Below are 72,089 nucleotides of genomic sequence, written 5' to 3' on the forward strand. Positions count from 1 at the left end.
TATATTTTGTAATGAAGAATTCTCCATTTTTGAAAAGTAAAAATTAATGCTAATTAATTAAAATGGAGATACCAATTAATAAACAGGATTTGTGAAAACTTATGGTCAACAAAGAAAGACACTGACTTTGGCACATTTACACAATTATTTTTTTTTTACCAACTGAATCATTCTTCAGCTATTTCAGATGCTCACTCACCATTGTTTGCTTTTTTGTTTTTTATAGAAAATTTAGACATAGTTTAGGTAAATTAGCAGCCTCACAATTTTTTGTTTCGTTTTGTTTTGACCAGGTAAAGTATTCTTTTCATGCATAACTCCAAAACTCAAGAGTTAGTCCTCTGTATTTTGTTGAAAAATACGGCTTAGGTAACATATACAATTATTTTTGTCTTTCAGAGTAAAAAGATCTTTGTTCAGCAGTTATAAAAACAGACACACACACACAGTTTTTCTTTCTCTCTCTCTCTCTCATAACTTGAAAAGTGAGCTTTTGTCAGCCCCATCTGCCATCTGCCCATATAAGAATCAGTAATTTGATAGGCTGTGTCATATAGACCGACCATCTGCAATCCCGGTAACAGTATTTAAGCTCTGAGACTCCAATTTGAAAATCTGTTGAAATATGAGTCATCCACTACTTCATGTTTTCGACTATTTTAAAACTAAATAAAAGGAAACCCTTGGTTATATTGGGAGAAATTTCCTTTTCAAACAGAGTATGATCCAAGTAATCCCTTTTGAAGATTATATCCAGTTGCATATTAGACACTGTACATTTCTGGGAAAATGTAACATTAGTTGGAGATACCAATTAATAAACAGGATTTGTGCAAACTTATCGTCAACAAAAAAAGACACTGACTTTGGCACATTTACACAATTAATATCTTTGGATATAATATTAAATAACTTTAGTTCTTTAGAGCTATCATAAATTAACATAGCCACTTTCGATAAATTTAATCACCTGAACTGAAATAAAAGTGCCTATGCAGCATATTAAATGGAGCATTTATAATGTTATCACTTGCATAAGCAGAATGTGCTAGGGAAAAAAATGAGAAGATAATTTCATGAAGAGTTCCATGGCAAAGTCATTTCTACAAATTATAGGAAGAACTACTAGTTTTCTCTCATAAATAGTTAAAATAGTTCACTGATTTACATTGTAAAAGACACACAGAAAGGCTATCCATTAAATACTTAATTATACAGTATATTTTTACAAAGGTACCTTTTTATGTCTAGTAACCAATTCAGTAGTATAAAAATGCTTCTGTTCCTCAATCTTATAAAACTTTATATTTAAGAATGGGTTTGATTTCACTGTTCTCCATTAAAAAAAAAAACAGCTTCCAATAATCCAAATACATTCCTTATATTACTAGGCATTACAGAAACACTGAGGCAACTGACTCCAATAATCCTGTTTTCTAACGCCAGGCACCAATACATTCAGCAGATAATCCAAAATGGAGCAAACAAACACCTGCTGTTCGGGATCAGTGATCACTAACCCTGGAGCCCTTCCTGGCAATTCTCTTCCACTCTGGATCTTACCTTCTTACTTCTCTATTCCCCCATCCCTTAGCCAACTTTTCTGACCACTGCAACTTGTTTCCTCAAATCTTTCACATTTTCTGGCTCTTTTCTCTCAGCTACACTTCCTACAGGACGCTCTAGACCTTCTTGCCCAATTGTCACGTAATATCTCAGGATGATAATTTGTGTCTTGTCTCTTCCACAAGATTCAAAGTTCTTCAAGGGTATACATCATATTGTATGCCTCACTATAATCTCATGGAACCATACAAAGTATTTTAATAATTTCTCAGTAAATTTATGTTAAGTCCATCCTAGGGTCATCCAATTTCAGCATCAATTTCACTGGACTAGAAATCAGAAATAGAAAATTTTAATTTGCAGGGCTCTCTGGTTTTTTTTTTTGAATTTGCTGCCTGAAAAACTGTGTGTGGGAAAAAACTGAGTAGCAATATCTGCCATGTTTGTGGGAGGCAGGAATAAAAACACATATGCCACTCTTTGCTCCCCAAGACTGTATGATCTTGGCATGGATTAAATACAAAAAGTCATAGTTTCTCATCTAATTGTTCTCAAAGGATTTTGCAGAAGTTCTTTGCATGGACTTTTATAGGATAATATGTGTCCCTGGTTATGCTGTTTCTACTGAAATTAATATTTACTTCAAATAAGTATTTATTTATTTATTTCCTTTAGACCAGTGGCTAGACTCTGCTTAAGAGTCTGGGAACTGGGCTGGGAATAGCCCAAAATGAATGCTTGTTCCAGGGGTGCAGGTCTTTAGACCTGCATAATATTACTCTTTATAATTACGTACCCCCACTCCTACTCTAATAATAGGTCATGTGAAAGGAGATTCAGCCTCCACAAGGGACTGACTCTCCATTGTTTCAGATTTTTAGTTAACAACCATAACCATAATATCCTGATCCAGAAAACTGATTATTTGCTTCAAGTTTTTAAAATCATATTTAATAGCAATTGTTGAAATTTTTATAAATTCTCAAAAATAGAGGTCAAGGCAAGTAGACTAACCTATATAAGTCCTAAATGTAAAATAAATGGTAGTTCTTTCCAGAACTTCCTAATTCCACAGTCACTAAAGGATACTGAGTATAACTGAACATGTGGCTTAGGCTCTCATCTCTCCATCTCACATCCTCTAACTGCACTGACTGGGCCAATCTTGATAAAAGATCCTTTTTAGTGTGTCCTTATCACAAAACACCATATACCGCACTGAACAACTACGAAGTCAGCCAAGTAACCATTTGCCTTTCATCACTGTCTTAAATCTTAGATTTAGATTTTAGAAGACCAAACAGTATTCCACTTGTAATTATAAAAGTATTAGGTAACCAGTTCCATTACCTAAGAAAGTCTAAGTTAACGTGACAGTTGCTACCTGTGCCAAATGACCCACAGGTGTTTTAATTCACTCAATTTACTTTCAGGATCTCTCAATTATTATTTCTCAAGAATTGCTGGGAACGATGTTTTTACTAAATCTACAGCACGCTTAATATATGGGGGTAATTTCCCTCCTACATAGAGAATTAAAAAACTAGATAATCAAAATCAGGCTCCTTACTGATACAAGCAGTGATACAAATGAAATTAAATATTAAAAGGTTCACACTTGGATGAATAACTATTTATTAATGAAAGGAAAAACAAACACAAAAAGTATAAAAATAATTAAGTACAGAAATTTAAAATATTAACAGCATTATATGCAAATGGGTTAGCTCATATTGAGAAATGGTAAATGGACTGAACAAATATGTTTCACTTTCTTCTATCTATACTTGTCCTATATGAATAAAGTTTCATATATACATTTTGCTTATTTTTCTCTGTCAATAGTTTCTTCAGGTCAGTTTAACAATAGAATTATTTAATCTTGTTTAAAAATGTGCTAAAGGAGTTCTCCTGTGGTGTAGAAGGTTTAGGAACTGGTGTTGCCACTGCAGCAGCTCAGGTTTCTGCTGTGGTGCAGATTTGATCCCTGGCCCAAGAATTTCCACATGCCACACAGGTATACCCCACCCCTGTTCTGCAAATAAGTTCATTTACATACTTTTTTTAGATTCCACATCTAAATGATATCATACAGTGTTTGTCTTTCATAATCCAACTACTATCACTTAGTATGATAATCCCTAGATCTATCCATGTTGCTACAAATGGCATTATTTTGTTCCTTTTTATGGCTGAATAACATTCCATTGTATGTATATAGCACATCTCCTTGATCCATTCCTATGTCAGTAGGCATTTATATTGATTCCACATCCTGGCTATTGTAAACAGTGCTGCAAGGAACACTGGGGCACATGTATCCTTTTGAATTAAGGTTTTCTCTGGGTAGATGCCCAGGAATAGGATTGCTGGATCTTATGGCAATTCTATTCTTAGTTTTTTGAGGAAACTCCATGCTGGTTTCCATAGTGGTTGCACCAATTTACATTCCCACTAACAGTGTAAAAGGGTTCTCTTTTCTCTGCACCCTCTCCAGAATTTATTGATCGTAGATTTTTGATGATGGACATTCTGGCTGGTATAAGGTAGTAACTCATAGTAGTTTTGATTTACATTTCTCTAATCATTAGCAATGTTTAGCATCTTCTTTGTGTATTTTGGCCATTTGTATGTCTTTTTTGGGAAAAGGTCTATTTAGATCTTATGTCCATTTTTGGATTTGGGTTTTTTTTAATTGAGCTGCAGAAGGTGTTTGCATATTTTGGCAGTTGATCCCTTATCAGTCACTTCATATGCAAATATGTTCTCACATTATGTGGGATGTCTTTTTGTGTTTTGTTGGTTTCCTTTGCTGTGCAAAAAGTTTTAGTTTTAATTAGGTCCCATCTGCTAATTTTCTTTTTATTTTCACTACTCTAGGAGGTGGATCTGAGAAGATAATGCTGTGGTTTATGTCAGAGTGTTCAGCATATGTTTTTCTCTAAGAGCTTTATAGTTTCCTGTTTTATATTTACGTCTTTAATCCTCTTTGAGTTTACTTTTGTGTATGGTGATAGAGAGTGTTCTAATTTCATTCTTCAGCATGTAGCTGTCCAGTTTTCCCAGTACCACATATTAAAGAGACTGTCCAAAAAAAAAGAGAGAGAGTCTTTTCTCCATTCTATATTCTTGCTTCATTTGTCATAGATTAGTTGATAATAGATGAGTAGGTTTATTCTGGGCTTTCTATCCTGTTCCATTGATCTATATTACTGTTTTTGTGCCAAATACCATACTGTTTTGATGACTGGATCTTTATAGTATAGTCGGAAGTCAGGGAGCCTGATTCTTCCTGCTTCATTTTTCTTTCTCAGAAATGCTTTGGCTATTTGGAGTCTTTTGTGTTTCCATATGAATTTTAATTTTTTTTCTGCTCTAGTTCTATGAAAAATGTCAGTGGTAATTCTAGGATTTGGTTCAACCTGTAGATTGCTTTGGACGGTATAGTCATTTTGACAATATTGATTCTTCTAATCCAAGAGCATAGTATAACTTTCCATCTATTTATATCATCTTTGTTTTCTTTCATTAGTGTATTATAGTTTTCAGAGCATGGATCTTTCATCTTTTCAGGTAGGTTTATTCCTAAGTATGTTACTCTTTCTCTACTACATGGGATGGTTTCCCTATTTTTTCTTTCTGATCTTTCATTGTTAGTATATAGAAATGCAATAATTTCTGTTCATTAATTTTGTATCCTGCAAATTTACCATATTCACTGATGAACTCTAAAAGTTTTCTGGCCGTGTCTTTAGAATTTTCTATATATAGTATCATGTCATCTACAAACAGTGATAGTTTTACTTCCTCCTTTCCAATTCAGATTCCTTTTACTTGTTTTACTTCTGTGACTGCCATGGCTAGGACTTTCAAAACCATGTTGAATAAAAGTGGCTAGAGTGAACATCCTTATCTCTTTTCTGATCTTAGTGGGCATTCTGTTAGGCTTCCCACTATTGAGAATGATGTTAGTTGTGGGTTTCTAATATATGGCCTTTGTTATGTTGAGGTAGGTTCCCTCTATGCCCACCTTCTGAAGGGTTTTTTATCAGAAATACGTGTCAGATTTTGTCAAAAGTTTTTCTGCATCTACTTATATCATGATTTTTATTCTTCAGTTCATTAACATGGTGTATCACTCTAATTGATTTGCGGATATTGAAAAATCCTTGCATCCCTGGGATAAATCCGACTTGATCATGATGTATGATTCTTTTAATATGTTGCTGGACTTGGTTTGCTAGAATTTTGTTGAGGAATTTTGCATCTATGTTCATCAGTAATACTGGCCTGTAATTTTGTTTTTTTGTGTGTGATACCTTTTTCCAGTTTTGGTACCAGAGTGATAGCATCATCATAGCATGAGTTTGGGAGTGTTCCTTTCTCAGCATTTTTTTTTTTTGAGAAGAGTTTCAAACAAATGACAGGTGTTAACTCCTCTATAAATATTGGATAGAATTCACCTGTGAAGCCATCTGATCTGACTTTTGTTTGTTGGAAGTTTATAAATCATAGTTTCAATTTCAGTACTTGTGACTGTGCCACTCATATCTTCTATTTCTTCCTGGTTTAGTCTTGTAAGATTGTACCTTTCCAAGAATTTGTTCATTTCTTCTAGGCCATCCATTTTATCGGCATATATTTGCTTGCAGTAATCCCTCACGCTCTTTTGTATTTCTGTGATGTCCACTGTAACTTCTTTTTCATTTCTAATTTTACTGATTTGAATCCTCTCCCTTCTTTTTCTCTTGTTGTTTTTCTTTTCTTTTTCATTTCTTTTGTTTTGTAGGGCCACACTTAAGAGCATGTGGAAGTTCACAGGCTGGGGTCGAACTGGGGCTGCAGTTGCCAGCCACAGCTACAGCAATGCCACATCCAAGCCACATCTGCAACCTACACCACAGCTCAGAGTAATGCTGGATCCTTAACCCAGTGACCAAGGCCAGGGATTGAACCTGCATTTTCATGGACACTTGTCAGGTCTGTAACCTGTTGACCCATAACAGGAACTCCCCTTTTTTTCTTAATGAGTATGGCTAAGGGTTTATAAATTTGGTGGATCTTTTCAAAGAACCAGCTTTTAGTTTCACTGATCTTTTTCTATGGTTTTCTTCATTTCTATTTCATTTACTTCTGCTCTGACTTTTATGATGTATTTCCTTCTACTAACCTTGGGGGGGGGTTGGTCTTCTTTCTCTAGTTAAGTGTAAGATTAGGTTATTTGAGATTTTTCTTGTTTCTTAAGGTAGGCTCAATTGCTATAAATTTCCTTCTTAGAACAGCTTTTGCTGCACCTTGTAGGTATTGGATTGCTGTATATTTGTTGTCATTTGTCTCTAGGTACTTTCTAATTTCCTCTTTGATTTCTTTAGTGATACATTAGTTGTTTAGTAGCATTTTTTTTCTTTTCTTTTTTTTTTTAGTAGCATATTGATTAGTTTCCATGTGTTTATGTTTTTGCAATTTTTTTTCCTTGTTGATTTCTGGTCTTACATGATTGGAAAAGATGCTTGATATGACTTCAATTTTCTTAAATTTACCAAAGCTTGATTTGTGGCCCAGAATATGATCTATCCTAAAGTCTGTTCCATGTGTGCTTGAGGAATGTGTATACTGCTGTAATTAGACAGAATATTCTATAAATATCTATTAAGTCCATCTAGTTTAAGGGCTCTGTTTCCTTTTTGATTTTCTGTCTGGATCAACTCTCCAATGCTGTAAGTGGGATGTTTAATGTCCACCACCATTATTGTATTACTGTCAATTTCTCTTTTGATGGCTGTTATCAGTTAACTTATTTATTGAGGTGCTCCTATGTTGGGTGAATATATATTTGCAATTGTTATATCTTCCTTTTGGATTGATCCCTTGATGATTATGTAATGTCACTGTCTCTTGTAACCATCTTTATGTTAAAGTTAAATTTATCTGATATGAGTATTGCTACTCCAGCTTTCTTTTTATTTCCACTAGCATGGGATATCTTCTTCCATCCTCTTACTTGCAGCTTGTATGTCCCTAGAAACGAAGTGGGTCTCTTGTAGATAGCACATATATGGATCTTGTTCTTGTATCCATCCCATCAGTCTCTGTCTTTCCTTTGGAGCATTTAGTCCATTTACATAAGATAATTAAAGGTATGGATGTTCTTATTGCCACTTTATTTATTGTTTTAGATTTGTTTTTGTTGGTCTTTTTCATTCTCTTTTCCTCTTATTCTTTTCTCTTATGCTTTGATGACTATCTTTAGTATTGTGTCTGGACTGCTTTTTCTTACTTGTGTGTGTATCTACTGTAAGATTTTTGGGTTGTGGTTAACATGACGTTTGGATATAGGAATTTATTTATACATACACGCACACACACACACAAAATTGTTTTAAGTTGCTGGAATCTTAATTCCAAATGTATCTCTGGTATCCTGAATTTGTACCCTCCACTTCTCATTATTGCTGGCTTTGGTAGCATATTATATATGGATGATTTCCTACCTTTACTATATTTTTGCCTTTATTTTATTTTATGTCTTTTGTCTTTTTAGGGCTGCACCTGTGGCATATGGAGGTTACCAGGCAAGGGGTCAATCGGAGATATTGCTGCCGGCCTATGCCACAGCCACAGCAATGCCAGATCTGAGCCATGTCTACGACCTACACCACAGCTCACGGCAATGCCAGATCCTTAACCCACGAAGCGAGGCCAGGTATCAAACCCACGACCTCATGGTTCCTAGGTGGATTCATTTCTGCTGTGCCATGATGGGAACTTCTATGATTGCCTTTACTAGTGAGCCTTCTCATTTGTAATTTTCTTGTTTTTAGCTGTGGCATTTTTTCACCTAGAGAAGTTTCTTTAGTATCTGCTGTAAAGCTGGTTTAATAGCTGAGTTCTCTCAGCTTTTGCTTGTCTGTGAAGCTATTGATTTCTCCTTCAAATCTAAATGAGAGTCTTGCTGGGTAGAGTAATCTTGGAGGTTTTTTCTTTTCATCACTTTAAGTATTTCATGCAGTATTCTCATCTGCAGAGTTTCTGCCAAAAAAAAAAAAAAAAAAAAAAAAGCTAATAACCTTATTGGGATTCCTTTGTTGCTAGTCCCTATCTGCTTTCAATATTTCCTCTGTCTTTAATTTCAGTCAGTTTGATTAATATGTGCCTGAGGTGTTCCTCCTTGGGTTTATTCTATACAGTATTCATTTGTTTGCTACCTGGATTTGAGTGAGTGATTCTGTAGGGAAATTTTTTATTTATTAAAGAAAATATTATTTCTTTAAATATTTTCTCCAGCCCTTTCTCTCTTCTCCTCTGGCACTCCTATAATACAAATGTTGGTGCATTTAAAGTTGTTCCAGAGTTCTCTTAGACTGCCCTCATTTATTTTCATTCTTTTTTATTTATTCTGATCCACATTAGTCTGTCTTCTACCTCATTTATTCATTCTTCTGCATTCTGTTATTCTGTTATTGGTTCCTTCTAGTGAACTTTTTTATTTGGGTTACTGTATTTTGCATCTCTTCTTGTTTTAATCTTAAAATCTATTTCTTTTCTCAATGTTTCTTATAATTTATCTATCTTTGCCTCCAGGTTTTTTCTTTTCCTGAGAATTTGGATATTTGCTTTCATTACCTTAAAGTCTTTTCCAGTTCACTTAGCTGTTCTTCTGGGTTTTGTCCTGTTCCTTCATCACGTTCATACACCTCTGTCTTTTCATTTTGTATAGCTTTTTGTGGGCTACAGGGTTGTCATCTCTCTTGCTTCTGAGGTGTGCCCCTTGTGGGTGAAATTAATACAGGGTCTTGTGGCAGGCTTCCTGATGGGAGGGACTGGTACCTAGCCACCAGTAGGTCAAGTTGAGACCTATCTCTCTGGTGGGATCCCTCTGGTCTTTGTTTCTGTGTTTTATTAGCAGTGGCTGTGTGCCTGGGAAGACTTTAGCCTGTTTGCTGATGGATGGGGCTGTGTTCTCATCCATTTGTTGTTTGGTCAGAGGTGGGGTCAGATTTTCCCAAAATGGCAGCCTCCAGGGGGTCACCCACCTGGGGGGTGTGGGATTACTTATATCATGAAAGCTCCCCTCCTACTGTCTCCATGTTGCTTCTTCTTTGTCTTTGGGTGTAGGATATCTTTTTCGGTAATTTCCTGTCTATTTTGTTGATGGTTGTTGAGCAGTTAGTTATATTGGTGTTCTTTTGAGAGAAGGTGAGCTTAAGTCCTTCTACTCTGCCATCTTCTAGAAGAAATTGTAAAGCAAGGGATGCAGTACACTTTCATATAACTATCAGAACATTTGTAAATTGGGTTTCAACTTGTTTAGATTCAGAGCATCTATCGCAATAGCTATGGTTTTTAACTATCACTAAGAAGACAGAGCAAATATTATAATAAAAATGTTAACAAAAACTGTTACACTATACTATAAACAATGTAACTTGTGTTATATATATTTTTAAATGCAAATTAGACTATCTGTAAAGAATAGCAAAGAGTTCCTAATGACATAAATCCCTAGGGTTAATGTCCCTGAGTGAGTATGGACAGAAACAAATTGGACAAACACTGAGAAAATAATTCAAGAGGTGGAGAATAAACAAGTTAAATTATGGGAGAGAGTGAAAGTGATGATGAGGAGGAGGACTTGACAAAAACAAAGTAAATTATGTATATATTAGAGAGATTTTTGTTATTTGTTGCTTTTTTTTTTTTTTTGGTCTTTTGAGGGCCACACCCATGGCATATGGAGGTTCCCAGGCTAGGGGTCAAATCACAGCTGTTGCTGCCAGCCTACACCACAGCCACAGCAATGCCAGATCCAAGCTGCATCTGAAACTTACACCACAGCTTATGGCAACACCAGATCCTTAACCCACTGAGAGAGGCCAGGGACTGAACCTGCAACCTCACAGTTCCTAGTTAGATTCATTTCCACTGCATCATGACAGGAACTTCAGTTGCTTTCTTTTCAAACTAGAATATTTCACAGGTGATATATATAAAGGAAAGTTAGTAGATATATATTATTTTGTTAAATCACTTCCAAAAATTATACTATAGTCCCTCAACATTTTTAAGAAAGACTTAAGGTGTACTAGGGCACTTTTTTAAAGTCTGTGTGAAATTGGTCATGATAGAATATAGCCATAAACAATTACAGCACTGGAAAAATTACATAAAGCAATAGTTTTTAAGTACTGTACATCAAAAAGCCCTGGATGTGATGCAATCCTTCAGAGGAGAGAAATGGATGAGGTAAGCTACACATTCACTCTGATTTTCCCCTGGGGAGTCCTCTTTCCCAAGTGAAGTGGAAGCAAGTTGAGTCTAAAAAGAAAGCAGTAATTATATTGACTGGAGGAAACAGAAATCAGTGTTTGGGACTGCTGAGATAACTGAAATTTGCTGGGAAAATATCAGAGAGGAAGATGTTCAGAAAAGAACAACAGAAATCTTCACAGGATTACATCAAGAAACTGGGCCAAATATTACTTTATACTATGTACAAGGAAAAATTTTATAAGTACTAGAGCAGAACAATTACCGAGTGACTATAAGTTTTTGAATAATGATTCTGGAGATAATATACTGCTAGGAAAAATTGGAGTTCCAATCATCCACAGTGGAGAGAACTTGCGAAACATTCTGGGCATTCAGTTGAGAGCCTAAAAAGGATATGCTTCAGAAGGGTTACACCAAGGCCATTGTAAGTACAACCAAACAAAGTCATAAATCAAACCTCAACAGGTCAAAGTGATCCTCTAGTACACTAACTGTCCATTAGTACAAAACTCAGTGATCTTTACAGAAAAACAAAAAAAATCTAGATCCTTAATAACATAGTACCTACAAATTCCCTGAAGACTATCAAAAATGACCAGATGTGTGAAAACAAGAAAATATAACACATAGTCATGAAAAACAATAGACCAAAAAAAAAAAAAAAAAAAAAAAAAAAAAAAACCTCAGAGATGACACAGATGTTGAAATTGGAAAGTAAGGTCTTTAAAACAGTCATTATAAACAATTATAAACAGAGGAAGAGTTAAATGTACTTTAAAATAGTACATTTCAAGATTCTAAAGAGTCAGTTATCAATAAGTTATAATCCTCTTCAAGTGTACCTAATAACAGGGTTTCTAACTACATAAAGAATAAAACTAAAAAAAATTAAAGGGAAGAACTGACAAAGCCACAATTATAGTTGGATATTTTAACACTCCCCTCTCAGTAACTGATAAGACTAAATAAACCGAAAAATCAGGAATAATATAAAGGACTTGAAGAACATTATCAATTAATTTAATATACCTGATTATACTTATGGAATATTCTACTCAGCACCTAGCGAATACATAATCTTTTAAAGTGCATGTATAATATTCACCAAGAAAGGTCATGTACTGAGCAAAAAAAAAGTCTCAAAAAATGTAACAGGATTAAAATCATGCAATGTATGTTCTCTAAATATAACAAAATTAAACTGAAAATCAATGAACACAAAGCTATTGTAAAAATATCAAAATATTTGAAAATTAAGCAATACATTTCTACATAATCCATTGTTCCAAAAGGAAACAGAATAATTAGGAGATAGTTTTAAGTAAATGATAATGAAAGCACAAGAGGCCCGAATTTGTGTGGTACCACCAAAGTGGTGCTTAAAGGGAAATTTATAGCTCTATATTTGGAGAAAAGACCTTAACTTCAACTTTAGCTATGAAAAGATTAAGTTAAATGCAAATAAACAAAAGAGAAAAAATAATATATATAAAGGCAAAAATCAATGAAACAACATACAAAGAAACACTAGATATAATCAACAAAGCCAAAAGTTGATTTTTTGAGAAGACTATTAAAACTAATAATCCCATAACTAGACTAAGCAAGAATAAGAATGAAAAAATAGTAGTAATATTAAGAATGAAAAATGGGAATTCCCACTGTGGCTCAGCAGTAACCACCCTGACTAGTATCCATGAGGATTCAGGTTCAATCCCTGGCCTGGCTCAGTGGGTTAAGGATCCAGCATTGCCATGAGCTGTGGTGAAGGTCGCAAATGCAGTTCAGATCCTACTTTGCTGTGGCTGTGGCTGGCAGCTGCAGCTCTGATTTTACCCCTAGCCTGGGAATATCCAAATGCCATGAGTGCAGTCCTAAAAAGAAAGAAAGAAAGAAAAAAATGAATGAAAGAGGGGATCACTAGGGAAACTGCAGACATTAAATATGAAAAAGGTAAAAATTGAAAATTTTATGCTGAAAAAACTGGGGTGACATGCAAGAAATTTCACAACTCGGGTGAAATGAAAGAAAAAAATTTTGAGGGGAGGAGGAAACAAATTGCCAAAACAGATACAAGAAGTTAGAAAATCTGAGTATCACAATATCTCTTTCAATTTGTAATTAGAAGCTTTCCCTCAAGGAAAATTCCAAGCCAATCTAGATCCTCTGGTGAATTCTACTAGCATATAAGGAATAATACTAATTCTATACAATTTTTTTCATAAAATAGAAAGAGAAGAAACACTGTCCACATCATTTTATGAAGTTAGGAAAAGCTTGATACAAAAACCAGATTAAGAGCATTGCCAAAAAAAAAATTTTATATCAGTATCTCTCATGAACATAGACACAAAAGTCCCCAACAAAATATGAGTAATGTAAATCTGACAATGTATAAAAAAAGAAAATGTATCATAACTAAGTGAAATTTTTCACAGGAAGCAAGGCTGTTCAACACTAGAAAATCAGTTAATACCATTAACCACATAAACATGAGAAGGGAAAATAATAATCTCAAAGATAAACTCACAAGGTGCAGAAAAAGCATTTGAAAAATAATCAATGCCTCTTCATGACAAAATAAACACATTAGGAGTAGACTTTGATAAGAGGTATTTGTAGAAAACCTAGAGTTAAATTACATTTATGTAAATCACTGAATGCTTTCTTCTTAAGACTATGAAAAAGCAACAATGTCCACACTCAGCAGTTCCATTCAATATCTTCCTTGAGGTCCTAGCCAATGAAATAATACAAAGAACAAGTAAAGATATTAGAAAGAAAAAAACTAAAACTCTTATTTACATATAATAGTTTATACAGAAAATACCAAAGAAACTACAAAATAACTTCTAGAACTAAATTAAGTAAATTTAGCAAGTTTACAGGACACCAAGTAAAATTAAAAAATCAATTATTTTTCTAGATTTTAGCAATAAGTACTTAGAAAATGAAATTTAAAGCCATCATATACAATAACATAAACAACATAAAAATAAGATACTTAGATACAGACTTAATAAAATATGTACAAGAGCACTTCACTACAAACTACAAATCACAGCTGAGAAAAAAATTAAAGAGCACTTGAACTAAAAGAGAAATATATATCCATTAATTGGAAACTTCAATATTATTAAAGTGTTATTTTTTTCCAATTTATAACTGGAAGTTCATACCCTTTAACCAACATTTCCTCATTTCCTTTAACTCCTAGCTCTTGGCAACCACCACTCTACTCTGTTTCTATGAATTTAGCTTTTTTTGGATGCCACATATAAGTGACCTCATTACAGTATTTGTCTTTCTTGGTCTGAATTATTTCACTTAACACAACACCTTCAAGGTTAATCTCTGTTGCCAGTGTCAAGATCTCCTTTTTTACTACTGAATAATATTCCACTGTATATGTATACCACATTTTCAGTTTTATCTATCCATTTGTCCATTTATGGACATTTAGGTTGTTTCTGCAACTTGGGATTAACTGTGAAAAGCTATTAAATAATTGTGAAAAATGCTCCAATAAACACAGGGGTGCAGATATCTGAGATGGTACTTCCATTTTCTTCAAATAAATACCCAGAGGTGAAACTGCTAGATCATGTGGTAGTTCTATTTTAAGATTTTTTGAGGAACCTCCACAGTGGAGGCCTCCCATAACGGCTGTACCAATTTATATCTCCCTCTACCAATAGTGAATAAGATTCCTTTTTCTCCACACCACATCTTCACCAGCATGTATTATCACCTGTCTTTTTGATAACAGCCATTCTAAGAGGTGTGAGGTGATATCTCAATGCATTTTTGATGGCATGTTCCTGATGATTAATGATGTTGAACATTCTTCCATGTACCTAGCCACTTGTCTGCCTTTGAAAAAAAATGACTATCCAGATTCACTGTCAATTTTTAAATCAGATTGGTTTTTTTTTTGTTTTGTTGCTTTCTTTCTTGCTATTGAATTGTATGAGTTGCTTGTATGTTGTGGAAATAAACCCCTCATCAGATGTATGGTTTGCAAATATTGTCCTCCATTCTGCTGGTTGCCTTTTCATTTTCTTGATTGTTTCTTCTGTAGTGCAGAAGCTTTTTGGTTTGATATAGTCCCAACTTTTGACTTTTACTTTCAATGCTTGAGCTTTTTGTGTTAAAACAATTCATTGCTAAGACCAATATCAAGGAGCTTATCCCCTATGTTTTCTTCTAGAATTTTTACAGTTTCAGGTCTTACATTTTATTTCTTCATTTTGAGTTAATTTTTGTGAATTACATAAGATAGGGGTCCAATTTTTTTGCATGTAAAATACAGTTTTTCCAATACCATTTATTAAAGAGACTGTCCCCATTAAGTATTCTTGGTTGCTTCATTAAATATTAGTTGACCCAGTATGTGTGGGTTAATTTTTTTTGGCTCTAGATTCTGTTCCACTGGTCTATGTGTCTGTTTTCTGAGAAACTCTTTTTAATTAATATTAAAATATTATCAGTTTTTGTCATTCTCATTCTTTCACGAGTGTACTGTGCTTTTCCAGAGGCTGGATAGTGTGTGATACTGCATGAGATTGAATGCAGAAGCAGATCTGTAAATCCACCCAGAGAGTAAAGCCAGACAGTGAAGAGATTTGTAAAAATACAAAAACAAAGCCATTCTTCTCAATGAACATTTTTTTTTGTCTTGGAAAATACAGTTGTTTTTATACAAATTATTATTATTATTTTTTGTCTTTTTAGGGCCACACCACAGTATATGGAGGTTCCCAGGTCAGGGGTCTAATCGGAGCTTCAGCCGCTGGCCTATGCCAGAGCCGCAGCAACGTGGGATCCGAGCCACATCTGTGACCTACACCACAACTCATGGCAACACCGGATCCTTAACCCACTGAGCGAGGCCAGGGATTGAACCCGCAATCTCATGGTTCCTAGTCGGATTCATTAACCACTGAGCCACGAGGGGAACTCCCTATAAAATTATTTATGTTAACACATGATAAGTTGCTATTACTTTAAATAAATTAATAAATATTTTAAATTTTTCTCAGCTTTATTTTCCAATATGGTAAGAATTGATAGATGCAACACTCTATAAATAAAATCTATTTGAGGTGCTTAATAACTTTGAAAGTTTGTAAGGGATCCTGAGATAAAAACCTTGAGAATAATAGCCTTAAATTTTAAAAAGGATTCCTTAATTAATTTTAGACTTTACTAAAGCAGTATATTTATCCTTCCTTTTAACAATTTGAAGGCTTCAGAATGTACTGATGAGAATAACTTCATTTTATCTTTACACTACCATGAAAATATAACTGAGATAGAATTCCAGATTACAGTTATATTTTCTCATCAACTTGAAGGTATTATTCCATTGTCTTCTTATTTCTTTTATTACACTTGAGAATTAGTTGTGTTGGCCGAAATTCTTGGGGATATAATCTGTTTTCTTGCATGTTGATTCTAGCTCATGGGATAAATATTTCCTCGTGTGTTCTGCAATTTAAACTGTGAGTTTACCTTCACTGGAACCATATATCTGCACAACTCAAAATCAGAGAGAAGGTCCCTCTGAAGTTGTTTTGTGTATGCTCCCTTCAAGGTCTTCAAGGCAACCAAAGTCTAAGACCTCCTTTTAAAATTTTTTGGTAAAGTATAAACGACAAAATGTTTATCATTTTAACCATTGGTAAGTATAGAGCTCAGAGGCATTAAATACATTCATAGTGTTATATAACTATCACCACTGTCATGGTCCCACTTTTTCTTCTTCTCTAGCATAAACTCTATAACCATTAAACAATAACTCCATTTCCCCCTTCCCTAAGCCCTAGTAACCTCTATTTTACTTTCTGTCTCAATGAATTTGCCTATTCAAGGTATTTTTCAAAAGTTGAATCATACAATATTTATCTTTCTACGTCTGGCTTATTTCACATAATGTTGTTAGGGTCTATCCATGTTGCACCATATGCCAAGATTTCATTCTTCTCATGGCTGAATAACCATCCACTATATGTATATAACACATTTTGTTTATCTATCCATCTATTGATAGACACGTAGGTTGTTTTTACCTTTCAGCTGATTTGGATAATATTGTTATAAAAATCGGTTTATAGATGAGATTAAGATGGTGGAATAAAAGGACTGAAGTTCAACATCTCTCCTAAAAACAACAAAATCACAACCAAATCCTGAGAAATTTTCAACTAAATGGACTGGAAACTTTCAAAAAGATATCCCACTCCAGAAGATAAAGAGACCACCCAAGAGGTAGGAGGGGTGATTATGTGATATAAGCAACCCCATACCTCCTGGGTGGGAAGTCCAATGGACTGGAAAGTAACTGTATCACAGAGACTTACCTACAGAAGTGAAAGTTCTAAGCCCCACATCAAGTCCGCACACCTGGGGATCTGGCATTTGGAGAAAGAGCCCTTGGGGCATCTGGCATTGAAGGCCAGAGGGGTTGTGGACAGGAGTGACACAGGACTGGGGGAAACAGAGACCCCATTCATAAAAGGCACACACAAAATTTCACATGAACTGGGTCCCAGGTTAAAGCAAACTCTTCATAGCAATCTGGATCACACCTGACTGCACTTCTTGGAGATCTCTTGGAAAAACAGGGGGTGACTATGGCTTCTGGTGGGAAAGGGGCTTTGGAAGCAAAGCTCTTGGGAATTTTTATCAGTGTATGTTTCACTGGAGATGGTCATTTTGAGAAAATCTGGCCCCACCCATCAGCACTGAGAAGACCCAGGGCAAACAACAATCCAGGTGGGATCACAGGCCCACCTGTCAGTAAATGGGCTGCCTAAAGACACTGCCCCCAGCACACAGCCACCTCTAATCTCACCCAGAGACAAAGCCCCACCTACCAGAGGGATATAAATCATCTCCACCTACCAGTGAGCAACAACAGACTCTCCCAAAAAGAAGCCTACAGCAAGTCCCTACCAAACTTAGCCACAAGGGGGGCAGACACCAGAAGTAAGAGAGGCTACAACTCAAGTATCTGTAAAAAGGTCACCACACCAAAAACCTATAAAAATGAAAATACAGAGAACTACAACTCAGATGTGGGAGAAAGAAAAAAAAACCCAGAAAATCAGATAAGTGATCAGAAGATTCTCAGACTCCAGGAAAAAGACTTTAGACTGTTGATGCTGAAGATGTTGCAAGACATTGGAAATAAACTGGAGGCAAAGATGGATACCTTACAAGAAACACTGACCAAAGAGATACAAGATATAAAACTTAAACAAGAAGAGATGCAAAATACAATAACAAATAAAAAATTCATTAGAAGCAGCCAACAGCAGAATACAAGAGGCAGTAGAACGAATAAGCTAGGTGGAGGTCATATTAGTGGAAATCATGATGCAGAACAGAAAAGAGAAAAAAGATTAAAAACAAATGAAGAGAGTCTCAGAGAAATCTGAGACAATATTAAACACACCAACATCTGTATTATAGCGGTGCCAGAAGGAGAAGAAAGAGAAAAGGAGACAGAAAAAATATTCCAAGAGATGATAGCCGAAAACTTCCCTAACATGGGAAAGGAACCACTCAGTCAAATCCAGGAAGCACAACGAGTACCATATAAAATAAACCCAAAGGAGGAACACCATGAGACACATGTTAATCAAACTGACTAAAATTAAAGGCAAAGAGAAAATCTTGAAAGTAGCCAGGAAAAAGAAACAAATAACATATAAGGGAACCCCAATAAGGTTATCGGCAGATTTTTCAGCAGAAACTTTGCAGGCCAGAAGAGAGTGGCATGATATACTCAAAGTGATGAAAGGAAGAAACCTCCAACCAAGATTACTTTACCCAGCAAGGTTCACCTTCAGATTTGAAGGAGAAATTTAAATCTTCATAGACGCTCCCTGCTGGTCTAGAGGTTAGGGTTCGGCAATCTCATGGCCATGCTGGGTTCGATTCCTGGTGAGGGAAGCCTTTCTTCTGGAGTTCCCATTGTGGCACAGTGGTTAATGAATCTGACTAGGAACCATGAGGTTGCGGGTTCGATCCCTGGTCTTGCTCAGTGGGTAAAGGATCTGGCATTGCCATGAGCTGTGGTGTAGGATGCAGATGCGGCTCGGATCTAGTGTTGCTGTGGCTCTGGCATAGGCCGACAACAACAGCTCCATTAGACCTCTAGCCTGGGAACCTCCATTGCCACAGGAGCTGGCCTAGAAAAAGGCAAAAGACAAAAAAAAAAGCTTCACAGATAAGCAAAAGTTAAGAGAATTCTAAAACACTAAACCAGCTTTACAACAAATACGAAAGGAACTTCTCCAGGCACAAAAGAAAAGGCCATGACCAGAAACAAAAATATCACAAATAACAAGGCTCAAAGGTAAAGGTATATATAGAGTAAAGGTAAAAAATCATCCATGTGCAATTACACCACAAAAATCACAAAGCAAGAGTAGAGGAGGGTATAAGTGCAGGACACTGGAGATGCATTTGCAATTAAGAAATCAACAACTTAAAACAATCTCGTATATATATATATATATAGACTCATATCAAAATTACAGAGTAACTGCAAACTAAAAATCTACAATTGAAACACACAAAAGAAAAATCAACTCAAATACAGCACTAAAAACAGTCATCAAACCAAAAGAGGAGAGAACAAGAGAAACGAAGAAAAAAGAGCAACAAAAACAAATCTAAAACAGTTAATAAATGGCAATAAGAACATACGTATCAATAATTACCTTAAATGTGAATGGACTAAACGCCCCAACCAAAAGACATAGACTGGCTGAGTGGATACAAAAACAAGACCCATATATGCGCTGTCTTCAAGAGACCCACTTCACTTCTAGGGACACATACACATTGAAAGTGAGAGGATGGAAGAAAATATTTCACGCAAACAGGAATCAAAAGAAAGCTGGAATAGCAATACTCAGATCCGACAAAATAGACTTTAAAATGAAGAATATTTTAAGGGACAAAGAAGGACATTACATAATGATCAAAGGATCAATCCAAGAAGAAGATATAACAATTTTAAATATCTATGCACCGAACATAGGATCACCACAATACATAAGGCAACTGCTTACAACCTTAAAACGACAAACTGACAATAACACAATAACACACAATCATAGTGGGGGACTTTAACACCCCACTTACAGCAATGGACAGATCAACCAGACAGAAAATCAATAAGGAAACACAGGCCCTGAATGATGCATTAAACCAGATGGACTTAATAGATATTTATAGCACATTCCGTCCAAAAGCAACAGAATACGCATTCTTCTCAAGTGCACATGGAACATCCTCTAAGATTGATCACATCCTGGGCTACAAATCAAACCTTGGGAACTTTAAGAAAATGGAAATCATATCAAGCATCTTTTCCGACCACAACGCTATACCACTGGAAATCAACAAGAACAAAACTGCAAAAAACACAAACAGGTGGAGACTCAACAACATGCTACTAAACAACCAATGGATCACTGAAGAAATCAAAGAGGAAATTAAAAAATACCTAGAACCAAATGACAACAAAGATATGACACTCCAAAACCTATGGGGTGCAGCAAAAGCCATTCTAAGAAGAAAGTTCATAGCAATACAAGCCCACCTCAGGAAACAAGCTAACTTTACATCTAAAGCAGCTCGAGAGAGAAGAACAGACAAGACCTAAAGTTAGTAGAAGGAAAGAAGTCATAAAGATCAGAGCAGAAATCAATGAACTAGAAGCAAAGAAAACCACAGAAAAGATCAATAAAACGAAAAGCGGGTTCTTTGAAAAGATCAACAAAATTGACAACCCCCTAGCCAGACTTATCAAGCAAAAAAGAGAGAGGACTCAAATCAATAAAATGAGAAATGAAAAAGGAGAAGTAACAACAGACATCAGAGATATACAAAGGATCATAAGAGACTACTACATGCAACTATATGCCAATAAAATGGAAAACCTGGAAGCAATGGACAAATTCTTAGAAAAGTACAATCTTCCAAGACTAAACCAAGATGAAATAGAAAAGATGAATGGACCCATCACAAGTACTGAAATTGAAAAGGTGCTTAAAAAACTTCCAACAAACAGAAGTGCAGGACCAGATGGCTTCACAGGCAAATTCTATCAAACTGTTACAGAAGAGTTAACACCGCTCCTTCTGAAACTATTCCAAAATATTTCAGAGGAAGGGATACCCCCAAACTCATTCTATGAGGCCACCATCACCCTGGTACCAACACCAGACAAAGATTCCACAAAAAAAGAAAACTGCAGGCCAACGTCAATGATGAACATTGATGCAAAAATCCTCAGCAAAATACTAGCAAACCGCATCCAACAATACATTAAAAGGATTGTACATCATGATCAAGTGGGATTTATCCCAGGGATGCAAGGGTTCTTCCATATCCACAAATCCATCAGTGTGATACACCACATTAACAAACTGAAGAATAAAAACCATATGATCCTCTCAATAGATGCAAAAAAAAAAAAAAAAAGAAGAAGCCTTTGACAAACTCCAACACCCATTTCTGATAAAAACCCTTCAGAAAGCCAGCATAGAGGGAACCTACCTCAACATAATAAAGGCTATATATGACAAACCCACAGTGAACATCATTCTCAATGATGAAAAGCTGAAAGAATTCCTGCTGAAATCAGGAACAAGACAAGGATGTCTGCTCTTGCCACTACTGTTCAACCTAGTTTTGGAAGTCCTAGCCATGGCAATCAGAGAAGTCAAAGAAATAAACGGAATCCAAATTGGAAAGGAAGAAGTAAAACGATCCCTGTTTGCAGATGACATGATGCTATACCTAGAGAACCCTAAAGACTCTACCAGAAAACTGTTAGAGCTCATCCATGAATTTAGCAAAGGCGCAGGATTCAGAATTAATACACAGAAATTGACGGCGTTTCTATACACTAACAATGAAAGAGCAGAAAAGGAAATTAGGGAAGCAATCCCGTTTGCCATCGCATCTAAAAGAATAAAATACCTCGGAGTAAACCTACCTAAAGAGACAGACGACCTGTACTCTGAAAACTAGAAGACCCTGATGAAAGAAATCAAAGACAACACAAAGGGATGGAAAGATATACCGTGCTCATGGACTGGAAGAGTTAATATTATCAAAATGACCATACTACCTAAGGCAATCTACAGATTCCATGCAATCCCTATCAAACCACCAAGGACATTTTTCACAGGACTCGAACAAAATATTTTAAAGTTTGTTTGGAAGCACAAAAGACCCAGAATAGCCAAAGCCATCCTGAAAAAGAAAAATGGAGCTGGAGGAATCAGGCTCCCGGGCTTCAGACTATACTACAAAGCAACAGTCATCAAAACCGCATGGTACTGGCACAAAGACGGAAATACAGATCAGTGGAACAGGATAGAAAGCCCAGAATTCAACCCATGCACTTATAGCCAACTAATCTATGACAAAGGAGGCAAGGATATACAACGGAGAAAGGACAGCTTGTTCAATAAGTGGTGCTGGGAAAACTGGACAGCCACAGGGAAAAGAATGAAATGAGAACACTCCCTAACACCATACGCAAAAATAAACTCAACATGGATTAAAGACCAAGAAATAAGACCAGACACTATCAAACTCCTAGAGGAAAACATAGGCCAAGCACTCTCTGACATAAACGACAGCAACATCTTCTCAGTTCCACCTCTTAGAGTAATGACAGTAAAAACAAAAATAAACAAATGGGACCTAATCAAACTTCAAAGTTTCTGCACAGCAAAGGAAACCCTAAACAACACAAAAAGACAACCCACAGAATGGGAGAAAATCTTTGCAAGTGGATCCACTGACAAGGGATTAATCTCCAAAATTTATAAACACCTTCCTCAGCTCCATACCAAAAAAAAAAAAAAAAAAAAAAAAACCAAACAACCCCATGCAAAAATGGGCAAAAGAGCTACACAGACAGTTCTCCAGAGAAGACATATAGATGGCCAAGAAACACATGAAAAGATGTTCAGCATCACTCATCATTAGAGACATGCAAATCAAAAGCACGATGAGGTACCACCTTACACCAGCCAGAATGGCCATCATCCAAAAGTCTACAAACACTAAGTGCTGGAGAGGGTGTGGAGAAAATGGAACCCTATTCCACTGTTGGTGGGATTGTAAATTGGTGCAACCACTGTGGAAAACAGTATGGAGATTCCTCAGAAAAGTAAACACAGAACTACCATTTGATCCAGCAATCCCACTCCTGGGCATCTATCCAGAGAAAACCATGACTCGCAAAGACACATGTACTCCAATGTTCATTGTAGCACTATTTTCAATAGTCAAGACAAGGAACCAACCTAAATGTCCATCAGCAGAGGAGGGGATCAAGAAGAGGTGGCACATATACACAGTGGAATATGACTCAGCCATTAAAAGGAACGAAATACCAGCATTTTTAGCAACATGGATGGACCTAGAAATTATCATGCTAAGTGAAGTCAGTCATGCAATGAGACACCAACATCAAATGCTTTCACTGACATGTGGAATCTGAAAAAAGGACAGACTGAACTTCTTTGCAGAACGGATGCTGGCTCACAGACATTGAAAAACTTATGGTCTCCAGAAGAGACAGTTTGGGGGGTGGGAGGATGTGCTTGGTTTATGGAATGGATTCCTATAAAATTGGATTGTGATGATCATTGTACAACTTTAACTGTAATAAATTCATTGACTAATAATAATAAAAGTTTTTGTACATATATACACAATGGAATATTTCTCAGCATTAAAAGGAACGAAATACCAGCATTTTTAGCAACATGGATGGACGTAGAAATTATCATGCTAAGTGAAGTCAGTCAGACAATGAGACACCAACATCAGATGCTATCACTTACCTATGGAATCTGAAAAAAGGACACAATGAACTTCTTTGCAGAACAGATATGACTCACAGACTTTGAAGAACTTACAGTTTCCAAAGGAGAGTGGTTGGGGGATGGGGGTTTACTGGGGGTTTGGGTGGGAAATGTTGTAAAATTGGGTTGTGATGAACATTGTATAACTATAAATGTAATAAAATTCATTGAGTAATATTAAAAATATCAGTCTACAAATATTTGTTTAAGTCCCTGTTTTCAGTTCTTTTGGACATGTACCTAGGAATGGAATTGCTGTGTCATCTGGTAGTTCTGTGTTTAACTTTCTGGGGAACCACCAAATTGTTTTCCCTAGAAATTGCTCCATTTTACATTCCCACCACAATTGCATGAGGGTTCCAACTTCTCCAAATCCTGGCTAACACTTGCTACTCTCCATTTTATTGATTATGGTCATCTTAGTAGACGTCAATTTGTTAGTTTGGGGTTTCCTGGACTTCACAGCTAGTTCATACCCAAAACTCAAACTTGTGTGAGTGCTGATCCATTTTATTAAGTCCTCAGGGGACCAGACTATTTCTATACAGGGCCTATGCCTACCCCATTAAGTTTTCTCTCATCTTATTGTCCAAATGAGCAGATTTTTCTCAGAAACCATTTCACTGAGGCCTCCAAAGGTCCCAATTTATGGAGAGCACGATTCCATATGCCCATCATCATTAAACCATGTAGCTGGATCACCATTAAAGCGCAAATGACCCCCCCACTTCTCCCTTAGCCTTCCTTTTCCAGGGCTCCAACAAAATCAGCTCTCAGATATTCTCCTAAGGTTCACCTTTTCACAACCTCAACTCAACTAACCCTGCTTCACATGCCACCCAAGAAGATTTCCCATTATTGCAATTATGGCAGTGCTTTTAAAATATATTTATCCTTATGCGGAATCTAAAATATGGCACAAGGGAAACTATCTACAAAACAGAAACAGTCTCACAGACATAGAGAATAGACTCATGTTTGCCAAGGGAAGGTAGGAGAGAGTAGGAAGTACTGGGAGTTTGGGGTTAGTAGATGCAAACTATTACATTTAGAATGGATAAACAATGAGGTCCTGCTGTATAGCACAGGGAACTATTTCCTGTCTCTTGGGACAGACCACAATGGAAGATAATATAAGAAAAGGAATATATGCGTGCATGTCATTTTGCTGTACAGAAGAAATTGGCACATTATAAATCAGTTACATTTTAATTAAAAAATTAATAAATAAATAAAATTTATTTTCTTTTACTTTATATATTTATATTTTTATTGGGAGAGTTTTCAGGTTACCAAGTCCTCAAATGTCAAATTATCCTGCAAAAAATTAGGTTCAATCTTCTGGCTTTATTTTTAGAAATCAATCATACTATGTGACTGGAAAAGAAAAAAAATGTAGAAATGATTCTACTTGTTCACCTTTTAAAGGTATATTCAGCTGTTTGATAAAAATATTTACTGATCTTTGGGAGTAAACTGAAAATTACGGCATAATAAAAGTTTGTGTTTACTGACATTGCAATACTTCTCAGAGTGAGTTTGGTAGAACAATTTTCAAAATAAACTAATACCTTAATTTTGAAAATAACTGTTTCAATATCAAGTTAGTAAGTATTAATCTAGATTAAACAGCTTTCATAAAAAGCTGAATCTCTAAGAATAAATTTTCACATTTATCTTTCTGGAACATTATGTGATATAAAATATTCAGACACATAACTTCTGGAAACTCTGACAACAATATTTAAAATTCAAATTTCCAATTTTTCCATCAAGTTATATAAGTCAGCCATTATAATACCTTGATCATGACATACAAATGATACATGTTTATAGAATTAACGATGGGCTCTGATTCTTGGTAACTACAATACTATAATCTTAAAAAAAGCATACTTTCATTTCTTTTTAATTTTTAATATTATCATAATTTCTAACATATTTTATATATCACTAACAATAATAAAATTTTTGAAATACATTATTTGGTATTAGATTATGGGAATATGGAAAAGGAATCAGCAATCTCAATACAGAAGGGAAAACACACATTTTTTAAAGAGTAAGTTTTCCATAGCAACAGAATTGTATTTGTCCCATAGTGAATGTACCAAAATAACTTATCTGAAAGCCCTGGATACTTTAAGTTAATGGAAAAATTGAAGAGAACATTAAAGTCTCATTACCCTAGACAGTGATTTATGAATTAGGTTTAATAACCTAAGTATTCTCCCATCTGCTAAGAAATATATCTTTAGAGATTTAATATTAATTTTAATAAATTCTAGTTTTAAATTCAGTTTTTCATAGAACTTATTAAAAGAATTTGTAATACTTCTTTGAAGAAAAAGTCTAAAGTTCCAAATGACAGAAATCTGTCAAAAATATAAAAACAAAGAGACATTAAAATATATGTAAATATAAGAGGAATGAAAATAACTTCATAAGAAACCACACAGTTCACAGTCTATTAAAGAACTGATTTTCCAGTTTATAAATTATGGTAATTCTTAGAATCTCTTCCTGATGTCTTTTCTACTGACTAGTCATATCTCTGTAAATGAACTGCATCAAAACGTGAACAAAAGCGAAAAATTTTTAAAAACAAAATGTTTGAGTAGGAAAAGTCCTCGGAGGGGATCTATTAAAACTACTTAATTTACAAATGATGTCAATTTCTGCCTGTTTAAATCTTAATAAATTCTATTCTCATATATGACTAAAACTCAAAATGACCTTGTGAAATTTCATTTCATATGAATTCTAATCAAGCACTACCAAAGGTCACTGCATTGTTCTAAAATAATTTCATATTTGCAAAACATATGACTGCCACAGGTCACATTCCTTTAAAAAGAGAGACAGCACTCCCAATAAGAGTATCACAGTTGTGCTTCAGGTATTTGTTTTGTTTTTATTTTGAATATTAAAATGGTGATAATCATACTTCTTAGGGCTATCATGAGAACTAAATGAGATGATTAAACCAGAGTGCCTAGCTTAGAGCCTGGAACATAGTAGGTGGTCAAAATAAATGTAGTTTTAATTTGCTCTCTGCTTTGTAATTATACAATTATTTAAATGCCAGAACAAAATCTCTTTAAAATGCAATTAAAAAGTATAAAAAATAGATGGGAAACTATGGCCCACTTCAAGTTACTTTCTCGAAGATACTCAGGAATTCAAAACGAATTTAGACATGATATATAAGAAAAAGAAACATCCCATCTTACTTGTGCTTACATGGAAGAGTAGGACAGGTTATGCTAAAGCTCCAGGTTTGTCATTGAAAGCTCAGTCTACTTTTCTACTTTTTTAGTACTAGAAAGTAACCTGAGGGATAACTAAAAATTCAGAGATCACCCAGATATAGTCAATTTTCAGTAGCTCTAGTTTTAATCAAGAACTCAACATACATAACATTATAGAACTGCTAATATATTAGACATTGTAATAGTTGTTCATGGGTATCAAAATTGATAAGAATCTGCCCTTTTCCTCAGAAAAAAATTGACAAATCTATGGCAGCAATTAAACTCAGGATGATAAATGAAATTTATGACAGAAATGAATCAAGTTGGAGCACAGTTCAGGAAGACCTCAGGTTGCCTGGAGATAAAAAGAGAAATTAGGTCTGAGTTTAGTCTTTTAGAGTAAGAATTAGCCAACTCGAGAGGTGGAAGAAAGGAGAATATTCTATTTAAGGACATGCAGAGAGAAGAGATAAGTATTAAGTGAATGGGAAAGTGTGATAGTGCAAGCCAGTGGGACACATGGGAACTTGAAGCAATTATGGTGGAGACTTATTGATTTTCCTTACATTCAATAACACTTCTTTCTGAGGAGAGTGGGAGGCATTCAGGGAAGAAGCTTGCCACATGTAAATTTAAAAACAAAAAAGATGATTACAAATTTCAACATATATTATTAAGTAAACAAAGAAAGGGAAGTGACCAATAAGGTGGTCAGGACAGGCTTCATAAGGACAGGAAGGATTGAAAACAGACACAGAAATAAATGAGTTGTAGAGGTACTGGCAAAACTAGTAAGAGGCTTACAAAATTTAATATAAAGCTGCAGAGATCAAGAGAGTATGATATAGGCAAAAGAATAAACAAATAGATCTATGAAACAGAAGAACCTAAAACCAGACCTACATATAGTCAATTTATCTTTGGCAAAAGAGCAAAGGCAATACAGTGGAGCAAGTATAATCTTTTTAGCCAGTGGTGCCAGAACAACTGGACATTCACATGCAAAAAAATGAATCTAGACATAGACCTTTTTACCTTCCACTAAAATTAACTCAAATGGATCACAGATCTAAATGTAAAACGCAAAATTATCAAACTCCTGAGAGATAACATAGGAGAAAAATCTAGCTAACAGGTATAATAAGGATATTTTAAACATAACACCACATGAAAAAAAAAACTAATAAGCTGGACTTCATTACAATTAAAAGCTTCTGCTCTGCAAAAGACAATGTCAAGGGAAGAGGAAAAGCTACAGATTGGGAAAAAGTACTTGTAAAAGGCCTGTCTGATAAAGGACTGTCATTTAACACTTAAAGAATTCTTAAAACTCAACAATAAGAAAATGCATAGTCTGTTTTTTTTTTAAATGGGCAACATACACCTCACTAAAATCCCCATCATGGCGCAGTGGAAACAAATCCAACTAGGAACCACGAGGTTGCGGGTTCAATCCCTGGCCTCACTCAGCAAGTTAAGGATCTAGCATTGCAGTGAGCTGTGGTGTAGGTCGCAAAAGTGGCTCAGATCTGGCATTGCTGTGGCTCTGGCATAGGCGTGCATCTACAGCTCTGATTCAACCCCTACCCTGGGAACCTCCATATGCCACAGGTGCAGCATGCCCCAAAAAGACAAAAAAAAAGTTATAGAGATGTTCATTAATCATATAAATAGGTGTTCAACAACTTATGTCATTAAGGAATTGAGAATTAAAACAATGAGACACCGCTACACAAGAATGGCTAAAATCCAAAACACTGACAATATCAAATGCTGGACAGGATGCAGAGAAACACAAACTCATATACTGGCAGTGGGAATGATAGAGCCACTTTAGTGGCTGGCAGTTTTGTACAAAACTAAACATACTCTTACAATACAACCCAAGTAATCACCATCCTTGGTATTTATCCAAATGTTAAAATCTATGTCCACATGAGAACCTGAACATGGGAGTTTATGGCAACTATATTTGTAACTGTTAAAATTTGGGAGCATTCAAAAAGTCCTTTAGAAGGTGAATGGGGAGTTCCCTGATGGCTCAGTAGGTTAAGGATAGGGTGTTGTCACTGCTGTGGTGTGAGTTCAATCCCTGGCCCAGGAACTTCTGCATGCCACAGGTGTGCCTTCCCCAAAAAAAAGGTGAATGGATAAATAAACTGTGGTATATACAGACAATGGAGTATTATTCACTGGTAAAAATGAGTTATCCATGAAAAGACATGGAGGAATTTTAAGCACATATTACTAAATGAAATAAACCACTCTGAAAAGGTCACATACATATTGCATGATTCCAACACTGATTTTTCATTCTAATTATAAGACCTGATTTCTAGAAAAGGCAAAACTATGGAGAAAGTAAAAAAGATCAATGGTTGCCAGTGTTGCAGGGAGGTAGAACAGAGGATTTTGGGGGTGGCGAAAGCACTCTGTATGACACTACAATGGTGGATACATGTCATTATACATTTGTCCAAACCCACAGAATATATAACACCAAGTGTGAACTGTAACGTAAACTATGGACTCTGGATGGTAAAGCTGCGCCAATGTACCTAACTAGACATTTCTCCAAAGACACAGTGATGGCTAATAGGCAAATGAAAAGATATTCAAATCACTACTTCTTAGAGAAACGCAAACCAAAACTACAATGAGGTATATCACCTCATTTTTCAGGTCAATATGGCTATCCTCAAAAAGTCTACTAATAATAAATTCTGGAGAGGGTGTGGAAAAAAAGGAACTCCCTGCACTATTGGTAGACATGTAAATTGGTGCAGACATTATGGAGAAGAGTATAGAGGCTCCTCAGAAAACTAAAATAGAGTTGCCATATGATCCAGCAATCCCACTCCTGGACATATATCTAGAGAAAACCATAATTTGAAAAGGTATATGTCCCCCAATGTTCAGAGCAGCACTATTTACAATATCTGAGATGTAGAAGCAATCTAAATGTCCATTGACAGAGGAATGGATAAAGAAGATGTGGTATACATATACAAGTGAATACCACTCGGCCATAAAAAAAAGTGAAATAATGTCATCTGAAACAACACAGATGAACCTAGCGATTATCCTCTAAGTAAAGTCATTCAGAAAGAAACTTATTTACAAACTTACAAAACAGAAACAAACCCACAGACACAGAAAACAAACATATGGTTACCAAAGGGGAAAGAGAGTGGGGGAGGGATAAATTAAGAGTTTAGAATTAGCAGACACAAACTACTATATATAAAACAGATAAACAGCCAGGTCCTACTGTATGGTACAGGGATCTGTATTCAATATCCTGTAATACCTGTAATAAACCATAAGGGAAAATGAACATGAAAACAAATATCTAACTGAATCACTTTGTTGTACAACAGAAACTAACTCAACATTGGAAATCAACTATACTTCAATAAATTTTTTTTAATTAAAAAAAATGAAATTTTGAAATTGTTTTGGAGTGACAAATTATATATCTCAATTAACATATCTGAGCCTCGTTCACCTGGTTGCTGTCTATATGTTTAGACTTTTTATTAAATGTAAATAAATTTAAATAATAAAAAGCAAAAAAAAGGTGTCAATGTAGGGTCATTAACTGTAACAAGTCTACTCTGGTGAAGGATGTTAATAATGGGGGAGGTTGTGCATGTGTGGCAGTAGGGGATATATGGGAAATTTCTCAATCTTCCTTTTAATTTTGCTGGAAACCTAAAATGACCCTAAAAATAAAGTTAGTTAATTTAAAAAAAAAAGAATCAAAATAAACATACAGATACACACACACACAAATACACACTACACACTCTAATCCTATTTCTTATTTTGCAAACTCTCCAGTTCATGCAATTCTTGCTTTTTTAAAAAAATGGTTAGGTTGTATTCATGGTCTTTGAAATAACAGATGTTTTACCACTATTAACTTAATACCCCAATGATAAGTATATCCAGTTACTTAAAGACATAAAATACTAGACAGAAACAAGTATTTTGATATTCCTTTTAGGGTAGCTTGCTGATTCTGGGAATAAAGTTAATTTCGTCAAATTAAAAGAAAAAATGTTAGGTTGTCATTGATACTGTTCTGTATGACAAGTAATAACATCTTATTAAGGACTATGAAATCCTGAGAAAATCTAACCCTTTTTCTTTGTTTTTTGGGGGTTTTTTTTAGTGTGACTCTGTATATTCCAGGTTTCCTTCTTATATTTATTAGTTAAACTCTTGGAAGTGTAAGGAGCATAAAAATAAAAATTACTGTCCAATTATAAACGTGAGCATTTTTTCATAGGTTTGAGGTCCTGAAAAAATACGAATCCATTCTTCCCCAAATGAATCATATATTAGTCTATGAATGAAGTGATACTGAAATAACTTTATGATAAATTCATTTGTTAGAAGAAGATAATACATATATACTGAGCTAACTGTGTGATTAGATTACAAAATTTTCTCTAGAAATACCTAGCATAAACATAAAAGGAAATTACATTAAAATGAAAACTTTAAATTTATAGTACATATCTTCTATGTTTTCTTCTTGGACTGAATAAAAATTAATTCTATACAAAATACATCTCAAAACCATTATTATCATCGGTAAACCTATTTTACTTCATCTATTTCATGTGAATCTGGGTATACAAATTCTGAGTATATAACTATATTTATGTATTTAACTACAGGATCAAAACTGAAGACCAAATATTGGCAAATTATAAGAATAATTTGAAGACTCATAAATCAACTTATCTATTTACAGTTCTGTTGTAAAATCAGTAATTATTTTTAATATGACCTCTGTGCTTTGATTTAAAATATTATGATCTTCCAGTTACGGTAGACTAAATTATAAGGACCAAGAGTCAGAAGTAAGACACACTAAGAGGTAAACCTGGAATTCCCACTTAGTGTCTCCTAATCCCACTAGAGGTGATGAAAGGCTGAGTAATGCTTTTGGCAGCCTCATGGGCAACTGTGGAAAGTACAAAAAGTCAAAGTGAGATTTTTGGAAAAAGGGAGGGAGGAGGGGTTAAAAGGAGGCAATGACTTTTACTGAGTTTTGTGGTAGTTATACAAGTGCTTACTTCCCTACATCTCACTGAGCTGCACAGTAGTATTTTGTGCACTAATCTGGCATATACACACACACACACACCCCAAAGTAAACAAGTAAAAATGATATTATAATTTTTTAAATGTTGGTCTATGTTTATGCTTTTAATTCACTTCAACAAACCTATCAAGGATCTTTTCCATTCTGGTCACTGAACTAAGTAAATGCTAGCATTACAACCTTAAATAAAAAAGACAGGAGTTACCATTGTGCCACAGGAGAAATGAATCTGACTAGTATCCATGAGGATGCAGGTTCGACCCCTGGCTTTGCTCAGTGGGTTGGGGATCCGGCATTGCCATGAGCTGTGGTGTAGGTGGCAGACATGGCTCGGATCTCATGTGGCTATGGCTGTGGCGTAGGCTAGCAGCTATAACTCTGATTCGAACCCTAGCCTGGGAACTTCTGTATGCCTCAGATGAGGCCCTAAAAAGCAAAAAAAAAGAAAAAAAAAAAAGGCATATCCCTGATTTCTTCAAGCTTCCAAACTTGAAAAAATACAGTACTGTGAACTCCACAGTTCAAAATTCAAGACTTCAGCATTTACACTGAAGCTACTAACTTAAAAAAGGAAGATAATGCCAGTTCTAAAGAGTAAGCAAAAATCTAATTTATAAATTTATTATTTAGTCCTCTATGGTCACACTTTTGGCTGTGACTTTTAAACATATTAAACAGACTGTAAACTCCTTGAGGTTAAAGGCCATGTTTTATTCATCTTTGAATCCTCTGTTCCCTAGAAAAGGTCTAGCTAAGAGATATAAGTAAACAGAGTGGAGGCAGAAATAAATCAAGATACATAGAACATCTTCTTTAATGTACCCAGTGGTCTATTTGACTTTTTCTTTTTTTTAAAGATTGCTTAACTGATTTTAATAACACTACATAAAGCCCCTACACTTGATATAATTGTTATGCAAAATACATAGATGAATACTATCTTCTTTTAAAAATATAAAATAAGCAAGACATGAAAATAGGCAAGTTTCCATTAAATAAATGAAAAAAATTTTTTAAAGTTTTGCTTTCTATATCATTTGAAGAAGGGAAATTATCATTTTAAACAATATTTAAGTTTATTAAACAAATTTTTTAAAAGTATTATAAAATGTTTAACTTTCATCAGCTTCAAAGTTTATGTTACTCCCAAATTTAGCATATAACTGAACTTTCAAATCTGCTAACACTCACTGAATTGATTCCACTCTGGATTCTAAGGCATCAATTTCTTCTTGCAAATTTTTCTTTGCTTCTTCTAACAATTCTTGAGTTTCTTCTTTAGAGTGGCTAATGAAAACATCACCAATCCGGTAAGGTATCATTAAGTAGTCGTTATTGGCAAGCATAATGTCCTCACAAGCATCTTCTAAATTTTGGAGTTGTTTTTTTACTTCTATTTCTTCCTTCAGCTCTGTGATTCTACTTGTATTCCATGCAAATCTGTTTACCTTTTGTTGATCTTCAAAAGTAACACTGACATATTCCTCAGTCACCTGCTTCCTGGTGGCTTCCATCTTTAAATTTTAAGGCCACACCCACAGCATATGGAAATTCCTGGGCCAGGGATTAAATTCAAGCTATAGCTGCAACCTATACTGTAGTTGCAGCAATGCCAGATCCTTTAACCCATTGCACCAAGCGCAAGATTGAACCTGTGCCTTCGCAGTGAACTAAGCTATTGTAGTCAGTGTTTTAACTCACTGTGCCACAGAATGAACTCTACTTTTTAAATGTAAGCTACTTCAAGGTAGAGATAGTTCCTTAAATTTTATGGAAAAATATTATGTCATGCATAAATACAATGCTTAATAATTCCTTCATGATTATTAAAGATCCATTGTTCAACTTTTAATTTTTAATCTTAAGACTGATTCATGGTAATCAAATAGTAACTGAAATTTAGCATAGCAAGGATTTGTAATTTAGTCCATTTTTCATTTCATAGATGAGAGTTTAATGACTTGCCTAAACTCATAACCTAATACATAAATACTTAAACAGCTCTGACCTACAAATTCTCTCTTCATATTTCAAGAAGAAACTTTAGTCTGAGATCACCTTATTTCCCTCCAAATCTATACTACTTGGTAGTTGCTTATGTAAAAAAAAAAAAAAAAATGAAAATAATTCATATTCAGTGTAAGAAAAGCTATGTGATTCTATTTTAAATTGGGGAAATATACATTATTTATGTGCAAAAATAAAGGTCTACAAAGTGTGGGTATTTAATACCAACAAATGGTTTCAAACAAGTCGATGCTATTTTCTAGGGACCAGTAATTCCAAGTTTTTTTAAAAAACCCATCTATTATTATAAAACATGGAAAATAATCTACTTTCACAATTATTTTCTCCTTGCAATCAAAATTTTATAGTCTATCTACCACTCAATCAAAAAATGGGCAGAAGATCTAAAGAGACATTTCTCCAAAGAAGACAGACAGATGGCTAGAAAGCACATGAAAAGGTGTTCAAAATCAACAATTATTAAAGAAATGCAAATCAAAACTGCAATGAGGTGCCATCTCACAAGTCAGAATGGCCATCATCAAAAAGTCCATAACCAATCAATACTGGAGAGGGTGTGGAGAAAAGTGAACCCTCCTACACTGTCAGTGGGTGTGTAAATTGGTACAACCACTGTGGAGAACAGTATAGAGATTCCTTAAAAAACTAAATACAGAACTACCATATGATCCAGAAGTCCCATTCTTGGTCATACATCTGCAGAAAACTATAATTAGAAAAGATATCTGCACCCCAACGTTCATTACAGAACTATGTACAATAGCCAAGACACGGAGGTAAACTATATTTCCACCAACAGAGGAATGGATAAAGAAGATGTGGTACATATACACAATGGAAGATTATTCAGCCATAAAAACAATAAAATAATGTCATCTGCAGCAATATGGATAGACCTAGAGAATATTATACTAAGTGAAGTGAGACAAAAACAAATATATGACATCACTTATGTGTAGAATCTAATTTTAAAATGATACAAAAGAACTTATTTACAAAACATAAACACTTGTTTCAAAATCAAATTTATGGTTACCAAAGAGGAAACGTGGGAGGGAGAGATAAATTAAGAACTGGAGACTAACATATACACACTAACATACATAAAATACATAATTGACAAGGACCTACTGTACAGCACAGGGATATCTACTAAATATTCTGTAATACCCTCTAGGGGAAAAGAATCTGAAAAAGAATGGCTATATGTATATGTATAACTGTTTTACTTTGCTGTACACCTGAAGCTAACACAACATTAAGTCAAGTGTACTCCAATAGAATTTTTTTAAATAAATAAATTTATAGTCTACCTAACCTACAGATTTTACATTTGTTACTGTTATTGTTTTAACAGCATCGTCAATTTGAGGTGATCTAGCCAAAGAACTGAGTCTCTGACTTATATTCAAAAGAAAAGTCAAATCAACAATACAATACATTAAACTAGACTCTGGGAATATGTGGTCACTTTCTAAAAGAAAAACTTGCATTACATTCACAAAGCAGAGACAGGTTTTAGGTTGGAAGATTTTTTTACAAGATAGGGCTGAGAACTGACAGTGAGGGCCTCAAGAGATCATATCACTAATTAATTTCTCTGATCCAAAGGTTTATTTTTTATACTGGGGTTTATTCACAGTTAAAAAATAATTCTGAAGGCAGATTTATTTCCAAGTAGTTATGTTAAATAATCTAGTCATGACAATATATCATTTATTCTTACCAAGAAACTACTTAAGAGATTTAAGATGATGGGTAAATGACATATAAGAGGTTTAGAAATTGTCACCCGTGGGTTTAATTATGGGTATATGAAAGAAAAGTATGTGATTATTAAAAGATTATCTGAAAGTACAGATTATACAATTTCTTGGGCAATCTTTTAAATCAAATTCATTTAAATTAAAACTGAATAATGAGCCATTTAAAATGAAAAATTCTTGCATCAAAGAGATAATCTTCCTAGGGCTCAAATGTTTCTTAGAATTAAAGGCTGAATTCTAGCATTTCATTCTAGCCTTTCATTCATTTAAGAAACATATGAACATTTCATGAAGACAAAATTAATTATCAATTCAGAGAAAAATCTTGCTTTGCCCAAACATTTATGATGTAAAAATTAAAATGAAAATAAGTGTATGAAATATTTTTACAATTAAAAAGTTCTAACCATTTTTATTTACTTTCTCATGTACTTTATTTAGCATCCAAGTTTCCTCAAGTTACATTATTTCACATTATTCTCCTATACATGACTATTTTACTGTTTTATATTTAGAAAAAAAAATGTTAGTTTCCTGTTTATCAGAGGTAATACCTAGAGGGAATAAAGCTGAAAATTTCATAATCAAATTCCTACTCTCTGATATAACTGAAACAATGTTTATATTACATTCTCCCCAAGTAACAGTTCTAAAGAAAAAAACAAACACAAGTAAGAGCCTTGAATGTCATCAGCAAAAGAAAAAAAATACAGTCTTAGCTCAGTGACCCCCAGCTATGGTCACCCAAATTCACAGATGCTGAAGTCTCTTACATAAAATAGTGTATGCAGTACAAAGAATACTATATGCAAGACTCTCTGAGTGTTCTGCTACTTTAAAGAGAACTAAACCCCCACCCAACTCTTTGGGGAAACTCAGAAGAGCAGGCATATTGCTGAAAATGCTAACAGTGAGGGAGGATAACACTCCCACTCCTGGCCTGTATATCATATGAGGGGAGACAAACAAGGCAAAGATAAAGTAAGGAAATAAAGATAACATTCAGAGATATGGCTGAGGACTTTTAACCACAGAAAATGAATTCCCTTAGATACAGTGATGGGATTTTGAAGGGAAAGATGAGGTGGACAGATAAAGAAGAGGTAAGCAAATACAGAGAAAAGATGATAATATCATGTACATAATGGTTCCATAAAGTTGAGGAGAGCAGTGATTAAAGCTGGGCTTTTCCTGATGAGAATAATTATGAGGAGTACACTAAAATTAGTCTACCAAGCATTTGTATTAGTCTACTTAATGCTCGCTTCTTTTTTTTTTTTTTAATTCACCTCAATCTAGCTTCCTTGTCTACATTCCACTGAAACTACTACCACTACACTCATCAGTGACTTCCACATTACCAAACACAGTGAAAATCTTCTTTCACATAATCCAACCCTCACCAGCCTTAGGCGTGTCTGACCACTATCACTTTCCTTTCCTGGCTTTCTTCACACCACTTATTCCTGCACGTCCTCTTATATGGCCATGCTTATATGGCTGCTTTTCCCCACTCTCCTTTATTGTCTTCTCCTCTCACCTTAACGTGAACTTTCCTTCTCTTTATCTTCTTCCTAGGTAATAACCAACCAATATCATGACATTAAACACCATTATGTCACAGTGATCCCCAAATACCTCTCTCCTGCTCAAGCTTTTATTCTGAGTTTAAGTTATATTTATCCAACAACTTACTTCACTATTGGATAATAAACACTTCAAAATTAATGTCACTCTCAAATTGCTTCATTTCCGTTCTCCCTTTACTATCACAATAATGTCAGTAGAATAAATAACTGAAAAAATAACCAAATTCACAAGGTAAACTATGTTTCCTCTTGATTTTAATGTGAGGAATTTAATCATCTTTATTTCACTCTTTTCTCTCTGTAGGCCAAATAAGGTTAAAATCCCACAATAATACTGATGAGTGTTTTGCTTGGTAAGCCAGAGTCACAATGAGCTACAGTCATTTGGTTTAACTATGTTCTTTTTTCTTTTTTTCTTCTTTTGTTTTGGAGCAATGTCCTATTTTTCTGGACCATTCTCTTTTAGAAGCAACAATTTATTTACTTTTTTCACATTTGTTAAGTTACTTTTTAAAAATTTTATTATATTTGATTTATAATGTTCTGTCAATTGTTGCTGTACAGCAAAGTGATCAGTTACACATTTACTATTTTTTTCTTTCTTTATTACTCAAACGAATTTATCACATCCGTAGTTATATAATGATCATCACAATCCAATTTTATAGGAATCCATTCCATAAACCAAGCACATCCCCCCACCCCCCAAACTGTCTCTTCTGGAGACCATAAGTTTTTCAATGTCTGTGAGCCAGCATCCGTTCTGCAAAGAAGTTCAGTCTGTCCTTTTTTCAGATTCCACATGTCAGTGAAAGCATTTGATGTTGGTGTCTCATTGCATGACTGACTTCACTTAGCATGATAATTTCTAGGTCCATCCATGTTGCTAAAAATGCTGGTATTTCGTTCCTTTTAATGGCTGAGTCATATTCCACTGTGTATATGTGCCACCTCTTCTTGATCCCCTCCTCTGCTGATGGACATTTAGGTTGGTTCCTTGTCTTGACTATTGAAAATAGTGCTACAATGAACATCGGAGTACATGTGTCTTTGCGAGTCATGGTTTTCTCTGGATAGATGCCCAGGAGTGGGATTGCTGGATCAAATGGTAGTTCTGTGTTTACTTTTCTGAGGAATCTCCATACTGTTTTCCACAGTGGTTGCACCAATTTACAATCCCACCAACAGTGGAATAGGGTTCCATTTTCTCCACACCCTCTCCAGCACTTAGTGTTTGTAGACTTTTGGATGATGGCCATTCTGGCTGGTGTAAGGTGGTACCTCATCGTGCTTTTGATTTGCATGTCTCTAATGATGAGTGATGCTGAACATCTTTTCATGTGTTTCTTGGCCATCTATATGTCTTCTCTGGAGAACTGTCTGTGTAGCTCTTTTGCCCATTTTTGCATGGGGTTGTTTGGTTTTTTTTTTTTTTTTTTTTTTTTGGTATGGAGCTGAGGAAGGTGTTTATAAATTTTGGAGATTAATCCCTTGTCAGTGGATCCACTTGCAAAGATTTTCTCCCATTCTGTGGGTTGTCTTTTTGTGTTGTTTAGGGTTTCCTTTGCTGTGCAGAAACTTTGAAGTTTGATTAGGTCCCATTTGTTTATTTTTGTTTTTACTGTCATTACTCTAAGAGGTGGAACTGAGAAGATGTTGCTGTCGTTTATGTCAGAGAGTGCTTGGCCTATGTTTTCCTCTAGGAGTTTGATAGTGTCTGGTCTTATTTCTTGGTCTTTAATCCATGTTGAGTTTATTTTTGCGTATGGTGTTAGGGAGTGTTCTCATTTCATTCTTTTCCCTGTGGCTGTCCAGTTTTCCCAGCACCACTTATTGAACAAGCTGTCCTTTCTCCGTTGTATATCCTTGCCTCCTTTGTCATAGATTAGTTGGCTATAAGTGCATGGGTTGAATTCTGGGCTTTCTATCCTGTTCCACTGATCTGTATTTCCGTCTTTGTGCCAGTACCATGCGGTTTTGATGACTGTTGCTTTGTAGTATAGTCTGAAGCCCGGGAGCCTGATTCCTCCAGCTCCATTTTTCTTTTTCAGGATGGCTTTGGCTATTCTGGGTCTTTTGTGCTTCCAAACAAACTTTAAAATATTTTGTTCGAGTCCTGTGAAAAATGTCCTTGGTGGTTTGATAGGGATTGCATGGAATCTGTAGATTGCCTTAGGTAGTATGGTCATTTTGATAATATTAACTCTTCCAGTCCATGAGCACGGTATATCTTTCCATCCCTTTGTGTTGTCTTTGATTTCTTTCATCAGGGTCTTCTAGTTTTCAGAGTACAGGTCGTCTGTCTCTTTAGGTAGGTTTACTCCGAGGTATTTTATTCTTTTAGATGCGATGGCAAACGGGATTGCTTCCCTAATTTCCTTTTCTGCTCTTTCATTGTTAGTGTATAGAAACGCCGTCAATTTCTGTGTATTAATTCTGAATCCTGCGCCTTTGCTAAATTCATGGATGAGCTCTAACAGTTTTCTGGTAGAGTCTTTAGGGTTCTCTAGGTATAGCATCATGTCATCTGCAAACAGGGATCGTTTTACTTCTTCCTTTCCAATTTGGATTCCGTTTATTTCTTTGACTTCTCTGATTGCCATGGCTAGGACTTCCAAAACTAGGTTGAACAGTAGTGGCAAGAGCAGACATCCTTGTCTTGTTCCTGATTTCAGCAGGAATTCTTTCAGCTTTTCATCATTGAGAATGATGTTCACTGTGGGTTTGTCATATATAGCCTTTATTATGTTGAGGTAGGTTCCCTCTATGCTGGCTTTCTGAAGGGTTTTTATCAGAAATGGGTGTTGGAGTTTGTCAAAGGCTTCTTCTTTTTTTTTTTTTTTTGCATCTATTGAGAGGATCATATGGTTTTTATTCTTCAGTTTGTTAATGTGGTGTATCACACTGATGGATTTGTGGATATGGAAGAACCCTTGCATCCCTGGGATAAATCCCACTTGATCATGATGTACAATCCTTTTAATGTATTGTTGGATGCGGTTTGCTAGTATTTTGCTGAGGATTTTTGCATCAATGTTCATCATTGACGTTGGCCTGCAGTTTTCTTTTTTTGTGGAATCTTTGTCTGGTGTTGGTACCAGGGTGATGGTGGCCTCATAGAATGAGTTTGGGGGTATCCCTTCCTCTGAAATATTTTGGAATAGTTTCAGAAGGAGCGGTGTTAACTCTTCTGTAACAGTTTGATAGAATTTGCCTGTGAAGCCATCTGGTCCTGCACTTCTGTTTGTTGGAAGTTTTTTAAGCACCTTTTCAATTTCAGTACTTGTGATGGGTCCATTCATCTTTTCTATTTCATCTTGGTTTAGTCTTGGAAGATTGTACTTTTCTAAGAATTTGTCCATTGCTTCCAGGTTTTCCATTTTATTGGCATATAGTTGCATGTAGTAGTCTCTTATGATCCTTTGTATATCTCTGATGTCTGTTGTTACTTCTCCTTTTTCATTTCTCATTTTATTGATTTGAGTCCTCTCTCTTTTTTGCTTGATAAGTCTGGCTAGGGGGTTGTCAATTTTGTTGATCTTTTCAAAGAACCCGCTTTTCGTTTTATTGATCTTTTCTGTGGTTTTCTTTGCTTCTAGTTCATTGATTTCTGCTCTGATCTTTATGACTTCTTTCCTTCTACTAACTTTAGGTCTTGTCTGTTCTTCTCTCTCGAGCTGCTTTAGATGTAAAGTTAGCTTGTTTCCTGAGGTGGGCTTGTATTGCTATGAACTTTCTTCTTAGAATGGCTTTTGCTGCACCCCATAGGTTTTGGAGTGTCATATCTTTGTTGTCATTTGGTTCTAGGTATTTTTTAATTTCCTCTTTGATTTCTTCAGTGATCCATTGGTTGTTTAGTAGCATGTTGTTGAGTCTCCACCTGTTTGTGTTTTTTGCAGTTTTGTTCTTGTTGATTTCCAGTGGTATAGCGTTGTGGTCGGAAAAGATGCTTGATATGATTTCCATTTTCTTAAAGTTCCCAAGGTTTGATTTGTAGCCCAGGATGTGATCAATCTTAGAGGATGTTCCATGTGCACTTGAGAAGAATGCGTATTCTGTTGCTTTTGGACGGAATGTGCTATAAATATCTATTAAGTCCATCTGGTTTAATGCATCATTCAGGGCCTGTGTTTCCTTATTGATTTTCTGTCTGGTTGATCTGTCCATTGCTGTAAGTGGGGTGTTAAAGTCCCCCACTATGATTGTGTGTTATTGTGTTATTGTCAGTTTGTCGTTTTAAGGTTGTAAGCAGTTGCCTTATGTATTGTGGTGATCCTATGTTCGGTGCATAGATATTTAAAATTGTTATATCTTCTTCTTGGATTGATCCTTTGATCATTATGTAATGTCCTTCTTTGTCCCTTAAAATATTCTTCATTTTAAAGTCTATTTTGTCGGATCTGAGTATTGCTATTCCAGCTTTCTTTTGATTCCTGTTTGCGTGAAATATTTTCTTCCATCCTCTCACTTTCAATGTGTATGTGTCCCTAGAAGTGAAGTGGGTCTCTTGAAGACAGCGCATATATGGGTCTTGTTTTTGTATCCACTCAGCCAGTCTATGTCTTTTGGTTGGGGCGTTTAGTCCATTCACATTTAAGGTAATTATTGATACGTATGTTCTTATTGCCATTTTATTAACTGCTTTGGATTTGTTTTTGCTGCTCTTTCTTCTTTCCTTCTTCTCTTGTTCTTTTCTGCCTAGAGAAGTTCCTTTAGTATTTGTTGTAAGGCTGGTTTAGTGTTGTTGAATTCTCTCAGCTTTTGCTTATCTGTGAAGGTTTTGATTTCTCCTTCAACTCTGAATGAGAGCCTTGCTGGGTAATATTGGTTGGAGGTTTTTTCCTTTCATCATGTTAAGTATATCATGCCACTCCCATCTGGCCTGCAGAGTCTCTGATGAAAAATCTGCTGATAACCTTATTGGGGTTCCCTTGCATGTTACTTGTTTCTTTTCCCTAGCTGCTTTCAAGATTTTCTCTTTGCCTTTAATTTTGGTCAGTTTGATTAATATGTGTCTCAGGGTGTTCCTCCTCAGGTTTATTTTATATGGTACTCATTGTGCTTCCTGGATTTGACTGAGTGGTTCCTTCCCCATGTAAGGGAAGTTTTCTGCTATTATCTCTAGGAATATTTTTTCTGTCCCCTTCTCTCTCTCTTCTCCTTCTGGCACCCCTATAATATGGATGTTGTTGCGTTTCACATTGTCCCAGAGTTCTCTGAGACTCTCTTCATTTGTCTTCAGTCTTTTTTCTCTTTTCTGTTGTGTATCCGTAATTTCCACTAATCTGTCCTCCACCTCACTTATTCGTTCTTCTGCCTCATGTATTCTGCTATTTGCTACTTCTAATAAATTTTTTATTTCAGTTATTGTATTTTGCATCTCTTCTTGTTTAAGTTTTATATCTTGTATCTCTTTGGTCAGTGTTTCTTGTAAGGTATCCATCTTTGCCTCCAGTTTATTTCCAATGTCTTGCAACATCTTCAGAATCAACAATTTAAAGTCCTTTTCCTGGAGGCTGAGAATCTCCTCATTGCTTAGCTGATTTTCTGGGGTTTTTCCTTTCTCCCTCATCTGAATTATAGTTCTCTGTCTTTTCATTTTCATAGGTTTTTAGTGTGGGGACCTTTTTACAGATAATTGGATTGTAGCCTCTCTTACTTCTGGTGTCTGTCCCCCTGTGGCTGAAGTCAGTATGGGGGGGCTTGCTGTAGGCCTCCTGATGGGAGGGGCTGATGCCTGCCCTCTGGTAGGTGGAGCCGATTCTAATCCCTCTGTTGGATGGGGCTTAGTCTCTGGATTAGAGGCAGCTGTGTGCCTGAGGGGTCTTTAGGTAGCCTGTTTACTGAGGGGTGGTGCTGTGATCCCACCTGGATTGTTGTTTGCCCTGGGGCTTCTCAGCAGATGACTGATGGGTGGGGCCAGGTTTTCCCAAAATGGCCACCTCCAGAGAAAGACATGGCTGCTGAATATTCCCAAGAACTTTGCTTTCTGTGTCCTTCCCTCACAACAAGCCATGTTCACCCCTGTTTTTCCAAGAGATCCTCCAAGAACTGCAGTCAGGTTTGACCCAGATTCCTATGGAGACTGCTTTGCCCTGGGACCCAGTGCACATGAAAGTCTGTGTGTGCCTTTTAAGAATGGGGTCTCTTGTTTCCCCCAGTCCATGGAGCTCCTGTGCACAAGCCCCACTGGCCTTCAATGCCAGATGCTCCAGGGGCTCTTTCTCCCAGTGCCAGATCCCCACACGTGAGAGTTTGATGTGGGGCTCAGAACTCTCACTCCTGTAGGTGAGTCTCTGTGAACCAGTTAGTTTCCAGTCTGTGGAGCTTCCCGCCAGGGAGGTATGGGGTTATTTATATCATGAAATCGCCCCTCCTACCTCTTGATGTGGCCTCTTCTTTTTCTTCTGGAGTAGGATATATTTTTTAAGGTTTCCGGTCCATTTGGGTGAAGATTGCTCAGCCTTTAGTTGTGAATTTTGTTGTTTTTAGGAGAGAAGTTGAGCTCCAGTCCTTCTATTCCGCCATCTTAATTCCATCTCCCAGTAGCAGCAATTTAGAGGGTTATGGAATCCAGAGGCAGACTGTCTGGATGCTATGCTCAGCTTTACCTTTTATCAGTTATATGACTTGCCTCTGTTTCTTCATCTATGAAATGGGGTGATAATAACTATTTACTTTACAGGGCTGTTGTGAAGATGAGTTATTATACATATAGCTTATAAAATTGGGATCTGATACATAGTAAGTGCTCACAATGTTTATTACTCTTATTTTACTATTATTTTCTTTGACACTTGCATGCCAATAAACAAAGAAACCCAGCTTAGGCTATCACTCATTTTAGTTGTTTTCAAATGAACATCATTTTCATTATTAACACTACTTTCATCTCGCTCATATCTATAATTCTTGGGGGAAAAAATCATTAACTTGTTTTTTTGGTTTGTTTTTTTTTTTTTTTTGGCTTTTTATCACCACACCTATGGCATATGGAAGTTTCCAGGTAGCAGTATAATCAGAGCTGCATTTGCCAGCCTATAACACAGACACAGCAACATGGGATCCAAGCCACATCTGCAACCTACATCACAGCTCAAAGCAATGTCAGATCCTCATCCTACCAAGTAAGGCCAGGGATCAAACCCACGTCCTCATGGATACTAGTTAGGTTCTTAACCCACTGAGCCACAACAGGAACTGCTGTAAGTAACTTGTTCTTTTAAAAGGAACAGACTATTTTGAGGAACAACAAACATTAAATAAAACCACTTAAACCAAAATTTATAAATCAAACTTATCTTGTTTCAAAACAATGAGAAAAGCAGGTAACTTTTTATAAATTTTCAAACCTCACTTTGAGCAAAAGAATTCTTTAGGGAGTTACTTATTAAAACAAAATAAATTAGTTCCAATGAAGAAAAAAAAGTAAAGTTACACAACTGGATTCCAACATATTCTGTTATGACATCCATCTATTCTAATTTCAAAGGAAGTTTTAAATACTGTCTCCACAAAATTAAATAACTGAAAATTTTTTTCAAACATGGACTGATTAATCTCAAGTCTGATTTATAAAAATTAGAAAAATCAATTTGAACAATATAAAGTCAGTCCCCCCATTTTATTTATTTTGATTTCTGCGCAAAACAAAAAGCCCTCAGGTTTTAACCTTATATTCTTATTAGAATCATGCAAATTTAAAACATTCATAATAAACTGAACTAAAAATAGAAAACACAGCATAGCCTTCAAAACATAAACTTATCTTTTACTGAGTAGGGTCCAAAGAACATATTAGCAATGCTAGGCTCAGGTACCATTTTAAAATAGTTTTGGCACAACAATTGGAAAAAATTGAAGCCCAGAACTGACTGTGTCATATATGGTGCCAATAAGCTTTTATTATGCCTAAGTGCACAGATGATAATCAGATGGATTATTTTAATAAGAATTCCATAAAATAAAAACCAAAATAGGTTCTTTTAAGGTTTTATGAAATTTTACTAGCTTTAAAAATGTTACATTAGTGGATTCTCCAGATTATCCACATATCAATTGTTAAAGTATGAAATACAAATACTTAGAGTATTATGTACTTCAGTCCTGCTGGTTTTCCCTCTTTTAAATGCACACAAAATAAAGTTAGTGCTCTCTTTACACACATAAGAAATACAACAAGGAAAGTCTCATTGTAAGTTCTAGAGTTTAGAGTTGTGATAATGACAAATTTTTCTTAAGAAGGTAATAATTAGGAGAAAATTTGCGGAAATGCTTAAGAGAAATATGCACATTGTGAATTTATTGTGACTAAATTTTAAATAATTGCTAATAGTGAAACATACTAGAAAAATTAGTAGCCATTAATACATTTAAATTTTGGCAAAGATAATTTGCTTGTTGTCATGAATATATTATGCATTAAAGATAATTAGTGCTTAAAATGAGATACATAAAGTTTATATGATATATTCTAATTTTACATACTTTAATAGTCATAGTATTATCATAAATGGTAGAGTAAGTCTTCATCTATTATCCTCTGAAGTCAAGAAAAAAAAAGTCTTCTGAGTTAAAAGAGCAGATTTAACAAACACATCCAATTCACTGCCTCGAAATAAAAACAAAACAAAACAAAAAAAACTTCACTATAACTGCATATTTTAAAGACAAAAATTCACAAGAAATACAAGAGAGGTGAAAAAAGCAGCAAATTTTCAGAACCTGGAAAACAGACAGAAACGAGAATGTCTACTCTAAAATCAACAGTAGCAAAACCTAAGAACTTTAGTTTACGTAGAAGAATCCTCAAGAGTTCAGGAATTATAAGGAGGAATGGATGAAAGATGTGTGATAAATTAGGGTTTCCCTAGACATAGTTCCTCTTCATAATCTGATGGATACCCTTCCTCAATACTGGCTGAAGCCTGGAAAATTATTTTCTGAAGAAATAAAGAATTGACAGACTCACATTAACTGGATACATACTAAATTGCAAAAACTGAAACATAGGCCGAACACTCTCTGACATAAACCACAGCAATATCGTCTCAGATCTACCTCCTAAAATAATAAAAAGAACAAAAATAAACTTAAAGTTTCTGCACAGCAAAGGAAACCCTAAACACAAAAAGACAACCCACAGAATGGGAAAAAATATTTGCAAATGAAGTGACTGACAAGAGAGTAATCTACAAAATTTATAATCACCTCCTACAGCTCAATACCAAAAAAACAAACAACTCCATCAAAAAATGGGCAGAAGAGCTAAACAGAGAGTTCTCCAAAAAAGACATATAGATGGCCAAAAACACATGAAAAGATGTTCAACATCACTCATCATTAGAGAAATGCAAATCAAAATCATGATGAGGTACCACCTTACACCAGCCAGAATGGCCATCACCAAAAAGTCTACAAACAGTACATGCTGGAGAGAGTGTAGAGAAAAGGGAACCCTACTACGGTATTGGTGGGAATGTAAATTGGTGCAACCACTGTGGAAAACAGTATGGATATTCCTTAGGAAACTAAAAAAAGAATTACCATTTGACCCAACAATCTCACTCCTGGGCATCTATCCAGAGAAAATCACGACTCGAAAAGATACATGTACTCCAATGTTCACTGCAGCACTATATACAATAGCCAAGACATGGAAACAACCTAAATGTCCATCAATAGAGGAGTGGATAAAGACGTGGTACATATATACACAATGGAATGTTACTCAGCCATTAAAAGGAAAGAAATAATGGCATTTGCAGCGATATGAATGGAGTTAGAAATTACCATGCTAAGTGAAGTCAGCCAGACAGTGAGACACCAACATCAAATGCTATCACTTACATGATATGTAGGGGATTAGCACTAAACAGTGATTTCACCTCCCTTGTCACTGGGGTGCACTTGTATTCCAAAAAGTATTTTTAAGAGAAAATTCTATTAGAAATCCACACAGTCTTAGGAAAATCTAAAAATATTGGGATACTGAGTTTCTCCAGCAAACATTACATTTAGATCACCCTAGAGAAGCTAAGATCAGTAATTTCCACCTATATGAGTTTCCAACTACCATTTTAGTCTCCACTCTGTTTGCAACAAAATGTCTGTAAGCTTAAAGTCCCATACAGAGTTCCAGCAATGAAAGCTTTCCTAAGACTCCTTTCTTAAGCTTCATGAGAAGCTAGGACTTAGCATATGGAGAGCCTCTGGCAAGTAAACATCTCTTATGAAAGTATAAAAGCTTTTGACAGTTAAAAACAACATATTAAATTGTAGTTCAGGGGGCTCTACAGCCTTAATTTTGCACATAAACTATGATTGAAGACATCACAAATAATATAGGAGGGAATAGTGAAAGGAGGAAAAAAAACAACAGATCTTTGCATTTTAAGCTGTCTGCAACCTACAAATGCAGTAAGTTAAGGACAGAATGGAATATCTATACAGATATACTTCTCCTTACACCGTATATAATTAATACCATATAACTGGTTTGATAAATCATTAAAAGAAACCACACACTGATTCCTTCAAATGCAAGCAGATTTTTCTTCAAATCATTTAGCTCTCAGAAATTCACATCATATGCTTTTTCATGTCTGTTTTCAAACATTTACTCATAAAAGGTCTACATGAACATTCTGCTTTCTGACACAGTGCTTGCACATTTTTTTTTCCTAAGCTTCCATTATCACTTGATATCCAGATTGTGATTTCTCTCTGGTCCTCTTCCTTCTTTGGTTTTCTGTTTTAGAGCAGCAATAGTAAATGTTTTTTCCACAGGGTCTTTGAACAAGTTGCTTAAGTTCACTGGCAGGAATAAGAAATCAAACAGTGGGAAAGAAGAACAGGATTTTAAGTACTGAATAAGAATTCCAATTATGATATTTTTGTGTATTCAAGACCATAATATTTAAAGCAATTCCAAAAGAGATTTTCTGACCTTTTTTTTTTTGGTTGAAAGCAAAAAAAAAAAAAAGGATTTCTGATTAACTTATGCTACAAGAAAAAAAAGGAATGAACCTTGGTATCTCAATGCACCACAAGTAAAGCTCGACAATCAAACTTCAAGAAGAAAAGGGGCCTTAGTAGAAGGTGTCCATGAACTCTATCAGAGTCACACTGTCACAAATTACTCTTTTAAACTGCTTTCTGTCCCTGTGTGTATCCACTATAAATTCATATTTTTAAAATAAAGAATCATTTTGGCATTGCTGAGATCATCTGCCCACTCCTACCATGTAAGGGTGGGACATGTTTTGCGCTGAGCATACAAAAACAACTGGTACCGCATATTGAAGGGGGAGAAAGATAATATGCTTGTACGTGAATAAATTCATGTGTATCCGTAAAATAAAAAAATATGAATGTATTGTCATACCATATAGTCAATCATTAAAAATATTTGATTAAAGAAAAAGAAGTGCTTTGTTGACATTTTTAGTCCTTGATTATAAGACTGCTAAGACACTTAATATTAAAATGGAGAGACATTTGCCATGATGAATTTTGGATAAAAATGATTTGTGTGTGCTTCTGAATCTGAAATTTTAAGTCAAATCCTTAGGTTTACAGCTAAACAATGAAAAACAATCAAATGAATGGGAAAGTCAATGTAACCAAGAGTTTTTCATGCATGTTAAGAACAGATATTGAGGTTCAAAATATCTCATAAAGAAAATGCTATAATGTTGATGAAATAGTAACTCAAGAAAACAAATTAAATTCTGCAAATACTCATTGAGTATTTCTAGTCAATGTGAGGCACTACTAAGATACATAAATAAGTAAAATCTGTCCCTTGAAGAGCTTAAAATATAATAAGTATAAACTAAAGCCTCAAATAATCATAGAAAGTTATAAATAAAACAGTACAGGTTATAAAAACTAGGAGAACATTACAAGTAATTGAGAGGATCCAAATATGATTTAGGAAGGAGCAGAATGTAAAATATGGAGTTCAACAGACAATCAACATTTTTTTTTTTTTTTTTTTGGTCTTTTTGTCTTTTGTTGTTGTTGTTGCTATTTCTTGGGCCGCTCCCGCGGCATATGGAGGTTCCCAGGCTAGGGGTCGAATCGGAGCTGTAGCCACTGGCCTACACCAGAGCCACAGCAACGCGGGATCCGAGCCACGTCTGCAATCTACACCACAGCTCACGGCAACGCCGGATCGTTAACCCACTGAGCAAGGGCAGGGACCGAACCCTCAACCTCATGGTTCCTAGTCAGATTCGTTAACCACTGTACCACGACGAGAACTCCATTTTCTTATTTTTTTTTTTTTTTTTAGGGACTTATATTCACCTCATTTAATCCTCAACACCACTCTTTTGAAAAATATTTTTGTCCCAAATTCACAGACAAACTGAGGCACACCATGATTAAACATTCCTCCAATGTCACTGCATTAACAAATAACCTAGTTCTCCCTGATTATACAAGTTCTCCGTGGTTCTGGGAGATAGGCTCTGAAACACATGATAATGGAAAGACTATATTTTCAAATACAAGTTCAACAAAAATATCCTTGTCTTTCAATGCTTGGGTTTGCTATAAGGAGATTTACAAAGAGCAAGAGAGAACTGTAAACCAGATATGTTTTTATCTATGTATTACTAAAAGAAACCAAATTGGAAGAACTTGTAGTTAGAGATCATTGAGTAAAAAAGCACATATCTACAATTACTTTTACTCAAAGCCCAATTAAAACAAAAGAACATTTTTTTAACAAGTAAGGAGTTTCTGATTCTGTTACTGATGGAGTAAGATCCTACCAGGCAATTTCATTCACAGAAAATAACTGTAAAATCCAGACATGCTACAAAAAACAATCATCTGAAGGCACAGGAGAATGAACAGAAGACTTGTTCTTCTGTTCTACTCTTGTACTCTATAATCACCTGAAGGAGAAGAGAGGGAGTATACCAAGAGAATTCCTATTTTTGTGACTGTTAGCAAGAAGCTAATGGGTATGTGCATGTCGTAACAGGACAAGTGCCGGTGCAGGGAGTATAGTCTTTCTGGCCAGGGGAACAATGAAACTAAAGTCATTCAAACCATGGATGCTGAAGCAAGTGGGAAAAACCTTGAAGATCAAGAGCTATTTGGTGACTAGATCCCAAATGCTGTCTACCTCCATTTTTCACTGGCCCTTGAAAGAAAAAAAGCAAAAGGCAAAAAATGTGAACTGACATTGGAATTTCCAGCAAAGAAACAAAGTGCACATATCAAGCCCAGCCAAAATAATAACTGACACACTTTCTCAAACTTGGTGACTTAAAAAAACAAAACTTTAATATAACCGTCAGGTATTTTATTATTGACAGAATTCAAGCCAACTTAGCTGGGTAAGGTTCTGTTCCTCATAGCATTAACTTAAGCTACTAAGTGACAGCTGCCTAACAGTCTGCTTTGGAAAGTCCAAGACAGCTTCATTCACATGTGTGGTATTCTGGAAGCTATGGCTAGAAGCCAGGGTTAGCTGGGCCTGTCAGCTGGAATACTTTTCAGGTGAGGCAGACTCCTTGGGTGGCAGCTCAGAGCTTCTAGGAAGTGCCCTGGTAGGCTGTGCAAAAGCTGTAAGGCTTCTTAGGACTTAGCCTCAAATGTCCCAGAAGCTGTTCTCCACCATCTTCTACCAGTTAAGCAAGTCACTAAAGCCAGCCCAAATTCCAGGAGAGGAGAAATGTACTCTACCCTTCAACAGGAAGAGAAGCAACCAATCTGTAGCCATGTTGAATCTTCCACACTTGGTACCACAAAAACCATACATGAAAGAGGACAAGATTGAGACTTTAAAGGCAACAGTGCATTCCTCTTCTTTATCTTTAGGTTGAGATATACACCTCAGTAACCATTTGGACTCTCAAACAAATGGGGTTTTTTGTGTGAGTTTTGTTTTGTTTTCTGGCTTCAAAGGTCATTATATTAAGGTCAGGGTGTTATGTGCTAATCATCTAAAAATAGCAAACACCAAACTTATGTGTATTGGTGTTAGGAATTTTTAAAAAGCTCTGTGGACTACTACTGTAAATATATATTACTTTTATATTAAGAAAAAAAGTCATTTTTAAAAGTAAGATTCTCTGAATCTATAGCTATATCTTTAACCGTCTGGGGAAATAATGTAAATTCTTGATGAATATAGGAATAGGTGGAAATTCCAAGTATGAGGCAAAGGATGAGTGTTCGAAATAAAATTAATTTCAGACTCTTGATGTTTTCACACATATTACTGCAACATATTTTTATTTGTACTATACTTGCTAGCAGTATTCTGCCAAGGAGTTATTAAAAGCAAATTTAATATTAAGCAATGATTTTCACATCAGCAGCTGCCTTCCAGTAAGCTTTCTGTTCTAGGCATATGGAGCCAAAGCTTATTTCAATGAATTAAAAATCTTCATCAACTTAATAATCAGTAGGTGGCATTTAGATCTGCACTTCTTGACTGTGATAGTTTCAAAATCTCCAGTTTGCAATCTACTATTAATTTTGATTTGTACATTCCACACTTATTTCTCTAAGGATGAGTTTTAAGGAAATTTTATCTGAGGAGTTACTGTTGTGGCTCAGGGGGGTTAAGGACCAGACATTGTCTCTGTGAGGATGTGGGTTCGATCCCTGGCCTTGCTCAGTGGGTTGAGGATCCAGCACAGCCATAAGCTGTGGCATAGGTCACAGAGATGGCTTGTTTCCAGTGCTGCCTAGGTATGGCACAGGTTGCAGCTACAGCTGTGATTCAACCCCTGGCCCAGGAAATTCATATGCTACAGGTATGGCCGTAAAAAGAAGAGAAAGAAAGAAAGAAATTTTATTTGAATTTATTCCTTTTTAAATCTAGAGTGTATCCTCCCAGATTAAAATTTAAAAAAAATTGAGAGGCTGAAACTAATTAAGAGATATTCCTCACATAATCTCTCTTCTTCCTTTAGCCTCTTATTTTTCTTTATCACCATTAATAATGTACAGTGATTTAGGGCCTACTAAATGCACGGCACAGTGGAAAACATATGATTTCCAAAACATATATAGAAAACAGAGTTCCCACTGTGGTGCAGTGGGTTAAGGATCTGGCATTGTTGCAGCTGTATCTTAAGTCATAGCTGCAACTTGGATTCAATTCCTGGCCCAAGAACTTCCACATGCTGTGGATATGCCCCCCAGAAAAGAAAAAAAAAAAAAAACATACAGAAAACAAAGCCTACATTCAAAAGGTTTACCATGTTTTTGAGGATATGACATATATATTTAAAATAATAATATAAGGTAATTTGGGATTGAATATCAGAAAGATAGGTATGAGGCCCTTTGAATACCGCTGAATTTGAATCATGTTCTCTAAGAAACCATGACCAGAGACATTACTTCTCCCTTTTGGAAAACTATTCTGGTACCTGACCATTTTCCAGTCACTCATACTCCCAAGGACATCATTCAGGACATCCTCAGAACTAACCTCCTGCTATGACTCTTTTTTTTTTTGGCCACATCTACAGCATGTGGAAGTTCCCAGGCCAGGGATTGAACCCATGCCACAGCAGTGACCAGCAGTGACCAGAGCCACAGCACTGACAATGCCAGCCTCTTAACCTGCTGAGTTACAAGGGAACTCCTGATTCACTCTTTATGGAAGAGTCATCTTGTCTAATTCTCCAGGAGACTACCACACAGAGTTCGCTTCTTTCAAACAGGCTGTTGAAAGAAGCTATTATGTTAAAACTAAGAAATTAATATCACACCTTTGGGGCCATGTTCCACCCAGTTCTGGCCCATCTGCTAAAGGGCTTCTCCATAAGGACTGGGCAGTGTTCACGTGTCGGCCTCATGAATAGTCAGGTTTTTTATCTCCCAGAACATGATGTATCCTGATCAATGATCCATGTGCACCAAAAAAGAATATGTATTCTGCTGTTTGGGGGTTAGAGTTTTCTATAAATGCCAATTAGGCCAAGCTGGTTGATAGTTCTGTTCAAGTCATCTCTATTTTTACTGAATTTATGACTACTTGTTCTTTCAGTGAGTGGAGAGAAGTATTGAAGTTACAACGATAATTGTGGATTTGTCAACTTCTCTCTTCAGAGCTGCTGGTTTTTGCTCTGTGTATTTTGAGGTTGGTGTATGTGTGAAGGTTAATACACATTTAGGACTGTTATGTCTTGGAGAATGGACTTCTTTTTCCCTTGTAATGCTCCACTTTATCCCTCACAATATTGTTCTGAAGTCTAATCTGTTTGAAATAAATATGGTGACCTCAAAAAAAAAAAAAAACCTGTCGATAGGAATAAATGGAAAATAGAAAAACAGAGATAAAACATACTTACATGAGGGTAGAAATGGTATGGCTCAGGCATAGAAGGAGGAGTAAGACTGAAAAGGGGTGTACTATTAGGTAAGCAAATGTTCCCTTCAGTGTGAGTTCTCTAATAAAACCATCATGACATGTAACAAATAGTCACAAAACCTCAGTGACATATAATGAGTAGTTACTACTTGTGCAAATGGGATGATCAGGCAGTTCCACTGATCTTGCCTAGGCTCACTCACAAGTTATCTGGAGATAGCTGACTGTCAGGTGATACAGAATGACCTTGGCTGCCTCAGCTGGGGCAACTTGGATTGCACTAATGTCCCTTATTTTCCAGCAGGCCAGACTAATGTTTTCTTTTCCTGGCATTGAGAGAAGGAAAGGGCAAAGAAACTTAATTATACAAGCATTTTACAAGACTCTCCAGAAGAAATGGGAAGCCAGAACCAGAGAAGATCATGATAGAATACATTATTCTACACAACCTGAGGCCTTGTAGAAAACTCGGTGAGGACCCTGGAGGAGAGACTGAGCCAATCTTAGCTTGACTTTAAAGGCAGAGAAACCTCAGCTAACACCTACCATATTAGTTTTTTGATGGTGAATTACCATGAATTCAAAAACTTAAAACAACACAAATATATTATCTCACAGTTCTATAGATCAGAAGTCTGTGTTGGCTCTGCTTGTTTCGCTGTTCTAGTTTCATTAAGGTCAAAACCAAAGTGTTGGCTAGCTGGTTCCAGGCTGCTCTAGGAAAAATTATGTTCCATGTTTATTCAGACTATTAACAGAATCCAGTTCCTTATGATTTTAGGATTGAGGTTCTGTGTCCTTGCTGTCTATCAACTAAGGGTCACTGTCAGTGTCTAGAGGCCATGCATATTCCTTTCAAGGCTCACTTCACCTTGAAAATCAGCTATTCAGGCCATGTCATTCTCATTATTTGACTCTCTCTGACGTAACCCTCTGGTTCATCACTTCTACCTCCAGCCAGAGAAAGTTCTCTGCTGGGCCACCTGGATAATCCAGGATAATCTCCTTATTTTAAATTCCTAATTCTAATTACATCTGAAAATCTCTTTTGCCATGAAATATATTCACAAATCCAAAAGATTAGGATATGAGTATTTTGGAGGTTCTGGTCATCTACCCACACTACGGATCACAACCAAACCTCTCCATGAATAGCCTACCACAAATTTGATAATCATAAGCCCGAGATTGCCCCCAATTTTGTGCATATTTTCAATCCCCATCTTGTGTATGATATAGTATGTGTTTTCATTTGGGTTTAAAAAAATATAATGGGTATAACTGGTAAGCATCTGTTTACTTCATGATCACCCTTTCTCCTCACTACCAGATAAAAAGAATACCTAGAGCAAAGAATAACCAGTAACTTAATTACCTCAAAGCATTTCATGTTCAAATAGAGCTAGTTACCATCCCCACCACTAGCCCCAGATTCTCAGACAATTCTAATCTATCTATTGGTCTTAAATATGTCCAACTGTTATGTACCCCCCAAATTTCTTATGCTGAAGCCCTAATTCACAGTACCTCAGAATGTGGCCTTATTTAAAAATAAGGTCACTCTATATGTAATTAGTTAAGATGAGATCATACTGGATTAGGGACTATCTACTTCAGTATAGTAGAGTAACTCCCTATTCCAATATGACTGGTATACTTACAAAAAGGGGAAATTTGGACAGATACACACACACAGGAAAGAACATCATGTGACGATGAGGGCAGAGATCTATCAACAAAGGAATGCCAAATATTGCCAACAAACCACCAGAAGCTAGAGAGAGGCATGGAACTGATCCACCCACACAGCCCTCAGGCGAAACCAACCCTGCCAACCCTCTTGGTCTTTTAGAGACAATAAATTCTGTTGTTAAGACACCTGTACTTTATATTCAGAGCCCTGGCAAACGAGTACACTAATTAATGTGGATAAACCTCTGGTGAGAACCTGGGCATAATTACAATGCTTTAAAAGAAACGCACATTGATTGTTTTTTATTATAAATAGCGGCTTCTTAAAAAATATATTACACAGGAAAGTTGTCGATGAAATAGATGAAAAGTACTATGCCAAGCTACAAGCAGAAATAAAATCATATTAATGCCAAATTATTAGGATTCTTGATCTACATTTGCTCATACAGAAATTAAGCCCTTCACTAACCCCTTCTCCTCCATCTCAGAATCTCCTATACATTTCTAAGAGTTTTGTTTGGGGTCTAACATTTTCTTGTGACCACTCTGTTTGTGTCCCTCTTCTCCTCTGCCTTCTTCACCTATATACCCCTCCACTGCTTCTGCTCCCAGTAAAACCTGTGGGAACACAATCAGATATGCTTTACGGTCCCACACCTAGTGGCCTCCTGAATCTTAAGGTAACAACGCAACACTGGGCTTTGCAGCTGGGGGAGGAGGTAGAGGGAGGATTGGGGATGACCCTCTCACCAAATCTATGTTAGTGCCCTGTTGGGCTCTAAAGCAGCCCTACTTGTACCCAGTGTTTCACTGAGTCTTTCATGACTATAATTCCTTCAGCCTTCACTGCTCTCTCCCCTGAAGCTCAAAATCTACCCTAATGGCTAGGAGAGGAGAAACTCAATCTCATTTCCTACACTGGAATCATGTACTCGCCATCTGACTTCTACAAAACACTTGCCTCCTTCTACTCCCAAAATAAGAGATTAACAATTTCCATATAGAGAGCCCAAAGGGATCATCAGTCTACCAATTCCACAAGCAACTTCACTCTATTTTCCCTTCTAGGTTCAGCGACTCCTTAATAAAAGAAGTTTAGCAAAGTCAGAGAGGGAGTACTTACTGAGAGGAGAGATAGAAAAGGAAACTAAAAAGAGAAGGTATGATTTTAATGGGAAACAGAAACAGAGGGATTTAAATGAATGGAGAGAGAGAAAGCATTCCAGGCCACCAGTAAAGAGAAAATGGAGACATGAACTTGGCTGAACAAAGGTAAAAGTAAGATTCATTTCACCCGGTCATGGTGATTCTTTGTAGGTATTGAGGAGAAGAAATCATCTTTAACTCAACCCAGAGAAATCTTTTACTGTCTCCTACTCTCACAAAGAATGTCTACATTCTTGCTTATGATTAAAATACATTCCCTTCCCATTCTCTTAAAATAGGAATTCCTTTTAAAAAAATTTTAAATGACTCACGCTGGCTTTGTTTACAATGAATTAAATTTCATTTGCTTCACTTCAGCAAAGTGCTTTACTTTGCCACACTTTTGTTTTCTGTTGAGTTTCCATACCCTCCCTCAAGTAAACTTGTTTTTCTCTTTTTTCCCATCAGCACCACCATAGGCTCCAAATGGCTCTTTCCAACTCTATGAAAATATATGAGAAATAGATACATTCCCTCTATTAACTCTACCTAGTAACCTCAACCTTATTAACTGGAGGTCTCAGTAGCAGTAGGGCAAAGGAAGTCACCTGCTATTAACATTCAATGCAGATGGACCGTATCTGAGAAAAAAGTATGTACTTTCCTACATCTCAGATACCTGGTATAATTGAGGGTAAAAACCCAAGGATTTAGGCCACTGTGAATTCAGACCTAGCTTCCACCCTCAGGCCTCTATGCGATCATGACAGTCACCATACAGGTTCTGGTTTATGCCTCTGACAAGAACATGTGCGTGTGTATGTATGTGTGTGTGTGTGTGTGTGTGTGTCAGTGGGTAGGGGTGGGTATGTTCCAGAAAGGGTTTATGTACTGCCTCTAAGAGAGGTTACACAGATACCAATCCTTAGCAACTATTTTATGTGACTCATTTTATGGCTGTGGTTTGGTCTCAGAAGAACATGTTTTAGTGAACAAAATTTGCTCAGGACTTAAATTGCTCTAATCATTTAATGTATTCAAGAATTCTTGCTCCAAGAAAGGGAAAGGTTACTTGCTTGTTAAGAAAACAAGCATTACAATAGGCTGACAAAACCCAACTGGAATTAGTTATGAAAGGTCATCTAAACAGACAAATGTTTTTATGGAGCTTTTTAAAATGCAAAATGTCTATAGATAGTAAAACAATCCTGGTGGTGATACAGCAGCATTGCAAAGTCTCGTTTTAAGAGTCTGTTTAATGTAAAAGAGATTAAGTTAACTCATGCTGAAAAGGTGATTAAATACACACTAATCTATTACTGAAAACTTACCAACTAAGGACTTCAATCTGTTACATTTCAATCTTGATTTTTTTGCAGTCACTGAAATACACATGGATTGCAAAGTAGGTATGGTAATGTGTGACTGTCACAGTTGTTAGGGTACAGCTGAATCTTGTTTAAAACTTTCAGTAGAGTTTTTCTTTCTTTCCTTGTTTTTACAGTAAGTGCTACTTGGAACCAAATGACACTTATCCTTGGGAAGTGTTAACATTTTGTTGTTGCTGTTATTGCTATGACTTCTGTAAGTAATTCAAGTAAAGCTATAAAATGTTGGCAGAAAAGGGAAGTAGCATTTTCTGGTCTACAATGTCTTGGACACTTTGCCACAGACAGCTTTAACATTCACACTGATACTCAAGATAGACATTAGTATTTTGATTTCACAAATGGGAAAGAAAGAGTCTTAGGTAAAAGAATTTGCCCACTTACGCTCATAGATGAATGTGTTTATATTCAAACCTAGATGTACCATGCAAATTCTTTCCCATGTCAAAGCCTTTTCTTTTGTGGTTTATTGGTCTGAAATATTCCCCTCCCAGGTCTGGGTTCTCCTTCTGACCTAAAGTCTATGTTACCCAATCGGTGCCCTCTCTGAGGATGGTTCCCTTCATACCCTACATTCCACCACCCAGCCCTGTCTCAGCCCCTTGTTTCTTTCCTAAGAAGCGTATTTGTTTATTTGGGGTTTTTTTAGTTGGTTAATTTTCTGTCTATCATGTCCTCTAAAATGTCAACTCAAGCAGAACAGGGACCATATCTGTCTTACTTCAGAATAGCCAAAGCTCAGCAAAAGCTTGACATATTAGAGACGATCTAGTAAATATTAGTTGATTAGGCGACTCCTAGCTTTTTTCACTCACTACCTTACCTCACATGAACCACTAATTGCACTGAAAAATTTGTTTTGTTATCATTCCCGAAACCAAAAAATAGTAGAGATAAAATAATAAGAGCAAAATGTCCCAATTGGATACTTTACAATCCCATATTACTGTTTCATTACAAATCTTTCCGTTTTCTAACACCACTTGAAAATCAAGATATTTCAACACCCCAGTGATAAAGTGTGGGCTATAACCTCTATAAAAAATCAACCTGGAAAAACCAGAGAGGAAACAAAACTATATGTTTTGTGGAAAGTCCAGAGTTTTGAGTTCGTGGCACTACTTTTATCTTTTCCTCAATAGGGGTTGGCAGAACTATTTTTGTGTGCGCCTCAAATACATGTAAAGTGGTCTTAAGCTAGACATTGTTCCATCTGGGAATTCAAAAATATCAAAAGGATATAATCCCTGTCCTTAAGGAACCCACAGTGAAGTAAATCAATTTATGCTGACATTAGTTTTCATGTTTCAGCCCACTAAATAAGGAAAACACTGACAGCCACCTATCTCCCAGGGATACAGAACTTTAGGTATGGAAGCAGAGGAAGGAGTAAAGAGTGATAAGGTTAAAATTCTTTGTTTATTTCTTTTGTATTATTATTAGCTGCACTGTGGTGTTTGTGCATAGCTGACAAGGAAGGACCTGATTTGCAAGAATTGCCATTTGTTTCTCATTGTTTCCCATTGCTAGTTGCCTAGTCATGGTCTAACTTTACTTAAAGCCCAAGGGAAGTTAAGAAAGCATATTTCATTTCTCACCCCATTAACAGTAGGGGAAAGCTATGGGAAAATAGATATAACATTTGTTGCTAAATGTACAAAAGACCATAAAACATGAGCATACCCAGGTAGGAGCTCCATGCACATGTATGATCAACTGTCATTTTGAATTGGAACGTAATTTAATTAAGTTTGTCCACTTATGACAAATTTCACAAAAAGTTTATCTAAATTTTATGACGTTCAAGTCCAGAAGGAGTGGTTTTTGTATGGTGTTCTCTCATATGGCATTTTGTGCAGTTCTTAAGACAAATGTCTTAAGTCTCAGGGAAGCAAGCATAGAAAGGGGCTTCATTGTTTACTGAATTTTGCAGTAACACCCGCTTACTGTTATAATTAAATCTTCAAGAATGCTATCTCTAAATATAAAGATCAATGATGAAAAAAAGAAATTAACTATCTACAGAGATAGTATAGATTTGAACTGAAGCTTAGAGAGAGATTTCCGAATGCTTCCTTTCTTCTGTTAGCTTTTTTTCTTTCTCTCTCTCTCTTTTTTTTTTTTTTTTTTTTTTTGGTTTTTTTGGGCTGTGTCTGCAGCATGTGGAGGTTCCCAGGCTAGAGGTCAAATCAGAGCTGCAGCTGCTGGCCTATGCCATGGCCACAGCAATGCAGGATCCAAGCTGTATCTGTGACCTACACCACAGTTCATGGCAACACTGGATCCCGAACCCACTGAGCGAGGCCAGAGATTGAACATGCATCCCCACGGATGTTAGTTGAGTTCGTTACCACTAAGCCACAACAGGAACTCCTCCTTGTTTCCTTTCTTTTACTTCTTTTCTATATGTGAAAAAAAATTAATAAACCATTTTTAAAGTGAGAAATTCAACGCAGATTTCCCTAGTGTTTGCTTTAGAGACAACTTCAACTAACACACAGTTGCACTGAATGGTGGAGGGACACCATTTTTCCTGAACTATAGACAAAGTTCTATGAGTACTTGCAATTTTCTTCCACACACTGATACTCAAGTTGGGTGGAAAGCGGTGATGTTAAAAGCTGCATGAGCCACCCAAGAACACCGTACCCAACTACCACCTGTTTGAAATAACAAACCACTACCACTGAAATTATAAGTATAGACACATGTCTTGCAGGTTTAAAGTAAAGGGCCAGAGTGTAAGTCCATCATATTAGAGTCAGTCATCTTGGTTCTCTCCCCCTGAGCTAACAAGAGAGCCACCTGACGATGATTTTAAGACATTAGTTCCCAGGAGTTCCCACTGTGGTGCAATGAAAATGACTCTGACTAGTATCCATGAGGATATAGGTTCAATCTCTAGCTTCCCTCAGTGGGTTAAGGATCTGGCATTGCAGTGAGCTGTGGTGTAGGTCACAGATGCAGCTCGGATCCTGCATTGCTGTGGCTGTGGTGTAGACCAGAAGTTGTAGCTTGATTTAGCACCTAGCCTGGGCACTTCCATATGCTACAAGTGCGGCCCTAAAAAGCAAAAAAAAAAAAAAAAAAAGAAAAAAGAAAAAAAGACATTAGTTCCCTAACAATAGTCATCGGTCTGTCTTCTCTCATTCATTTTCCCTTTCCTTTCCAGCCTGAATATATTTTTTCCAGGAAAAAATACAGTTTCATTTTGTTTCGGTTCCCATTACTCAAGATTATTTAGCTAATATTCTCGTATGCCTTTTTCTTGTGATTTATATTCTAATCTTTGTTTTTTTTTCTATCCTTTCCTTAATAACCTGTTACTAAACTGTTAGTTTACCTGTTTAACTTTTATTTTTTTGCTTATTTCCTTTTTAAAATATTTTACTGTAGAATTTGATACCTATTTTTACAATCTTCAACTTTTTTTCCAATCTCCATTTTTCATCTTTGATTTTTATCAACCTCTACAACCTGACGTTGCTACTAAGATTTGTATTAATCAGACTCTGTTTTCATTGTAAATAATCTGGTTTCTTTACAGAAAGTTTTAGGACTTTCCTTTTTTTTTTTTTTTTTTTCTTTTTTGGCCGCCCTCAGCATATGGAATTGCCAGGCCAGGGATCAGATCCTCAGCCACAGTTGTGACCTATGCTGCAGGTGTAGCAACACCAGATCCTTAATCCACTGTGCAGGGCCAGGAATTGAACCTGTGTCCTGGTGCTCCAGAGATGCTGCTGATCCCGTTGCACCACAATAGAAATTATAGAACTTTTCCCTTCATCCTTCATGTTCTAAAACCTCTCTATCACAAAGCTGTTAGTACGTGTGCTCTGAATACATCCTGCTTGGGATTTGAGGATTTTCTTTATCTGAGGAACTATAACTTCCTATCTGGAAATCTTCTATCTTTGCCATCTCTTAAATGCCATTTCCATTCTCTCTATTTTCTGAATCTAGTACTCATTTTGATAGATATTTAATGCTGCCATCTAATGTCAACTTTTCTTTTTTGAATTGTTTGAAAATGAATTTTATTTTTTAACTCAATGAATTTTATTACATTTATAGTTGTACAACGATCACCACAGCCCAATTTTATAGCATTTCCATCCCAAGCCCCCACCCCACCACCCCACTCCCAACCAGTATCCTTTGGAAGCCATAAGTTTTTCAAAGTCTGTGAGTCAGTATCTATTCTGCAAAGAAGTTCATTTTGTCTTTTTAATATTCCACTTGTATGTGATAGCATATGACGTTGGTGTCTCTCTGTCTGACTTCACTTAGCATGATAATTTCTAGGTCCATCCATGTTGCTGCAAATGAAGTTCTTTCTTTCCTTTTTATGGCTGAGTAATATTCTGTGTATATATGTACCACATCTTCTTCATCCACTCCTCTGCTAATGGACATTTAGGTTGTTTCTGTATCTTGGCTATTGTATATAGTGCTTCCATGAACAATGGAGTACATGTATCTCTTTCGAGTCATAGTTTTCTCTGGACAGATGCCCAGGAATGGGATTTCTGGGCAATCCTACTGGCCAATCACTCACATTTCTCTGGCCTAGAAGCAGGTATGTGATGTTTACTGCCTGGGTGGAGAGAATACATGATGGGGGGCAGGGACCCAAAGTGTGCCTGCATGACTGCTCCACTACAATATGTTAAGTATCCTGGTATATGTCCTTTAGGACATCTGCTCCTGGCTTCTGTTCTGGCAGTATGAAGAGTGCTCTCCCCAAACAAAATTATTCTATTAGTCCATGTGGACCAGTAGCTGGACCCTCCACCAAAGCATATGACTTAAAAATGATTACCCTGGATTTATAAGTGATGTGATAGAGGCCCTCCCAGAACAAAGGGAAGGCAAGGTGCACAATCAGCATCTGTGTGTGCATGCACAACTTTGTGGCAATATGACATAATCCATATCTATGTGCAATTTTGTAGCATAGACCATTCCACCAGAACTTACAGAATGTATGTTACCTTATAAGGGGGACAAAGGGACCAAAGTGTAAAAGAAAAAAATAATGGAGGGTATATAAAACACCGCTCCATTGCATTCAGGGCTCAGCCTTTGGATAAGAATCTGCTGAGCCAGCGCCAACATGAATAAACGCTGCTTCCTGGCAAAAAGTCTTGGTGTCCTGACTCCCTGTCCAAGAATTCTATAGCATTTCTTGGGGATTGTCTGGGATTCAGAGACAATGATTTCACCCCCCTTATCACTGGGGTGTGACCCCTGGGATGCCAGGAGGGGTGACCTCGCCTGGCGGCAGCAGATCAATTAATCTGTAGGGGATTAGCAGTCCCAATGTGTCAGGGTGAGAACCCTGGGAGCACAATGGAACCTGGTGAAGCCCAGGAACCAGCCAGGGGGGGCCACCCATCAGACTGGTAAGAACCCATGTTCAATTCGGTAAGCCTGCCCCTAAGAGGCACAAGGGGAACCTGATCACCTCCCAGAGTTGCCCGAGTAGTCTTACAGGAGGCAGGAGATGAAACTGAAACTTTAAGGCACTGGGCATCAGGTTGTATCAATGTGAGTGAACGAGACAGATGACGGAGTTCTGACTCAACCAGATCGGCCGAAGTGAGTGTTGAGTCCCGATCCGCAGTTCTATGGCAATCTTCATACAGCTTATGGTGGCTCTCTTTGGAGAGATCCTGACTTTGGGGTTTATACACTCCCACCAATGCTAAAAGCCGCCTAAGATAGCTCCCTGAGAGCAGCCAGAGGCAGATGAAGAGATTGTTTACTCTTTCCCTTTCCCTCCTTGTGTGTGACTGTCATCTTTTAGGGGGAGGAAATGGGTGGAAAACAGAGTAAACATACCCCCTTAGAGTGTATGATAAAAAATTTCAAGAGGGGATATTCAGGAGATTGCAGTATTAAGTTGACTCCCAGAAAACTTCAAACATTCTGTGAAATAGACTGGCCTTCATTTGGGGTGGGTTGGCACTCTGAGGGGTCACTAGATAAAGAACTAATTAACAAAGTGTTTAGAATCATCATGGGGGACCCAGGGCACCCTGATCAATTCCCTTACATCAGTTGCTGGCAAGACGTAGTCCTCTCTTGGCCACCTTGGCTGAAAGCCTGTATAACATAAAACTGTAAAATTAGGTTGGCTCAAATGACAGCCTCCTCAAAATGCTGACTGGAACTCAAGAAGCCCATTTTATCTGGGGAATCAGAGGAAGTTCCCTCACCTTATGCACCATCGCACCCCCCACTGCCACCTGCACTTACAGCAGCCGGGGGCATGACAGAGGCTGTTGCCTCCCCTGAGAGCATCCCTTCCCCTGACTCACCCATGACGCCACCAGTCACCGCCTCTCCCAAGCCTCCAGTGTTAACCCTGTATACTCCAGCCAGAAGGCAACCAGAAAGTCAGGCCAGCAGAGGCAGCCCTCTTCACCACAGTACCAGGAGGCCCTGCATAAGCCACTGAGAAAAACCAGAGGGCCTGTCTATTTCGATCAAAAAGACTAAATTCCACACATGAAGCTTTCCACAGAAAAGAAACTCATGGACATGGAGAACAGACTTGTGGTTGCCAAGGGGGAGTGAGAGGGAATGAGAATTTGGGGTTAAAAGAAGCAAACTATTGCCTTTGGAATGGATAAGCAATGAGATCCTGCTGTACAGCACTGGGAACTATACCTGGTCACTTATGGTTGAGCAAGATAATGTGAGAAAAAGGAATGTATATATGTATGTGTAACTGGGTCACCTTGCTGTACAGCAGAAAATTGACAGAATACTATAAACCAGATATAATGGAAAAAAAATAAAAATCAATTAAAAAAAAAAAGAAAAAGAAGGCCAAATTCAAGGAGGCTAGTGTGTTTTTGTGTACCAACCCTTCACCACCACTGATCTCCTAAATTGGAAAAACCATACCCCCTCCTACACAGAGAAGCCTCAGGCAATGACTGATCTAATGCAGTCCATCATTCAAACCTACAAACCCACCTGAACTGAGATTGCCGTTAGTTCCTCCTGACTCTGAAGAATGGTGCCGAATTACTCAGGCAGCTCTAAAATGGCCAGAGGAAAACACCCTGGCACAAATACTAGATGCCCAGGCTTATGCCTGAGACCACTTCCCCAGGGAAGACCTCAATGGGACCCTAACGTTAAAAGGGGACCTCCACAAATTACATGCTACCATGAGGCTCTCCTATAAATGACATGAAACAAGGTAGGAAAAGGGCCAGGAACATGAGCAAAACCTCAGAGATACTCCGGGGGGCCGATGAGAGCCCAAGCCATCTCTATGAGAGGCTATGTGAGGCATTCCACCTCTATACCCCCTTTGACCCAGAAGCAGTTGAAAACAAGCAGATGGTCAATGCAGCCTTCACAAGCCAGGCACAAGGGGACATCAGATGCAAGCTCTAAAAGTTAGGGCTTTGCAGGCATGAATGCTAGTCAGTTGCTGGATAGCAACCAAAGTGTTTGTCAACCGTGACCAGGAAGCACTAAAGGCTGAAAACCAAAAATGCAAAAAAAGGCCAGCCTACTGGCTGCTGCCTTGGTGAAGCAAATGGAAGGTGCCCTACAGGGCAAAGGCTGAGGCCGAGGCCAGAAAGGGGGGCAACGAGGAGGATCATCTCACCCAGGGCCAAAACTGGGACAGAACCAATATGCCTACTGTCACCAGGAAGGCCACTGGAAAAATGAGTGCCCCCAACTGCCAGATGATTCCCAATCAGGCCCCAAGCAGAGGAGAAGAGGCCAGGTGGTCTGAGACTGCTATCAGCCGGCGCAGCAGCCACATGGGGCCCCCAAAAATGATTTTGTAGAGCTGGCTGCTATGGGAGACTATAAGAGGACTGGGACAAACCAAGCTCTATTTTGCTAGGCCCCCAAGAGCCTATGATCTGAATGAATGTAAGGGGCCAGCCCACTGACTTCACGGTAGATACTGGGGCAGAACACTCAGTGGTAACTCAGCCTGTGGGCCCATGCTCACAGAAACAAGCCACCATCATAGGGGCCACAGGAAACCAAACATGGTGCCCCTTTCCGCTGCCTAGATGATGCACTTTGGGGGAACATGAAGTTTATTCATGGATAAAACTTTCCTTGAAAAAGACACATGCATCTACATGTTCATTACAGCACTATTCACAATAGCCAAGACATGGAAACAACCTAAATGTCCACCAACAGATGACTGCATTAAGAAGATGTGGTATATATACATAATGGAATACTACTCAGCCATAAAAAAGAACAAAATCATGCCATTTGCAGCAACATGGATAGAACTAGAGACTCTCATACTAAGTGAAGTCAGAAAGAGAAAGTCAAATACCATACAATATCACTTATATCTGGAATCCAATATATGGCACAAATGAACCTTTCCACAGAAAAGAAAATCATGGACTTGAAGAAGAGACTTGTAGTTGCCAAGGGGGAGGGGGAGGGAACGGGATGGATTGGGAACTTAATAGATGCACACTATTGCCTTTGGAATGGATAAGCAATGAGATCCTGCTGTAAACCAGTTATAATGAAAAAAAAAAAAAACCATTATATATAAAAAAGAAGTCTTTCATGAATTTCCATACCTCCCCAACTGTCCTCTGGCTTTGATGGGTTGGGACTTACTCGGAAAGCTACAGACCCAGATAACTTTCATTCAAGTTCCATGGCCAAATGGCCCTGTCCCTAGGGAAGCCGGGGTGGGGCCCGTCCTACAAAAGTAATATTTCATCCCTCATGAGGCCCAAATGGGAATTCTAAGGCACACAGAAAAGCTCCTACATATGGAATTCTCCAGCCTTGCTACAAAGTTTCAAGGAAGAAAGCCCAAATTTGTCAAGTAAAGTCAAATACTTTGGTTTTCACCTATCTCAGGGACAATGTCAACTCGACCCAGAAAGAAAACAGGCTGTCTGCTCAATCCTGGTTCCAACCACCCAGTGCCAGGTTCAAGAATTCCTTGGGGCCACAGGCTTCTCTTCTCCATTTTGGCAAAGCCCCTTTCTGAGGCCACAACGGGGGAGAATAAGAACCTCTGTTGTGGGAATGAGTGCAACAAAAGGCCTTTGAAGAAATTAAGCAGGCCCTCACCAAAGCGCCTGGCCTAGGGCTCCTAGACATAGCCAAGTTCTTCTTGTACGTGCATGAGCATACTGGTGTCAAGGCAGCAGTCTTAACTCAGATGCTGGGGTCATGGGATTGTCCAGTGGCATACCTTTCCAAGTAACTTGACTCTGTCACCCAAGGGTGGCCACCCCGCCTGCGGGCACTTGCAGCCAGAGCTCCTTTAGTGTCAGAAGCTGATAAATTAACTATGGGACAAGTATTAACATTCTGAGTGCCACACTCAGGACTAACATTAATGGAGTATAAGGGACAATACTGCCTAATGCCCAGATGGTCAAATATCAGGGGATGTTGTGCAAAAACCCATGCCTTTGCTTAGAGGTAGTGAGGGCCCTAAATCCTGTAACTCTACTACCTGTTGGTCCAGGCCAGCCAGATCATGATTGTGTCGAAGTCATGGATATAATATTCTCCAGTTGACCAGACTTAACAGACAAGTCCCTCGAAGACCCAGACACTGAATATTTCACCGATGGTAGCAGCTTTGTAAAAGAGGGGAAATGCATTTTTCGGTAGTCCATGGTGACCCAACATTTCCACCACTGAGGCAAAAGCTCTACCAAAAGGGACTTCCATGCAAAAGGCAGAGCTCATCGTGCTAACCTGAGACCTCCGACTAACAACAGGAATACATGTCAATATACTGACTCCAAATATGCCTTCAGCACCCTCCATGTACACGGGGCTTTATATAAAGGGCTAATCAACTCAGGAGGAAAGGACATAAAATATGGCAAAGAAATTCCTGAACTCTTAGATGCTTTGTGGGCCCCTAGAAAGGTGGTAGTCATACACTATCGGGGATATCAAGGGGGAAACACCACTGTCACTGGGGAAACCATAAAGCAGACCAAGAAGCAAATCTTGCAGCTTCCAAAGGAACAACAGAATCAGCGGCCCTGATTGCTGCACTATTTCTTGGTCCGCTGGCAGAATGGGATCCAAACCACTCACAGCATGAAAACACCTGGCTCAAAACTGAAAGCAGAAACTACCTCCCAGGTGGATGGTGGAAATTTGAAGACAGCCAAACAGCAATTCCTGAGGCCCTAGCCCCAGCCTTTGTCAAACAACTTCACTAGGAGACTCATGTTGGCCAAACAGCTCTCAAGACCACATTGGGCTGGCACGTCTATATCCCTTGGCTTTCCACATAGCCCAGGTAGTATGCAAACAATGTGAAACATGTGCCTGAAATAACCCGTGTCAGGGGCCCAGGGCCGCCCCTGGAATACAGAGTGTTGGAAGGGCCCCATTTGAAAATATAGTTGTGGATTTCACTGAGCTTCCCCAAGCCTGAGGCTATAAATATCTGTTAGTCTTTGTGTGCTCATTCTCAGGCTGGGTAGAGGCCTTTGCGAATCATACAGAAAAGGCACATGAAGTTGTCTGATTTCTTCTAAAGGAAATCATTCCCCGATTTGGGATACCAATCACCAATGGATCAGACAACAGACCAGCATTTGTAGCTGAGGTGGATCAACTGGTGGCAAAGGGGTTGAAGATCACCTGGAAGTTACACAAGGCCTATTGGCCCCAAAGCTCTGGGAAGGCAGAACAGATAGATTGGACTATGAAACTGCAATTAAACAAACTGCCAGGAGACTCACCTACAGTGGGACCAGCTCTTCCCAACAGCCTTGCTAAGAATCAGGTCCAGCCCCACTAAGCAAACAGGGTTTTCCCCTTAAGAAATCCTCTATGGGCATCTCCCTCCTCTCATTAAGGGTGTAAGGGGGGACTTTGAGGAATTAGGAAACCTCATCTTGAGGCAACAGGTGCAGGTGCTAGGTTCTACCTTGGCCACCCTCCATCAGTGGGTTAGGGAACTGTTACTTGTGAGCCTAACCACAGACACCCACCCCTTCAAACCAGGGGATGCTGAACGGGTCAAAAAATGGAAAACCCAGCCATTAAGACTTCTTTGGAAGGGCCCATTTACTACCATTTTATCCACTCCTACTACTCTAAGGGTGGCAGAAGTGGCTCCTTGAATTCACCACAGCAGAGTAAAACCAGCTTTCCAAGGCTGGGAATACACTTCTGATCCATCAACACTGTGCAAGCTGACCATCCAGAGGAAACAGACTGCGACCCAGGAGACCCTCAAGGACTACAGCCCTGCTTTAGTCATTCTGGAAGCTGACTAATCTATGCATGGCAGGAACTTGAGGAATCAGCTGCCCGATGGGATAAATAGACTGTTTTTATTTCCCATTTTGGTTCTCCTACTACGATGCACTGTTATTGTGATCCTTGCCCTGATCTTTGCCATAGGGTTGGCAGAAACTGCTCTGGCTGGCTGGAAATGCGACAAAAGACCTGAGTCAAGGTCGACGCAGACATCAGATGGCAGGCCCCAGGTGGGCCATACTGGTTATGTGGGAGAACAGCCTATACTGTACTTCCCAAAACTGTCAGATCTTATGTGTTGAGGTTGATCCGCCCATCTTTCTTGCTCCCACTTGCCAGAGGGGAACACTTGGGAGTCCAAGTATATGAGGACTGGGAGACCTAGAGAAAATGGTGTGCCCTACAAATTGGCAACTGAAAAGATGATAAATGGCCCCCTGAGCATATATCCATTACTATGGTCCAGCCACCTGAGCAGCAGACAGGTCTTATGGATAACCATCTATATGTTAAACTGCATCATCAGGTTACAGGCAGTTGTTTAAAAATTTGTTTGGGGGGTAGTTTTCAACTTTTGGAGGATTCAAAACCCTCATAGGAGCTGTGTTTTTAATTTGGGGTCTTGCCGACCCTACCCTGTCTAGCCCCCCAGTTATGAGGTCTATCTCCAGCCTCATTGAGGCCATGGTTGAAGAAAAATAGCACACATGTGATGATGCTATGGAAATAGAAACCCCTAAACCAAGATGAATATCTTTGACCCCAGAGGGGGGGTCCGAGCATCAAAGCGGGTAATGTGGTAGGGGCCCTCCCAGAACAAAGGGAAAACAACATGCACAATCAGCATCTGTGCATGCATGCGCCACTTTGTGGCAGTATGACATAATCCATATCATGTGCAACTTTTACAGCATAGACCATCCAACCAGAATTTAGACAATGTATGTTATCTTATAAGGGGGACAAAGGGACCAAAGTATGAGAAAAAAATAATGGAGGGTATATAAGACAGCACCCCACTGCATTTGGGGCTCAGCCTTGGATATGAATCCACTGAGCCAGTGCTGGCACAAATAAATGCTGCTTCCTGGCAAAAAGCCTCAGTGTCTTGTCTCCCTGTATGAGAATCCTACAACAGCTGTGGACATTAGATTATAATTCTACTGATGTATCCGTGTGTGCATGTATGCTCACACAAGTACACTGATACAACTGTTCATATTTTTAAAAATCCAAAGTTTTGACAATGAGTACTCCTGGAGAGTAGAAGGGGGTTTTGGGTTTTGTTGTTGTTGTTTATTTATTCATATTACTTGAATTTTTTACACACATGCATCATATTTAAATTCAAAACAATTATTAAATTTGAAAAAAATATGTCTGTAGTGAATACATTTCTCTGAATACTCAAATTCTACAAACCAGCAGCAGCCTGAACCTGAACTATTCCATTCTAACCCTTGATGGAATAAATTTTACAGGAATTACTTTTTGGTGTTAAGCCACTGAATTTTATTAAAGGAAGTTATAATTTTTTTCTCTGTGGAGTTTGTTGTTTCATTTACCTTTAAAATGTTGTTCAGAAAACATTTTAACAAGATTTTGTAGTACCAGGAGTATTACACAGGTCTCTTGAGCAGTGGCTTTGTATCTTAATGAGGTTGTGAAATCTTATAACTAATTACATTTCCCTCTTTATGCTGGCTGCTAGAAAGCTCTGAGCCAAATAGCCAGCCTACGTTAAGCAAGAGACAAAATCCTGCAGGAAGCATTTGTTAAATACTTTCACCCTTTGCTTCATCTTATTTTTCCATAATATTTTCCCCTTGCCTCAATCTCCTCACTTATTTGTTTTTATTTTGTATATTTTTTAAGTTGCCCCAAAATCCTCTTTAAAACAAAGCAGGGTGTTAACTAAAATCATAAAGATGCAAAGTAAACCATACCAGGACACAGCGACATTTCCATACATAAACTAAATATTACCAGTTTTACTCTGGTTGGTTCTAATACTCCATAATACTTTCTTTTCCCCTTCACAGATCTAGGAAAGCCATTTTTTTCTTAATATACTGTTGAGTCTATTAAATATCCAAGGGTGCTTTGAAGGGAAGACTGACTGATCTGGGAAGAGGCAAAATTTCATAATTTTCAGTGGGTCCTCAGATAAAAAGTATCTTCAAGAGCATTATACAAAGGAAAAGCTGTATCTGTTACATGTTTAATAGACAACGTAGATGTTTAAGCTGTCATTTCCAATTCCATTAGTCAGATCCCAAACTAGATCATCATCTATTTAGATTTATTACATTTATTCTTTTTACGTTGTTGCAATTAAGCACCACTGACATGCAAAGGTGTCAGTGTAAAAAGAACCTAACTTCTGTTTTATTATAACTACTCTGAGAGAGAAAATAATCTAAAATAGTCCTTTCACTCTCTTTCCCTGGGAAAATATGTCATGATAAAGTTGTTTTTATCAGTCTCTACTAATTGAGCCTATAGAATAACGAAGAAAAAAAGGCAGAAAATAAAAATAGGAATAGTCATAATCCCAAATCATAAATTGTGAAGGCTATCTGCCAAATGCAGAGAGGATGCCACAAGCTAACTATACCTCTCTAGAGTTCCTGCAGGGAATGGAGTTCTAAAAAAGTAAGTGACAAGCCCAGGAAGCCTCAGTAACTATTGCTTACTTGCTGCATTGAGTTCTATAAGTGTCCAGTTTCAGCCACATAGAA

At 37.1% G+C, this 72,089-nt stretch overlaps 1 pseudogene; it reads right to left on the reverse strand.

The window, feature by feature from the left end:
* Positions 33,305-33,631, reverse strand: LOC100523625 (annotated as a pseudogene).

Source organism: Sus scrofa, chromosome 8, assembly GCF_000003025.6.
Source record: "Sus scrofa isolate TJ Tabasco breed Duroc chromosome 8, Sscrofa11.1, whole genome shotgun sequence".
NCBI classification, from domain to species: Eukaryota; Metazoa; Chordata; class Mammalia; order Artiodactyla; family Suidae; genus Sus; species Sus scrofa.